Source organism: Centruroides vittatus, unplaced genomic scaffold (genome assembly GCF_030686945.1).
Source record: "Centruroides vittatus isolate TY-2023 unplaced genomic scaffold, ASM3068694v2 contig_628, whole genome shotgun sequence".
NCBI classification, from domain to species: domain Eukaryota; kingdom Metazoa; phylum Arthropoda; class Arachnida; order Scorpiones; family Buthidae; genus Centruroides; species Centruroides vittatus.
In genome coordinates this window covers 3,354-75,442 of record NW_027122385.1, presented here as the reverse complement: position 1 = coordinate 75,442, position 72,089 = coordinate 3,354, and the positions used below count along the sequence as shown (strand labels likewise).

The 72,089-nt window shown below is 31.9% G+C and overlaps 1 protein-coding gene and 2 long non-coding RNA genes across 3 annotated transcripts; 1 reads left to right on the top strand and 2 right to left on the bottom strand.

The window, feature by feature from the left end:
* Positions 1-7,535: 7,535 nt before the first annotated feature.
* Positions 7,536-7,974, bottom strand: LOC136979516 (uncharacterized). Its single transcript, XR_010881391.1, has 2 exons — positions 7,855-7,974; positions 7,536-7,771 (listed from the first exon to the last, which is right to left on the bottom strand). It is a non-coding gene; the product is annotated as an uncharacterized lncRNA (long non-coding RNA).
* Positions 7,975-39,357: 31,383 nt separating this feature from the next.
* On the bottom strand, positions 39,358-39,832 carry LOC136979551 (uncharacterized). The gene is made up of 2 exons (XR_010881399.1): positions 39,673-39,832; positions 39,358-39,591 (listed from the first exon to the last, which is right to left on the bottom strand). It is a non-coding gene; the product is annotated as an uncharacterized lncRNA (long non-coding RNA).
* Positions 39,833-52,341: 12,509 nt separating this feature from the next.
* Positions 52,342-65,523, top strand: LOC136979550 (uncharacterized). Its single transcript, XM_067275553.1, has 8 exons — positions 52,342-52,356; positions 53,169-53,373; positions 53,742-53,825; positions 54,468-54,546; positions 61,261-61,327; positions 62,613-62,702; positions 63,075-63,281; positions 63,349-65,523. Exons 4-8 carry the CDS (start codon positions 54,496-54,498, stop codon positions 65,382-65,384), a joined length of 2,451 nt encoding a protein of 816 aa, XP_067131654.1. The 5' UTR covers positions 52,342-52,356; positions 53,169-53,373; positions 53,742-53,825; positions 54,468-54,495; the 3' UTR covers positions 65,385-65,523.
* The last annotated feature ends 6,566 nt before the right edge of the window (positions 65,524-72,089 follow it).

Here is a 72,089-nt window from a genome sequence, read left to right as displayed (position 1 = left end):
TCTAACAACTCGAGTTTTTTTCATTTCTAAACAGTACTTTCTAAATTCTAACAAGCGCCCTCAAGTAGCCGAGTGCATAAAACCACTGAATTCTGGTAGTTAGTTAGTCGTGGGTTAGGGCATGGAAAACTGGCTGGAATTTTTCGGGTTTCCTTCACGTTAGTATGAAACGTGAGAAACTCGTTACAAATAAGAAAAGGCAAATACCAGTCGAATTGCGTTTCTTTTAATCGAATAAAGAGAACAGATGTTTTCCCGTTATAGAGAACAAAAATGTATTTACTAGGGTTCCTCAAACGGGATCCCAGAATCCCGGTTGTTTTTTTTAACCCGGGAAATTTTTCTCATCCCGGTTCACTTTTTTCTTATTTTGTGTTAAGGTTGAGGAAATTTTGGAAATAGAAAGTATAATTAAGTCATAAACTGTCAGAATACATTTGTATTTATTAATTTTAAACCTGCTTATTTCTATTTTTTAATTTTTGCTCGTTATGGCATGCCACAAATGGTCAATAATCAAAATGTAGCTTATTTGTGGCAGGACTCTGAAAATTCTTTACTTGACAGAACCTGTAATATCTGGAATAATTTTACTTATGCTGTCTTAATTTTTAACCGTACCCAGTAACTTCAATAACTGCGTAACGCCAGGTTCTGCAAATTGGGCAAGGATACAAACTTCTTCATAAACCTGATTATTAAAGACAAACGAACTGCCAAATTATTGGGCTACAAGCTTGATGTTTCTATTAAAGCAGCCGCGGTCGACAAATCAAGAATACTAGAAAGCAAAGGAAGTACTACAATCTCAAAAACGAACTAGAAATTTTCTAGGCTACAGGTGAAAAAACACAACATCTGTCTTCTCTTAAATGCATTAAAGACGATTCCACCCACATGAATTGAATCGGAAAGGGCATTCTTGGTAGCAGGCTTTTCATTAGTTAAATAAGAACCAGATCGAGTGATTGGAGTATTGGCATATTTGCTTTTTTAAATTCTTATTATAAAAATTTGTTTATAATAAGATTTTATTATAAAATTTATTATAAAATTACAAAAATTATAACACTTTGCATTATTTAAAAACGAAAATTACTTTTTAAGTTAGAAGTTTGATCTAGGTTCATTTTTTTCTTAAATTTTCAACTCAATTCAAAGCATTTGTTGTTGTTGTTGTATGCAGTTTCCAGCAAACTTTAAGAAATTTTTTCTATTTGTGAAAATTTCTACGTAATTCAAAAGTAATGTTTAATATATATTTTACACAGCATTACTAATATGATTTTGGAGGTTGCAGAATGTATTAAATTACTTTAAAAAATAAAAAATAATTATATCCATTTGATTTCAAGATATTTTGTATATCTTAAAAATAATTAATTCTATTCCGGGATTTCCTGGGATACCGGGAAACAGTTCACTTTTATTCCGGTATCTCGGGACAAGCAAAAGACCGGGAAATGAGAAACACTAGTATTTACATTAATTCCCCGCTCTCGCTCGATCTACCTGTGACAGTTATTAATTATTACACAATTCAGCTTAAAACTAAAACTATCACTACTTACAAACTAGATTAAAAGAGAGGAATGAAAACTGGTTAGAGTATACCGGTATCTTAGGTTGGAGTCCTGATAACAAAAATTATATGGACGATGATCGTCGTATGGACAGGAGATGTTCAATCCGTTTATATCAGAGTAATGATAACATGTTATCATTAAATATTGCTGAGGAAGGTTTCCTTTGACTTGGATCGGAGAGTTCACTTACCACTTAGCTTGGTCTACACCAGTGTTTCCCAAAGTGTGGTACGCGTACCACCAGGGGTACGGGAAGAGTTTAGTGGGGGTACACGCTGCACCGTGCTTCGGCTGTTCCTGATGCAACAAGCAGTTTACTTTTTTTCGATTACGAACATAGAAAAATAATAAAAAACTTCGTTACTTCTTAGCGGTTTCGCCGGGTGCTGTGATTCTGTGTATTTCTCCACCTTATGGCCAAGACAACAGTGTCACACAAAAACCTCCAGTATCTACACATTGAATTGTTACAATGTGCGCGTGTGTATTTTTAGCTTTTGTGCGATTTTTCTAACAGGAAAGGTTTGTTATGTGCTTTAGTATTAATAAAAAGCTAAAAATGCCGAATAAACCAATTTTTCTGTAGCTAGTTACTACAACTAACAATTCTTAGCAGAGACTTACTTTGACAGGGCTTCTAGAAAGACGAAAATGAGACCTAAAGTCCATATCGCTATATCTAGGAACAATATTTTCCACATAGTCTTCTATTTTGGCTTTTTCGATTTTTCATTTGCAGCAGCATATAGAAATGGAATATCCTCGTTATCTTTGGTTTTTGATTTAAAGTATATGCAATTTTTTTGACGAGGGGTACTCAGCATTAAGAAAATTATACAAAGGGTACACAGATGTCAAAAGTTTGGGAAACACTGGTCTACACTGACGATCTCTGCTTTCCTATCTCTCTAGGCCTCAGAATTCTAGGCCCTTAGTCTCGAGTTTTTCGTGTTACAACGTGTTGAAGATGTCACGTGGTACCATCTCACACTCTGACGTCAAATTGGTAGTCTCGAGTTATAACTCACGTGCTTTCCCATCTCACCATGTGAGTTTCTACTCACTTTTGAGTTCAGCATGTGAGATCTCTACACAAAAATAAAAATGGCTGATGGATATGCTATTGTGAGATCTGGAATTCCATTAGAGTCACTTTTTGTAATAATTCGTTTTAGGAATTTTCCCCTAATATAAACATCCTGCCTAGAAACGCTCCCGGACGAGAAAATATGCGTCCCCGGCCATATAACTGTCAACAATCCTTTGTTCTTCAACTGTTTCCAGATCATCTTGCAACCTAAGTTTATAGTTAACGTCCGAAATCGTCATATATTTTTAGTCCCGGGAACACCTATGATCCCGATCGCCATTCACCCACGATCACGTGACCGATTTTCCCAGCCAAAGGCTATAAAAGACACTCCTTTCCCCTTTCAGGGGAGTCTCATATCATCTGCCGGTCAAACGCCGTCGCTCGTCGTCACCGCTCGGACCTACTGTCCTAACGTCTCCGTGCTCAGTCGCGACTTTATAAACTGTGCCTATTTCGGATACTGCCCTCCACTTCGGGGATATCAAGGTGCTAACTCTAAGGAAACGAATTAAGAGGTATGAACCGAACTGTAAGCTCTCTCTCGAACCCTACGCGACTTAGGGAATTTAGTCAGATTTTGTATTGATGTCTTTGTTTAAATTTAATAAATCTTGTTTTATTGTTAAATGGTCTCCTCTGTGTCTCGAATATCGCTTCGCCTTATCGTCGACCCATCTCACCTCCTATCCACTCGCCCGACAAAAAGAGTCCCTACTCTCGGGACCGAAACGAAACTTTAGCCATCTTGACAACCGAAAGGTCAACGACCTGTTACCGGAAAGGGGAGATACGACTTCTCCTACCTCCCCGATCTCACATATTGGTGACACTCGAGTGGGGTTTCGACCTTTTCGGAACCCTGGTAGGCACCAGAAGTCACATATCGGTTATACCGATCTCACACTATTCTGATCGCAATCGAAGCATTAGAAAGAGCTGAAAGACGTTGTTTAAGAAAGCAACGAATTTTTCGACGAATTATATATATCTTATATATAAAATTCTCGTGTCACAATGTTAGTTACCGTACTCCTCCGAAACGGCTTTACCGATTTTTACCAAATTTGATATGCATATTCAGTAGGTCTGAGAATCGGCTACTATCTATTTTTCATACCCCTACACCATCTCCCCCCTTTCAAAAATATATCTTATATATAAAATTCTCGTGTCACAATGTTAGTTACCTTACTCCTCCGAAACGGCTTTACCGATTTTTACCAAATTTTATATGCATATTCAGTAGGTCTGAGAATCGGCTACTATCTATTTTTCATACCCCTACACCATTTCCTTCCTTTCAAAAATATATTTATATATGGATTAAGGCTTTTATGTCCAACAGATGGCGCTACCTTCCGACGACCTAAGTTTGCTTTCTCTGTGAGAATGGACTGAAGCAGATCATTTTCTATCTATCTATATAAATAAAATATTTAATATAACGTATAATACGTATAATATAAGTATAACGTATAATATAAGTATAAATAAAATATAACGTTCGTTTGTTCCTACCGATTCCTTTGAAATTTTGACACAACGTTGCATTCGAATACGCACGTGTTTTTATATAATATACATGTCGAAATTCCCCCAGTGGGGGGAGATGGACGGGATTAAGGCTTACCGTGAAGAACTCGGCTTCTATTATACTATTTTACATGCGGTTTTTTGCGTTTTTAATTGCGTTTTAATAGGTTACGTCAACAGAATATACACTAAAAAGGGATTTTTCGATATTCCCCAGCGGGAAAAGTGACGGGATTAAGGCTTACTGTGAAGAACTCGGCTTTTATTATACTATTTTAGATGCGTTTTTGATTGCGTTTTAATAGGGTACGTCAAGAGAATGTACACTAAGAAGGGATTTTTTGAAATTCCCCCCACGGGGGAAGTGTTATACATTTATAATAGATACATTTTGAGCCACAACCAACGCGTGGCCGGTTCAGACATAGATTTATATATAAATTAAGGCTTTTATGTCCAACAGATGGCGCTACCTTCCGACGAACTAAGTTTGCTTTTCTGTCAGGCATTATGCTTTTCTGTGAGAATGGACTGAAGCAGATCATTTTCTATCTATCTATATAAATAATATATAACGTTCGTTTGTTCTTTTCTATGTTGTTTATATTAGTTTTAGTTTACGTTGTTTAGCATCGCGCGTGAGTTCTTTTGTATTTTATTTAAATTTGAAATTGGTTATTCGGAACAGTATTCGAATGTTGTTAGCCTGACGATGGCCATGGAATGGGCCGAAAACGTTTGTTTATGATTAAAGTTAAAGGTTCTCAGCATCAAGGTGTTGTTGTCTTACAGTGTAATAGAGTCTGAGTGAGGTTAGGAGAATAACTATTAATTATTCCTATTTTATTAAAATTATTACTTAATATAAATATTAATATAAATAAAATATAACGTTCGTTTGTTCCTACCGATTCCTTTGAAATTTTGACACAACGTTGCATTCGAATACGCACGTGTTTTTATATAATATACATGTCGAAATTCCCCCCAGTGGGGGAGATGGACGGGATTAAGGCTTACCGTGAAGAACTCGGCTTCTATTATACTATTTTACATGCGTTTTTTGCGTTTTTAATTGCGTTTTAATAGGTTACGTCAACAGAATATACACTAAAAAGGGATTTTTCGATATTCCCCAGCGGGAAAAGGACGGGATTAAGGCTTACTGTGAAGAACTCGGCTTTTATTATACTATTTTAGATGCGTTTTTGATTGCGTTTTAATAGGGTACGTCAAGAGAATATACACTAAGAAGGAATTTTTTGAAATTTCCCCCACGGGGGAAGTGTTACACATTTATAATAGATACATTTTGAGCCACAACAACGCGTGGCCGGGTCAGCTAGTATAATTATATTATTATTAAACTTTCCGCCATTAAAACACTACGTCATTGTATTTTCTCATGTGACTACCAAACGAACTGTTATTGGCTGATAGAACGCGTCTTGCCGCAAAAGATAGAATTCAACCAACTTTTGCTGCACGAGAAAAGCGGCACAAAATCGACTTCTGTGGCAAGAAAAAGTGACATCATTCTGCCGCTTTTCCTTGCCACGCCGCATGTGTGCATCTTCCTTAAGGCCCCTGGTCGCTTTTCAACTCGCTCGGTCTCTCTCACTAGACCTCCTCTCTCGTCGGTGGCAACCCAAAATGGTTCTCTCCTTAACTCCGTTTTTCCAGGTCCCCTCAGACAGGACCTTTTCTTTTTCTTTTTGTATTCTGGCCAATCAGGACCCACGAACGGTAAGGTTCCTGTCATGTGACAGGAAAAGGTTGAAGACAAAGGGAAGAAAAATTTCAGGAAAGAAGAAAGAAGTTTCTATTCTATATACAACTAGATACAAAAACAAACATGGCGGACAGCCACATTAGTAACACCCAAATAGTATCCAATTTCCTATAAAAGTCTTCGTGGGATGTATCTCCCTTGGGATATTGCTCACGTGTAGCGTTGTCCTAACCAAATAAGCCAAACTAATTCTAAGAAGCGATTATTTATTGTGACATCGTCACAATGCCGGGTTGCAAGTTTTCCTTACAATGTTCTCAATTCCTTTAATGATGTCTCGCTCCTGTACTTCATAGTTTTCCTGTTAACAATAGAGTCGCGCTGGTAATCTATCTAATTCCGTTCAGGAAAAAATTTTGAATTGATGTAACGTGACTTCCGGTTTTCATCGGAAGCTCATATATAGTTAATCTGGACCTCCTGCTCCTAATCATATTTGGTCTCGACTTTCGACTTTTTAATCTCGACTTTTCTGAGATTAAAGAAGTACAGACACACACAGACACAAGGGACATCAGTCCGAATTTATAGGTTTATAATTTTTCAAATTGCAGCCTGATAATTTTCTATAAACGCAATATTTACGAGAACATACTTCCCACGTAGTTTGTACAGTTTTTTGCAAAAACGTAAACACTTTATTATCGCATGAAGGTAATTATTATCGTTTTTTTACAAGATTTTTTATATAAACAAATCATATGAAGTCTTTCGGATGTTAAGGTTAGCAACTTTGATCGCATGCGGGGCTATCACAACCTGTCTAACACGGATCACTTTTCAAATATTAATAGTAGACCGGTATTAATTAATAGTCGTTGATTTTTCTTTCGGGAGGAAGTCAACTACTACTTATGGTCGAATAACTTCAACTTCCTTTTGCAACAGTCTCCTTTCTATCGGACAAGTGGTATGGTTGCATTCGAATAGGAAAACTGTATAATACAATGTTACCGGCGAGCATAAAATAAGTTTTAAGGGGTTTTCGAGGGTGCAGAGTTTAAATATATGATCCGTTTTTCGCGAAATTTGATTGGTTGGCAGATTACGATTTGATATTCGGTTGCGAATGGTACAATTTCTTAGAGTTAACATTAAAAAATTAAGATTTCATATTTTCAATTGGTGACTACTTAACCAATGAAATTGTGCCACTTCTTACCGTCCGAGTATCGCGATAAACGTGACAATGGTAGGCTAAAATAACCAAACTCCTTATATGGTTTCGTTTTAATGTTCGTTTTATATTATAGTGTTTGATTTATATAACTACAAAGATTATCTTATTTAAGTGTTCTTTATTCGTCTACTGTATACAACTTAAAAAAATTTTTAAATGTGTTAGATTGGTCACTCGGTGCGATAAACCTTTGTAAATATAAATGAAATACTATAATATAATAGAAATACGAAATAATCTAATAACCTTAACCTTTGTTGTTGTTATTTTTTGCCGGGGCAACGCGGACTCATCTGCTAGGTTTTAGTAAAACTGTTGACAATTACAATGTAATGTTAAATAAATGCTTAGTTTTGTTTTGTAGAATGTTTAGATTATAACTTTATATTATCAGAAAAGAAGAATACATTGCATTATATAATCATAATGACTGAATTCACAAAATTACAGAATATATTAAGGATAACATTTGCAACCGCCGTTCATGCACTTCCCTTGAAATGTTCCTACTGCTTTTTTACACGCTGGCCAACACTCAGAGGATGAGAAACATTTCTTATCTATAAAAACCTCTTCACTCAAATTGACTAAAAAGTTTAAATTTAGAATTAATAATAGGCCTAATTATTACATGTATGTAAATTAGAAACGGAGATAAAAGCAAACTTACACATCGAACAAAAGAGAACTATTATTAGAATACCATACAAAGCTTTCATCTTTGAAGAATAATAATATTCAGTTTAAACCTAATAAACGAAAACAATAAGTAATTATATATAATAATAGAATTGTATTACCTTTGTTGTAATTATAATAGAATTGTAAGTTATTACCTTTTCAAAGTATTTCTTGGTTGCGTTTTCTTCGAAATGTTACTATTTATATAATGCAAATAAGCAATAAAATATCATAGTGACCAATGATAATCGAATTAAGCAATTAATAATTTTAATGATTTTATGAGATAATTATATTTGTTTTATTACTTTTACTATAGATATAGCAATTTTATTGCAGATGACTTTTATATTATTAATCGCTTAAAAATTAATTTAAATTGATCTCAAATGTTTCTCTCGTTCTGTTTTAAATTCGATCAAGAATCTGCGTTTAATCCTATGTCGCGTAAAGATTGCTCGACACTGATTTGCGATTGTAATCTATATATATAATCGAGACGAGTTGATAATAATAATAATAATAATAATCAGTGCAGAGCCCAAACAGTTAGGAGTTGAAAATTGAAATTTGGTACACAGTTAGGGTACGTCACGAGAACGCACGCTAAGGAGGGATTTTTCGAAATTCCTCCCCACGGGAGGGAGGGCGAAATTAAGTCTTAACACTTCCATTAACAATGGAAATGTTAAGTAACAACGTAAGTGTTAAGTAACAATGGAAGTGTTAAGTAACAATGGAAGTGTTAAGTAACAATGGAAGTGTCAACAATGGAAGTGTTACATAACAATGGAAATGTTAAGAGCACAAATGGTTAGCAGTTGAAAGTTTGTATCAATACATAGTTAGGGTACGTCACGAGAACGCACACTAAGAAGGGATTTTTCGAAATTCTTCCCCACGGGGAGAGGAACAGGATTAAGTCTTAACACTTCCATCAACGATGGAAGTGTTACGTAACAATGGAAGTGTTAAGAGAAAGCGACGTGCAAGACGCAGATGCAGTTTTTTTCGTTTTTGCGGGAAATCGAACTATCTAAAAATTCTGTAATTAGTCTGGAAACAGGGAGGACCCAATTCTTGCATTCTGTGAAAACGGGTAAGGTTGACTATAACGTAATAATCTTAATATTCGCTAAAACAGTTAGGAGTTGAAAGCTGAAATTTGGTGCACAGTTAGGATACCAGATTTAAGTACCAAAGTGTTAAGTAACAATGGAGAACAAGAGAAAGCAACGTGCAAGATTAACGGGCGCTGGAAAAAAAAAAAAAAAGAAAAAGAGTAATATGTTGGAACATATTCGATTTTCAAATTTAAACGGATTAGTTCGGTTATTCTTGACCTTTCAGGAAAATCGAACGATATAATCAGAACACGTCGTGAAAATCGAACAATATTAGAACATTGGATTTTCAAATTCACCTTTCTTTAGAAAAACTTAGTTCGTTGATGAAATTACTCTTTTTTTCTGACTGTAATGTAATAATCTTAATCTTCGCTATCGTTATTTTTTCCCGAGCAACGCCGGGCCTACCTGCTAGTTATTTAATATGTATTGTACTGTACAAGCATATTAAATTATGAACAGTGTATATCTTATAACCTACTTAAAAATACTTTTTTATAACATTGTATACAGTCTTTCAAAAGTAATGCAGTGTAAAGGTAAAATGTATACGCTTGAAAAGCTAAGTTGTATAACTCATGAAAATTGGCCGACGGGATGGCCGAGGCGGTTAATACATTAACTTACCATTCTGCGTGATCCTGGGTAGAATTCGGGCAGTCGAAAATAACCCAAAGAGCTTTTCGGGGTAGTCTGTCTTAGATATGCTGGGTCATGTCTGTCAGCACTCGGCTGTCTCATGTGGACCTGGTCGAACTCATAATGGTCCCTAAAGAAACACTCTCTTAGTGCCCACAGGAAAATAACAAAGTGTACAAATGTAATGTTTTAAACATTATTAGTCTTTCAAAAGCATCTCACAGATCCTTTTTAACGGCTTTCCTTACAAGTTTTATTGTACACTTTATCAGGGGCGAATTCTCTGGGGTTGCTTAACATGCGCCGCATGCTAAAGAGAAAGTTTTGACTGTCAATATACTTTTTATATAAGAACAAATATGTTAATAATAATTTATTCTAACGGGTAAACTCTTTTATCAATTGTGTTTGCTTTTACACTGACAGCTATCGGCTAGCCGTTTTAAGTCAATGCGATGCTTGCGGGAACTCGATCGCTTGCTCGTGTGGAGGTTTGCCGCAGCAAACAAGTGCGCGTGAACGACGTCATTCGAAGCATTTAACACGGGCAGATTGTATCGAAAGCTTGCGGTACCCAGTCAGCATACATGTATTGTGTACAGGAGCGGATCTACATAGAGATTAATAAGGCCTGGGCCCAAAGTGTCAAGGGCCACAAAATTTGAATTATTATCATAAATTTTTAATACTTTTTCATTATAATATATTTCATATATTTCATGTGTAGATATAATAGGCTTTATAATAGTCCATACTTTTTTATTCACACCAAATAACGTTTCTGCCTATTGTTTGGTACTAAGCCTATTATTCTTATTACAATTTTCAATAAGCCCAAAAATTTTGGTCAGAATTCGCCCCTGCAATTTATATTATTAATGAATTATTAAAGAACAGATATGCGTAGAAACTCTGTAAGTTATATCTTATAGGCCACGTGTTTATATTAGAGGTTGCCATATGCAGTATAGGCCGTTTACATCAGAATACTTGCTTACAATGTATTTTAAAATATAAGATGCAAAGACTTTCATGAACATTATGAACACATACAGAACTCAAACATTTTCATAAGTTTTACATAACAGAGTATATCACAATTTCAAGCATATTTCAACAGGCTGCTGCGGTTCAATTTCTAACTGTAATTGCCGAAAATAGCATCCGTCCTTAAGTTTTGTCCACCAGTGTATATTGGCGAAATGGTCAAAACAGCGAAGATGTCAACCTACCGCTCTGGAGAACTGACCGAGAATCGAGTCCGAGTGAGAAAATCGAGAATCGTGTCCAGCAACTTTTCTTAGGCAGTTCGTCCCGGATATGCCGTGCTCTGTCCCTCACATCTCCCTCTGTGATCCTGGAAGAACCAGGTTGGATTAATAAAAACGGCGTTCTTATTTTCTCTTATATTAGCGAGTTGGGCATGAGCTTCTAGGCTAGTAGTTTTCAAACCTTCTTTAGGATTTGTTGCATGACGATCTCTTTACAATTTTTTAGTTGCTCGCGGACCCTTTAAACTTAACTACAATTAACATAACATACTGTTACCAAAACATTTTTGACAAACAATTATTTATTCAGAAAATGGCAAATCTTAGTTACGAAATGTACATTTAATTGTATGGGGGCATCTCCTTTGCCTAAAGTGATCCGTTTACGGTTCTCCTGAAATCTCTTCGCAGTCCCCAGAGGACCGCGGGTCCAGTTTGAGAACCACTGTTCTAGGCTATATTGTCCCGTGGTAAAGCGTCACGTAATTGTCATGAAACATTAGTTGTATGCATTTATGATGGTCTTACGCGGAGAATAATGCCTTCCAGGAGGACCTTTACTGGAAAAGGGCCCTTATTCAGGCGTTGAAGACCTGGAGTAAACCCAGAAAACTTCACGTGGCCAGCCCATCCGGGCGAGACGTGAACCCACGACCGAACTCCCAGTGTTCAGAGAACGGAACCGCTTGGCCACTGATGGGCCAAACGGCGATTTTACTGTCCACAGGGCTTGAGAAACCAAAAATAAAAACGATGCAGATATTCTTTTAGCAATTACATATTTAAATTGGAAATAATATCTTTAACAATTCAAATGCTTTATTTTACGTATTTAAAAGAATATTTTCTTAAGTATTATGTTTGAACTTCTGCTTTGAATTTTATTATTCTCTAATTCATTTATACATCTTTTATATTTATGTGATTATAATAATTTTCTATATTTTACGTAATTACTAGTGCTAAAATTCTATAAATGACTAATATCGTAATTTAATATAATGTAATACAGTATAAATAAAATATGAAATATTTTATGCTTTAAATTTTAAACAAATTTTTGAATAAATTTTAATTTTGTATACATTTTAAATATTCAGTTTATTTCAAATCTCTACAAAATTCTACCGTAGATTTATTGAATTTAGATATCATAATCGTGCTCTTTTATGACTTAAGTTCTCATATACTGTTATTAAAATAAAGTATATAATACTTTGGCAATATTATTTTATAACCAACAGATGATTTTATTTTTGCCATTAAATTCATTTGCCAATAATATTTTAATCACTCAATAACAAATAAGTTATTCAGTAATTTCAGATCAATCAAAGTATTTTCCAAAGTAGATAAAGTAGGGACACACATCTGTTTACGACATTATATCCTGTAGATTCGTTTTTATTTAGTAATAATCGTTTTTTCTCATAAAATGGATATGCATTTATATCAAACAAATTTTCATCTGTAACTAAATTATTTTCTAAGTTACGTAAACGACTAATTCCATAATTTAACAATATATAATTAAATTTGGCTGCTATTTTCAAATTGTAAATTTATAACATTCCCATTGTCTGTCCTTCGGTTTTTGTCAAACAATTATTTATTCAGAAAATGGCAAACCTTAGTTACGAAATGTACATTTAATTGTATGGGGGCATCTCCTTTGCCTAAAGTGATCCGTTTACGGTTCTCCTGAAATCTCTTCGCAGTCCCCAGAGGACCGCGGGTCCAGTTTGAGAACCACTGTTCTAGGCTATATTGTCCCGTGGTAAAGCGTCACGTAATTGTCATGAAACATTAGTTGTATGCATTTATGATGGTCTTACGCGGAGAATAATGCCTTCCAGGAGGACCAGGACAAAATGAAAATCGAGACCGGATATGAAAAGATTAAGTACAGGAAGTTCCGATTATAGGTACAGTACTTCTGCTTTTGGCCGGATGTCACGTTATTTTAATTCAAATATTTTCTTCTGAACGGAGTTTGATACATGATCGGCATGACTTTATTGTTAAAAGGAAAAATATGATGTAAGTCACTACTAAACTTCAGAGTATTGTGATGAAAAATTGCAGTCTGGCATTGTGGTAATGTCACAATAAATACTTGAACGTTTTTCCTTTAATTTTTCTTTAGTTGTCAATAAATATCGATTAAATTAAAAGAGTGTAAAGATTTTATTCAAAATTATACACTTAAAATTAAAAATAATAATTAAAAATGTTAAATTTATTATAATTTATATTTGAATAAATGTATTAATTTACATAAATTTTTGTGTATTTACATCGTACATTTATATTTTCACAATAGTTCATTTAGATTAATATTATAATTATAAATGATTATTTTGTCCGAGCGGTTAAGGTGGGAGTCCACCGATTTAGGGAATTCAAGATCGAATCCGGGAGGATGGATCCCGGGAAGTTTTCGAGGTTTCCAGGAATTTTCGGGGGGTGGTCCGTCCGGATATGTCAAGCCCCGTCCCCAGGCCGTTCCATTGTGGGCCTGGCCGAACCCATACAAGTCTTGCTAAAAGATGCCCACTGGCGAAAAGAGTTTTAAAAATGTCCTTGTTTGTTTGTTTTGTTAAGTTACGGCAGTGTTTCTCAAACTTTTTTGTCTGGCGGCACACTGAAATTATTAAACAAAATTCACGGCACCCCTATTATTATTATTATTTATTTATTTATTTATTTATTTTTTGCTTTTTTACGGTTAGTAAAGATATGAAGGATGAAATGTCTTGAGAAAAAATAAAAGTTTTTTAAAGTAGCCTAAGTAAGTTTATTTCCAAACAACACAAAAACATTCAAAACAAAAGTTATTATTATAAAGGTATCTGGTGATAAAATGAGCTCTCAATTTTTTATGATTTACTAGTGCTAATTGATTCCTTAGCTTTGCTACCAGTAACCACTTCTTGATCATTAGAATCGTCACGTTTTCTTTTTTTAATGAAAAAATTATTCATGATATTGAACGACATAATTAACTTCAATATTTTATTATAAAATTTAATTACAAGTTAATAATTTATTTTTTCTTGTTGTAAAGAAGAAAAATATTTTTATATGATGCTTTTTCGTTATTGTCTGAACATATAACAATAATAAAAACAATTACTGCATTCAACGCATTTATATTGCACTTCTACTCGCTGCAGGAACAGAAGAACAGACAACTAGTAACTAGTTCGTTTTTTTCTAGTATTTACGTATCGCCAATTACCGAGTCACTGAGACAAGTGGCGACGTAACAAGATTAGTAGAAAAAACCAATATTCATTTTTTATAATTGTTTTAATTATTTATTTAATTTAATACTTTAATTCCATTATTTTAAGTAATTTTAATTTAATTATTTAAAAATTTCGCGGCACCCTTGTGGCGTACTTGCGGCACCCCAAGGTGCGCGGCACCCGCTTTGAGAAACCACTGAGTTACGGCAACGCAACACTTCGGCGATCTGCCTAGGGGGATGCTTATGGAGGTCTTTTATAAGGGTAACTGAGTCCTATTCAGGGGTTACAGACGTGGAGAAAACTAGAAAAACTTCACCTCAAGGACATGGCCAGCCTGTCCTTGCCAGGACGGGCAATTAAAATTCTGTAATAATGATGCGCGCACGGAGATAACTCGAACGCAATCAACCAAGTAGAATCGTGACGTCAACAACAAAGACCAGATCGTTAGGAAAAACAAGAAGCCGTATTCAAATCACCGTCTTTCGTCTGTAAGGCCGCGTTTCTTTATGCAGAGAGAGTGTAGCAAAATGAGTCACGAGCAGTGTTGGCCAATTAGAAACCAGTTTCAGTGTGTTCGCTATAAAGCGCTTCTTCAACGCTGCATAAAGAAACGCGGCCTAAGAGATAGTGTCTACGTCCCAAACCGGTTGCTGATTGGCTAGCCATTTGTTTACGTCTCGAAAGATCATCGTGTCTCTCCAAAAGCGATTCTGGACGATATCTTTCGAAGATTCTTTTGTCTCCCAGAAGCGAGTGTATAGTCGTCTTTCGACCGGTCTTTCGTCTGTAGCTTCGGTTTCGTTATATCCAATATGGTTGACTGGACGCTACTCGCCTTATACAACCATATTAGGAACATTCTATATCTCAGAAAAGAATATTTTGAGATAGATAACGCTTATGATTTTTTAAGCGGCTACTCGGGAATAGAACTGACTCCACTTTTTTCTAATGGTCCTGCATCAATTTCTGAACTATTGAATATGCTGTTAACCTTATCCGTCTCTCTTCGTATTTTTTGAAATCTTTCCGTTCTAATTTCTTCCTAAGTACATACAGTACGCTTTTCTAACTTAGGTTAATAAAATTTATATATGTTAAGAGACGATGTTACCCGAGACATTTTGACATTACGATATTTAAAAACGTTACAAAACAAAAAACATATCTTCTTCTTTATCTTCGCCTTTTCCATGTTTATAAAAAGTGGCATTTTCTTCTCTAATATGTTTCCTCCATTTCTTCCTATCAAGGTCGTCTTCTCTGTTAAGTCTCCTCTGATTCAAATCTTCCTCCACCTTATCTTTTCAACGCAGCCTTGGTCTTTCTCTCTTCCTCCTTCCTTTCACTACCAGTTTTCCGACCCTCTTTCCAACATAATCTTCATTACTTCGCTCTACGTGGCCAAACCATCTCAACCTGCATTCTTGCATCTTTCTGCTCAAAGGAACCACGTTAACAGAATCTATAATAAACTCGTTCCTTATTCTATCCTTCCATGAGTCTCCATACATCCATCTCAACATTCTCATCTCCGCCACCTCCATCTTTGTTTCTTGGGCTCTTGTGAATGCTCATATCTCAGCCCCATACAGCATTGCATGTCTAACAAACTACAATGTTGTTATACCAGCAGAAAGAATATCTTTATCAAAATTACGTGCTTTATTTGAACGCATTCTTTCCTTACCACGTGATCTATAATTTCGTACTCTGCATTTTCGAAAATTTTACAATTTCTATTGGTTAAAATTGTATACTGTGTTGTGTGCGCAGCCAACTCGAACATGTATAATCAACCTTAACACAATTGTGATGTCAACAACAAAGACGAGATCGTTATGAACGACAAGCATCGCCTTTGTCTCTGAGAGACGAATTTCGTCTCTAAAAGAAGAGAGGACAGATAAGTGACCAGAATACGACGCCAGCAGGTATCAATGAATTGTCACGAAATTTGAAAAAATGAAGGAAGGGAACGGGGGGGTTGAGAAAGCAAGCTGAGTTTAGGTTGAGCGAAGCAAGCGGGATTGCGAGTTGGGCTCAGAGTTGTTTTTAATACAAAAAATAATTAAAAAAAACAAAAAAAGAGATTTGCTAATAATTGACTTTATAAATAAAAATTCAGAAGCTTTTGCATAAATAAAATACAGTAAAATGAATAAAATAGCCAGAACAGTAATAATATATAAAAATACTAGCTGTTACCCGCGACTTCGCCCGCGCAGATTTTGCAAGCAAACAGCATTTATATTCAGTATTTGTTATATCATGTTATATTGTTTATATATCAACAACCAGAGTAATTGTTATATAACACCTACCATTCAGAATGATGAGAATTGCTGAGAATCAAACGAACTGTTTTCAATTTGATCAATTTTCTGAAACTTTTACAATCATTCTATAATCGAACCAATATGCAATAACAAATTCGAATTTAAAACGGTTCGAACATTTAGTTAAAAAATCAAAATATATAAAAATATTTATAACAATGAAATGTTATCAATTTATACACCTAAATACTCATTGAAGACTAAACATAGTTGAAAACAAAAAATCACATCTAAAATAGTACAGTAGAAGCCTTTCTTCAGGTTAAGCCTTAATCCTTTCCCTTTCCCCCGCGGGGAAAATTTCGAAAAATCAATTTTTAGTGTGCGTTTTCATGACATACCCTAACTGTTTACCAAATTTCACCTCTTTAGGTTCAGCGGTCTGCTCTGGGCGATGATGAATCAATCACTCAGTTAGTCAGTCAATCAGTCAAGACAAGTAATCTATACACTGTATATAATCGAGATGGATTGATAATAATAAGCACAGAGCCCAAACGGTTTAAATTGGTACAATAGGTCTCACGAGAAGTAACTAAAAGGAATTTTTTGAAATTTCCCCACGGGGGAGAGAGAAGAGATAAGCTACCCTGAAGAACTCGGTCTACTGTACATTTTAGATGTGGTTTTGCGTTTTGATTGCATTTAAAGTGTACGTACACTAAAAAGGGATTTTTCGAAATTCCGCTCCGCGAGGAGAGGTTGTTGACAGTTCCCCCCGCGGGGGAAGTGTCAACAATGAAGTGCTAGTTTGCTAGTTTTATATATTTAGATTCACAAAATTGATAGAAAGAATAAATATATTCATATTTTGTCCTTTAAAAAAAAAAAAAAAAAAAAAAAAATGAAGTCTCCTATTATAACGTAAGCTAGTGAGTGGAGTGATATACCTTTTCTGATATTTTACTGTGCCAAAATAATATATATTTTACAGAATGTTTTTATTATTGCATACGTTCAACTTAGGTCACATTAAATATTAAAATGTCTACAAAAGAAACTTGGAATTAAAAAGTGTTTAAGATTTAAACTTCGTTAATTTTTTTAAAACACTGTTTAACTAATTTATAAAAACGTTGAGATAAATATATTGTTACTGTTCTAGCTATTTTATTTATTTAACTGTATTTTGTTTATGCATTTATTTGTTGTTGTTTATTTATTTGTTATTTATGTTTATTATTAATAAATTTTTAATTTATCATAAATTTATTAGTTTTTGCCTTTAAAAAATATTTTTAATGTTGCTTCTCACACACAATGCAGTGTAATTTAGCGATCACTTGGCTTCCTTTCATCTTTATTTCAGTTGCAACTGAAATAAAGATGAAAGGAAGCCAAGTGATCGCTAAATTACACTGCATTGTGCGTGAGAAGCAACAATAGAAACACGATACGGTTTCAAGTTATCAAATAAAAATATTTTTTAATATTAAAAAGCTTGTCTGTTTTCCTCGTGGGAAGTTTTCAGCATTTTGTTGTTTTTTTTCATTTTTTTCGCCCATACCTATTATGAATTCACCAAGTTAAGAGAAGGTAGTATAATTCGGGTTAATCTGAGGAATTTTTCATGAAAAATTTTCCAGAGTGTTCAACCGGATTCGATCCTAGAACACAGAGCGGTAGTCCGACGTCTTAATCATCAAAGCTATTTAACTGTCATCATTATTATAATAATCATCAAAGAAAGGAAAAATGTTGTTAGTTTGTTTGCAGAAGGAAAATTTTTTTCGCTCATCACACTCTCAAGTTGGATTTTTTCCACACTGCTCAGAATTCGTTACTCTGAACGTTCACAATTCTATTTTCTATAACATAAATGATTGTATTTTTCTCTATAAACAGACGCCTTCTCTTTGCCGTCTACAGCCTTTTTATCTAGTTGTATGCAGATTAACTGGGAGTGTCACTAGACATTTGAGGTTTCCATTAGCCGCAAGTTAGCGCCCATGTCTAGTTTTCCAGATGGGCATGGTCTACCGGATGTTCAACTTTGATGCCGTGTCTCATTTTCTTTTCTTTGCGTACTGACGATGTATCCTATTATACGGACTGTGTTCGTTGGGATGATCACCACCGGTGGTCGCGGTCTGATATTGCAGTTGACAGTCAGTAACGGGTACTTTTCATTTATCTTTCTAAAGCTTTCATCCACTCGTGGGCGCCATAAGGGAGTGATGATAGCTTTCCCTCACTCATGTTTTTAGTGTCCTTATGCGTATAACACTACCTTTATTTCTTAATTAAGACTAGTTGTGTAAAGACTATCTCATTCTTTGTGGTCTTTCGCATGTCGTCTAGTAGGAAACACAAATTTTATTGAAATATTATAAGTCTCATATGTGAAATGTAACCAAATTTGTAGCATGTGTAATAAGTAGGTATAGAAAAATAATTATTTTAATCATATTTTAGGTAAATTAAGATAGCTTAATGGGCCTCTAAACAGAAATCTCTCTGGCGTTGTCTATATGTTTCTGTCTATTTCTACAGTGCTAGATAACTTCAGTGATCACCCTTACATCTGAGTATGCTCCCTTCTGAAATAAATACTATTCTCCGCGCTTCTTATAACCGATTTAATAGAATTTTCATTGTATTGGTAGTAGGTCAATGTTCCGGCCTGACAAACGGGCTGGCTGTGTGTTTCCTCCACATGTTTAAATCCGTAATGGGAGCCAATTTTTATTTGTATGTCAGAAAAACACAAAATAGATAAATAAAATTAAAATGTAAATATTTATGTTAATCAAAATTTTAATTATTCTTGCATATATATAATTACAAAGTGTAAAAACACAAACGTATTTACTCGGATATAAGACGATCTCGCGTATAGGACAAGGTGTGACTTTAGAGATCAAAATAAAGAAAATTAGATTTAGGCCTATTAATACAATTCTAATTTTATTTCGTTAAATCACAAATAAAATATTATCAAATGCACGCATTAAAGCAAACAACCATGTTTGCCTTAATACGTGATGAATGGAAAACAAAACCAAAACATTATAATGCGCATGACCGGAAAAAGTTTATTTTTAATGATTCAGAATATGCTAATATTCATTAAAAATAACAATTTAACTAATATAAAATAACTACATTTATAATCATTGCTAAGTGACCTGTATTTCATTAATGTTTTTATAAATAACTAGAAACTATTTTCTGCAAACGAATGAGATGCAACGCGGTTTTTAATTAGTGGACGTAGGATTAAACCAATAAACTAAGGAAAGTGTGTCTTAATTTGTTTACAGTAGGTGCCAACTTAAGATAAATAAACGGTAGACCTACAGTGGCAGCACGAAGTATACACGGTTCACAGAAATTATTGCAAAAACGAAAAGAACCCTTCTCTCTCGCGTATAGGACGACCTAGGTTTTTGAAGCAGTAAAACATGAATAAAAACCTCGTCTTATATGCGAGCAAATACGGTGTTTAAATTTAATATTATTTATAAAATTTATATTTATTAATAAAATTTAATCATTAATTTATATTTATGGGTATAATTTTAAATAGACGTATTATGTTGTTTAATTGAATAGTTATTTATTCACATTTATAAATAAATGAAAGGAAAAAGCAAAGAAACTTTGTTCTTTGATATTCTTTAAAAAATTCAAACTTCATAAATGAGTCATCAGTTTTTGTTATTGACAACTGAAATACTGATAGTATAGAAATTAAAAGAAAAGTGATTGATCATGACAGCAATGGATAAGAAATCAAAAGAAATCAAAGTTTAATGACATTTTAACAAAACGTTCCAGAGTTAGAACAAGAAAGTTAATCCTTTATTATAAGAACTTTATTGTAAATTTTGATAGTTGAGGCGATGAATTTGATTTTTTATTATTAGAGTTTTATCATTAAATATTCTTTTCAAAGAAAAGTATGGATAATTATGGAATAATTACTTATTCAGTTCTATTAATTTATTTTATGTATAAAATATTTTTCTCTCTAAGTTAGCCATAAAATAATTTTTCCACATGTGCCATAAATAGAACTTAGGACATTTAAGCACTAAACATCATATGAATAAATTTATAAAAATTAAATAACTTATTTCACTTTTATAAGTATTATTTTAGTGCCGGCATGTCCTACTTCTAGTCATAAATAATATCAATAAAACGTTAGAGATCGATGTTTATTCTTTATTCATTTCAGAAAAGTTTTAATTGATCAGACAGAGATCATAATTATTTACTTTTAATCGATTATAAATGAATCGCAAAAAGTTTATATTGCATACAATAATATTAAATGCTATAATGAAATTTTTATTGTAAAAACTACTATGTACAGGTATTTTACTTTAGGTTAAATAACAAAAGGTATTAAAAATCATAATAGAATTAATATTTTATACCTGTAAGTCGTTTGAATTAACTCTTATTTTAAGACGAAATAAAAAATTTGTACTTTAATGCAATGGAAGATTTAGAGATGCAGAAGTCCTGGGAGCTAAGACGTTTAAAAATCTTTAATAATATATATAATTAAAAAAAAATTTCCCTGTTATCACTGAAAAGTGACTATTTTGTTTTTAATGATAGTTATAAAAATGTGAACGAGTAAACGGCGAAACTGGAAAAATTTCAGTCACACCGGAGATTATATCTTACACCTCCGACTCTACAGTACTCGATTGCTTCTTGTTCTCTCTATTTAGGTCAGAGGTCACCAAACTACGGCCCCCGGGCCAGATCTGGCCCGCAAAGTCAGTTCATCCGGCCTGTCGCCGCACTGTGCCACAAATGAGCTAAATATAATTATTTATATTGAAATATCATAGATTGTAGATGAACTTACTATATAGAAAAAATTAAAATAAATGTAAGTAAAAATGTCAAAATTGGTCCAATCTGATTTTTGCATCTGACAGCAATATAATTTTTAGGAAAATCAGTGAAATGAAAAATTCGGCGACTTTTCGCGACTGTGGATATCAGAGCGCTTTTTGCGTATCTGCAATGAAGTTTCTAAAAAAGAGCGATTACAAGCTGGCTGCAGCGATCGTGTTTGTGTTGGTAAATAAATATGCTGGTTTTCTTTATTTTTTGTGTATTCAGTTTACCATATTGAACAAAATGGTTATGCTGCCCGCGCTCGTCATTCTTTCAGTTATCTGGCCCGCTTGGTGACCCCTGATTTAGGTCATTGAAAGTAAGCACAGAATTGCTATAGAGAACTTATACAGAACCGCAATTGATTAATTGTGTAAACTTTATTATATAAAAATGATAAACATTTTGGCTTTTAGTGTCTCTTCAGTTTTCATTATATATATTTAGTAAAACTAGAATAAATTATGGTATAATTAACAACTATTGCGAAACTCTCAAAAATTAGGTAATCTGAAATTATATATTTATTGATGAGAGCTGGAGTCAGAAAATTTATTTAAAAATAAGGATAAAACTAGTGAAACTAAAATCAAATAAAAAGTAAAAATAGAATAACTTAAAAATACTATTAAAATTGCGATAAAAGACGAACACATGTAAAACATAAAGGTTAAAAATTGCTAAAAAAATGTGGTAAATAAAAAAATTAACACAAAAAAAAGCTAAAATGAATTGCTAAAAGTCATTAAAATAAAAGGTGTAAAATACTACTTCACTGTATGTTTATTAGAAAGACTGATTCATACATACAATGAATTAATAAAATTTGGGAAAGGGACTAAAAAGAACATTTGAAAATAGACTCTTATTTTTGAAGTGATGATTGCCAGATATCACTGATGACAACGCCAGTATTAAAATTCATTCTGTTTTCGTTGATTTTAATAATTTCTTAATGTTCAATAGTTTTCTGTTTATAATATTTTTTCCCTTTTAAGAATTTTGACGCTGTTCGATGAGATCTCGCAATTGACTGAGCGTAAATGCTCTTTATTCTAGTTTATACTATAATTTACTTTATAGTTTTTTCAGATGTGTATAACAAGGTTTGAACAGAGACGAATAGTCCAAAATGCGAATCCTTTTTATATAATAAAGTCTATATAATCAATCAAACGTGCTCCCGTATGGTAAGTTCTCTATAGAAATTTTATGCTTATTTCCAAAGACACAAAATCTATATTTAGGCCTACAGGCCTACAACTCACCATTCGCTCGTTTCATTGTGGTCCTGGTTTAGTTAGGACGAACACGAAAAATTTATAAGCACGAAAAATGCCGATATTAATGAATATAAGGCGAAAGAGTTCAAAATGAAAACAAACCAAATATGACAATTTAATTATAATATTTCATGAAATATATTGATCTAAACAAAAACATCTGAGATGTAAAAAAATTTCGCCAAGTAAAATGACAATTTAGACGGCAGTCAAAATATTTTTTAAGCGTTTTCCTTTGGTAAAGATAAGCTTGATGCTTGGAAGCGAAATGTAGAAAACAATAATAATACAGGTAAAAATCTTGTGAGTACCGCTTCGAAGCTCCAAGCTTATCTTTATCAAAGAAAAGCTCGTAAAAACAAGTTTAACTATCGTATAAATTGCCATAAGTTTTTACTTGGCGAAATTTTCTTTTTTTACATTTCAGGTGTTTTTGTTCGGATATCAATTGTTTTTTGTTTAATAATTGTATTATTTCGTCAAGACATAAGATGATGACGACGGTCACCGAGTGCCGACCGATATGCCGTTTAGAAAAATCCATATAAAACGTTTAAATTCGCATAAATTTGAACTTTTCTAATTTTGAGTAACATTTGAATAAAACTAACTTGTTTTCATGCAATTTTATCTTTGTAAGCATAAAATTAAGTCGTAAAACTGAATTAAATCTATGGGAAACTTTTGTGAACTTTCACCTATCGATCCGGAAGTTTCGCAAGCACCTCACTGATAACGAGAAAGACTTAAGTTTAAAATTTGATCTTTCTAGACCCAGTAGTTCTTTTTTTACGAGCATCTTCAATGATGGAAGAAGAAAAAAGAAAATACAGCTTTTTTCTGGCGATTTTTGCACTTTTCGGCTTATATTTCGACAACGGCATTACAGAAAATCTTGAAATTTTGAACACTACCTACGAAAACCATTTTCCCTCGAACGAGATATTCGGAATTACTTCATATATTTGAGGGCGGAGAAAAATCGACCCCGAAAATCGTCAACTCTGATTCCACTATATGTAATCAGTGATTTTTTTATTTGGCAGGAAGTCACTGCCGTGACTCCTGATATTGAATATCATAACTTTTAACAAACTAGAATATATTATAATAAATATTGAAACAATTACATTTTAAACCTTTTCGTCTACGCCGAGAAACTTTCCGCCATCGATTCCGTAAAAACCAAACTCTCCGTCGCGCCCTGGCAAAGGATTTCTCCTATTTATTTACTTATTTTTCTAGTCCATTAGTCCCCTCACAGAGGACTTAACAGTTTTTATAAAAGTTTTAATAACTTTTAAAAATTCTAAGCGCTAGGGACGTTCGTGATCAAAATATTGCAATTTTACATTATTAAAGGAAGTTCAAACTCATCTCTTCTTTAATTAAATGTAAATAAACGTGTTTTATAGAATTTAAAATTCCTAATATTAAAAGATAACTGATAATTATTTTTATTAAATATTGAAGAATTAAAAAATCTTAAATAAATTTATTTATTCCATAGAAACACATTGTACAATTACTCACATTGCTTTTAACGAGACGAACATTTGAGACCAATTTAATTTCGTTTTTTAACATTTGATCATTTAGAAGTCATTTTCCATAAAAATTTCTTGTCTGCGTTAAAAACAGTGACGATTTTACGGACTTCGAATTTAACTGATAAAAATTCTGCAGCAATGGAAATAACTTTAGGGTCTTTCTTTATTCGCCAATAGAGCACCACAGAGGTGGGCCAGTGAGTTAAATTAATCAATCACTATAAATTACTCAATATACAGTACAGTATTATCATACTTTTTTCCTACGTAATATCGTAATAATATTTTAAAACACCTCGTGTATTATAACTTCGTTCTTAATATATGTTTTAAAAATACATTCGATTTAACAGACTTTCGACAATAGGAGACACTCCTACTCCTAATTATTCCGTTAAATCGAGAGTTATGAACATAAAAATAATTATAATTGTCTCGTATAATCTTTAAAATAGTTAGTTGTGTAATGCGGATTCTCATTGGTTATTGTGATTTTTTTATTGCTTAATTTTATTACATAAACCGTGATTTTTCGAAGGAAATGCAACCAAGGAATATTTTCAAAAGGCAATAACTTACACCATAATTATATGATTATATAACTTATAGTTACTAATTGTTATCGTTTTTTAGGTTCGAACTGATTATTATTACTTTTCAAAATCATGAAGGCTTTTTATGGTATTCTGATAATACTTCTCTTTTGTTCAATGGGTAAGTTTTCTTTATCTTCGTTCTTAATTTATGTACATGTATTATATATTATTTATTTTAACATCAATAATATTATTTATTTTAAATTTACACATTTTAGTGAATTTCAATGAATCAAAATTTATAGATGTTAAATGTACTACAACAAAAGAATGTTTTGAACCGTGTAAAGCAGCAATCGGAAGAGCTCGCGGAAGATGCATGAATAAAAAATGCAATTGTTCTTAATGTAACTTCTTTTCAAGAAGAAGTCTCTACATGTTATACAGAGAGCAGTGAGCTCTATGTATAAGATGTATAAAGTCGATAATAATAAAGTTATGAATTTAAATATTCCACAAATCTTAAGAATTATTTAAAATATCTTAATATTCAATAGTATTGTAAAAAATATTATGTAATATCTACTGAACGATTGAGAATAAAAACAGAAAAAAATATTAATGTTAAATTTCAAATATATGGTCTCTCTCAAATTTTTAGTGTCTTGTCCTTGTTCGTCATACTTTTCCTGGTAATAACAGACTCATGCCGGTCATCTATGTAATTATTTTCACGGAAAAGTTTTGAATTGAATTCATGTGATTTCCTTTCTAGACGACGTTATTATATAGTTAATCAAAACCTGCTGCACCTTAGATTTCTATATCTGCTCATGAATTTTATCTAACACTTTTCTCAAGATTAAGGGAGGACAGACAGAACAAACAGACAACAGTGGGAATTTATAGGTCTACGATTTTTTCCAAATTGCAGCCCAGAAAGACTATCCTACTTTATATGCTATACTAAACCATCTAAAGTATTACCCTGCAGAATACCCATATTGTTTATCCAGTACACCGGAACAGTTTTTAAGATTGAATGAAAAATCAGTCTAAAAAATCTCCAAAATGAATTATGAAATGTTATGTACTCGTAATATAAGTGTAAGAGAACAGACAAATCTTCGGTATGATGTAATTTGCATCAGTTTTATCTTTTTCCTATATTATAGAAAGTTGAATGTTTACTAAACCTCTACAATTTTTATATAGCCTATTTGTTTTTATTAAAATATCAATTACACTAGTTGGTGTTTGATAATTAGTATTGTTGTTCTTATTTTACCCATATAATAAAAGATTAAGAGAGCCTATTTGCCTTTTTTTCGTGGCCACGAGACTTCCGTGTAATGCCAGTCCCCAGCTGTCCGCGTTAATTAATTATTAATTAAGATAGTCTGGACGTACGAGTCCCGCCTTTATCTCTATTTCAAACGAGCAACGGTCGACGCTGGAGAAACGACCGTTGGTTTCAAAAGCAGGATCGCTGATTGGCCGCCTATCATCGATACATCGCCAAACCTCCGACAGAGCTTCAAAGCGCTGATTGGTCAATAAAATCTAATCTTCAATCCATATAAAAATGTCGAGTTTTGGCGGGAAAGTAGGTTAGTCGAACGAACTTGTTTAAGAAGGTTGTCTTCGTCTCACTGTTTCATCGCCGGACGTCGAAGAAGTTTACGACTAGCTAAATCTCAGGGATTGCTTCGCAAGGTGTTTTTCCGACGGACCTGTAAGGAATTTGGTGGACTAATCGAACTTTATTTGTGTGTGGAAACCTACATTGTAAATATTTTAACGTTGTAATTTTCATCTTTTGTAATCATCGTTGGTTTGTAAACTTTAATTGACGTTATAAAGTTCTTGAAGTTTCATGGTAAACTTAACTCTAGCTGTAAATAAAAACGAGCTGGAGCTTTTAATGTTTGTGTGCGAAGAAAACAATTAATAATGTGCGACAATGTTGCGTGCCTGATTGGGCTAGTAATAGTTCCACACGAAAAAAACAATTAAAAAGGAGAATGAAAGCAAAAATGTAACATTTAATCGTTTATCTAAACATAAACGCATATTAAAACAGTTGATTCATTTTATTCGACGAGATTCAGGAGAAAAAATCATGTATGCATGCCTATTAGATATCAAGAGCCACGGCAATGAATCCGCCCGAAATAAAAAAGTCACTGACTGATTATATATAGAATCAAAGTTGCCGATTTTCGGGAGTCGTTTTTTCCGCCCCCAAAAGCCTATAGTAATTCTGAATACCTCTTTCGAAACATACTTGTTTTCTTAAACAGTGTGCAAAGTTTCAGAATTTTCTGCAAATGGGTTGCCGAAATATAAGCAATTTAAAAATGCAAAAACTGCCGGAAAAAAACGCGCTTTATTCTTTTCTTCGTCCGGTACTGGAGTCGCTCCTAGAGAAAATCTATGGGTTTAGAAAGTTCAAATTTTAAACTTAAGTCTTTCTCGTTATCAGTGAGGAGCTTGCGAAACTTCAGAATCGCTAGGTCAAAGTTAATGGGGATTCTCCATAGAGCTATTTTACTTTTATCGCTTAATTTCATGCTTGTAAGGATAAAATTTCATAGAAACAAATGATTTTCATTCAAAATGTTGTCCGGAAATAACAAGAGCTCAAATTTATGCAAATCAAAACTTTTTATAACGATTTTACTAATGGTGTATTTTACTAACTAAAGCGTTTGCTTGGAGGCTGTCGTGCCACTTAGCACGGACCGGCACGGTGCGTCGCGGAGAGCCGACCAAACTGTACGGTACATCATCGTCTTAGGTCTTCAAGTAATACCACACTCATTAACCAAAAATAAATTAAAATCCAAACAAACACATCTGAGATGTAAAAAAATTACGCCAGGTAAAAAAATTATAATAATTTGGATGACAGTCAATTTTTTTTCATGCAAATTTTTTTTGGTAAAGATGAGCTTGGCGTTTTCAAGCTGTATCCACAAGATTTTTGCATGTATTATAACTTTTTAATATCTTAATTTCGCTTCGAAACGGCAAGTTTATCTTTACCAAAAAAAAAATTCCTATGAAAAAACTTGACTGTCATCGAAATTGTCATAACTTTTTACATCTCAGATGTTTTTGTTCGGATTTCAAAAAAACCAATAAAAATAATCGTTATTACCTAATATGAACATTTATATATTAATTTTAATTTTAGACTTTCTAGATTATGCCATTTATAATACATCTGTTTGCTCTTTACATTTTAAGTCCGAAGATTACAAACATATATTAACTCGGAGAAAGAAATTTGAAGAGAAAAAACCACACATAAACACAGTTCTCAGCATTTTTCCTTGAATTTTTCAGTATACATTGCTGAAAGAATCAAGTATGAAAGAAGTGTTACAAGTCTTTCCTGGCTATTATAAGATTTTATTCTAAAATAATATTTTTTATTATTAATCAAAACAAATAAATGAAATTATATGTGGCATCATCTGTTATGAAATTATTTTATAAAAATTTTATATATTTTTGATTATAAAATAGCAAAAGATTTAATTTTGACAGTACAGTACATATGAGTTTCCAAAAATACTGTAAAAGCTAACAAGTAAAATCTTCATTAACTCCAACCCCACGAGAAATATGAAACGTGACCACCCTTTATCTCTCCACCCCTTGACTTTTCCTAACCAAAATTTAAGAGTATTATTGCCCCTTATATACAAGTTACCATGCCAAATTTCGTTTCTTAATCTTTACTCCATCATGAGATTTTAAACGAAATAGACGCTATCACACACATACACACACACACACACACACAGATATATATATATATATTTCTCAAAATTAAATCTTTTGCTATTTTATAATCAAAAATATATAAAATTTTTATAAAATAATTTTATAACAGATGAAGCCACATATAATTTCATTTATTTGTTTTGATTAATAATAAAAAATATTATATATATAATAATAATAATAATATTCCGTAAAAATTCCGTATATATATACGGAATTTTTTTGCCTTTATTTGACTTTTTTGGGATTTACAAAATACTCAGAAGTTAAGATTTGACACGATTCCAATATTCCAATACTTGTTATGTATACCACTACCCTCAAAGTGTGCCTTTTGGAACCGTAATTATATATTAATAGCAGCCGGGAAAGCAAAAAGGAAAAAATTCCGTGAATATGTATGTGTGAATAAAGATTTAAAAACGAAATTTGTCATGGAAGCTTTGATGCTATTACATTTTGATGGATAAAGGTCGAGAGGTGAGAAGATAAAGGAATGTCATCAATCATGTATTGAAAGAGATCGAATTTAATGAAGAATTTATTCGTTTTAGCATTTACAGTTTGTTTTTTTTTTTTTTTTTTTCATGAAACTCATCTCAAACCTCAAAATTAAACTTTTTGTCATTTTATAATAATTAAAAATATAGAAAGTTATTATAACAAAATCTCATATCAGATGACGCCAAGAATTTCATTTATTATATTTATTATGATTAATAACGTAAAAGTTATTTTTAAAACAAAATCCATAACAACCAGAAAAGCTAGCAACTCTCCGAGTTGCGTAACTTTTTAGAGTGGAATGTAGTGCATACATTTTCAATTATATTTTCAACAGCATGTATATAAAAAAGCTGACAAATTTCGCGACAAGCTAGCAAAAACAAAGCAGCCAGATTCAAACAACCGATACCATTTCCACGTTAATCAAAATCATTAAAACAGAGAATAAAATGACGGGCGAACAAGTATCACAAACAACACGATTCGCATGGTTAAACCAACAACAAGCTATACATAGCTTCGATAACCTTCACCGACACACTACTATACTAATCAGCAGAGCACGAACTAATAATCTCCAACCAATGCCTATACCGCCGCTAATTAACAGTCTGACAAATGCAAGTATTGCCGAAATAAAACTGATAGCTTCCTACACCATATTGATGACTGCACGATCTTTCAAGATACCGGACAGAGACTCCTACAAGATATCAGCCAAAGAAACAAAATCATCAAAAAATTAACTGATTGCCTACAGTTACAACCCTTCGTCCATCTACCGGAACGTTCACCAACTGCTTCCGGGAATAAACTAAATACTACCGCTAATAGATGGCACCGCCAACTGTCAAACCATTATTCTAATGCCGGACTGCATAGCGTAGAAGTTTTCAACACGAGTCTAGCTCCCAGGTAAATATTAGTTCTAAATTATGTCGCTGCGGCAACTGGATTTGTCAGTTTCGGGTCGAAGTTACAAGCCTTATCATTTGTTTATCGTACTGTCAATGTTGTTGAACTCTTTATACATTAAATAAAATGGAATGTACTGAGTGTGGTTTAAAATATACCGTACAATACTTGTTTTCTATTCGTAATTATAAATGCTTTGTTCGAAATTATTAATTTAAAGTGAAAATAAAATAAATTTATGGATATACACCTTGCTTAAAAATGAATTATTCTATAAAAAAATTAATATTGTAAGATTATGAGATGAAATTATGAATAAAATAGAACATCGAAAGACTTAAAATTTATGATCTATGAGAGTTTTAATTTATAGAACTATTAGGTTTAATGTTCGTTTCTGAACCACTGATTATAACGGTATTTTCCACTTCATATTTCTGTTTCCATTCCTTAAAATCACTAAATGAATTAAATGTCTGATTATAATTAGATACAGTAATATCGTGTAGCTTTCTGAAGTATAACAATACTACTACTATTTTATGAAATTCATCTGAACTCAAACTATAACTTCATCATTCCTGATATAGTTTTTTACGCTTCTCTTTCATATGTCTGCTTAAGCTTTGTTTATACTTGTACTCTGGAATGCAGTATATGCAATTTATTTTCAACAAAGACAAATCCAGTTGCAGCGTTTGGCACTGTTCGCCGTAGCGACATAATTTAGAACTAATGTTTACCTGGAAGCTAGTCTCTTATGAAGTTCAAGCCCTATCAGCTCATAACCAATCAGATGCAAGGACGGATGCCATGTTTAGTAAGACAGAGCTCGTCAACCATTTATTTATTTATTATTATTATTTTTTGTTTTGCGTGTAAACTGTTATATTACTGTGCTTTCTATATTCAATTGTTCCTGTTTTCGTTTTTAAAAATTAAATTAAATGTCGCCATACGATTTTGTTTATTCTATAGCAAACCTACATATATTAAGAAACCATTATCTTGTATTCAACTTATATGAGGTTCCAGACTAAGTTCGAATCCTTCAGTAAACGTACAAAAATTCAATTCATTTAAGAAAATATTAATGATGCAACGAATATTCGGTTACTATTCGGTATTCGGCCTATTCGGCCTATTTTTTGCTATTTGGCCGAATACCGAATATTTAATCACTATTTGGCCGAATTCCGAATACCTAAAAACAGGAGTAAGAAATAACAAAAACACAGTAAATTAATCATTTTGGTATTTACGTTTAATGTTATCGGGTTAGTGTTGTTTGTTTATATTTATTTATATACTTATAACCTGCACAAAATAAAAAACAAAATAATATTAGTCACATGTATTCACAATTTATAATTACAAAGATCAGCACACGTACACATCTATTCGTTCGAGAATCGTCGCACATCTGAGGGTCTGACCCTACCTATCCTTCTTTTTAAGCGCTCGTCTTTGCTCTTCCCTTTCTCTTTCCTCTATCGCTCTAGCCCACCTATGCATACATCATAATGTGCGCGCACGGTACTTTCGATTCGTCACTTTTCTGTCGTAGATTTCCCATTTTACAATTACAGTGACTCATAGCCTGGTGATAACGGAGAAAAGAGACAGATAGGACATCGGTAAAGTCACAGTTATGATTTCACAGATTCGAGACAGCTTAGTAGCCCGAGGCATTCGCCCGTGCACGCTAAATGACTTTCATTACAAGCATTTAGCTTTCCGAAGTCTTGAGAACAATTATTTGGTATGACAGCCGCGAATTTCGCGCCAATAAGTTGCCTCGACTTGTTCGAGTGTGTTATCAACTCAATTTCATATTTATTTTCACATTTTCACTTCGCGCTCCTTCTCTATTCTTTTTTCATTATTTACACATGTAGGTCATTTCATTGTTATCCACATTTGATATCATCACTTATGACATACTGCCATGACGCTCGGGTGGCCCTAATTCTACATCGGCTACAGGTGATTGAGTGCCCGGGAAACCTGTATAGAATGTTACAGGATTACCTCAAGGGACGTACGGCCATTTTAAGTTATGGCCAAAATCATGTTAGGAAGGAGGTTACTAGAGGTTGCCCACAGGGGTCCGTTATTGGGCCCTTGTTGTGGCTAATCACTTTTGATGCTTTTCTACAAGAAAACTTTGGACAAACTTATACTTATGCCTATGCCGATGATGCCATTATGCTGATAGGAGGGCGCTCCAGAGCAGACTTGGAGAACAGCACGAACACCATGCTCCAGAAAGTCTATAATTGGGGCCTGGAGAATAAGCTATGTTTCAATCCTGCAAAGACACAGGCCATCGTGTTTAATAAGCCAAGGAACCCAAATTTATACTTACGACCTCCTCAGATCAAAATGCACGACAAGACAATTAAGGTTCGGCAATCATTAAAATATTTAGGCATTATCCTTGACTTTCGCTTATCCTGGAATCAGCATATTGAATATGTGACTAGAAGAACTGGGCTCATCTTCCAGTCTTTCTCACAGGTGGCCAAGAGGGACTGGGGTCTCTCCACCAGTGCGATGTCCGTGATATACGATGCTATCTACGTCCCAATTATTACTTATGGCTGTGGCACGTGGGGCATGGCCACGCATAAAGTTCATCAAAATAGGAAGCTGATAGCATCACAGAGACGTGCACTATTACTCATTACTAGGGCTTTCCGGACCACAAGCAACAGGTGTCTACAAGTGCTGGCAAGAAAACAGCCAATTGACCTCACTATATTGCAAAGGCAGAAGTATTATCACTTAAAATGGGACAGGAACATACAGATGACCTTACGTTTGCTAAGACACGGTGATATAGAGTGGCCTTTGCACTTTCGAGGGACCCTATCACCAAATGAGACTATCAACTGTGGTTTTACTACCCCTACCAATGCGTATCTTCACATATATACAGATGGGTCAAGAATGGATAACTCTACTGGGTGTAGTTTCGTCGTTTATAATGGTGACGATGAAATTTATCATCAGAAATACAGATTACACAATGATTGCAGTGTCTTTCAAGCGGAGATGTTTGCAATTAGCTCTGCGATTGACTACACCATTCAGAATTACAACAATATCTCCGTTGAGATACACACCGATTCTCTGTCCTCTTACAACTTATTAAGAAGTACACGCCTGCATCCAATGGCCGAAAGGATCCGGAATTCGCTTAAGACGACCAATTGTGAATTCAGTATTACTTGGATTAGATCCCATCAAGGGGTTGTCGGAAATGATAGAGCAGACTTGTTGGCAAAGGAGGCCACCAATGACGAGACTCTCCCAATATCTTATGATGTGCTTTGCCAGCGGACGCTTCGTCGATTGCTTTGGACTGACTCGCTTCAAGATTGGCGGGCCTGTTGGGACAACTATGCCCATCACACTGCTTACAACTTTATTCCTGACTTGCATCATTTTCTTGACAACAAGTGGTACCATTCAAACTATTATATCAGCCAAATCTTGACAAACCATGGTAAATATGCGGCATACCTTGCCCGTTTTACTCACAGGCCTTCTAACTTGTGTCAGATCTGCCAGGTGGAGGATGGTGCGATCCACTATCTTTTTCACTGCATCATGTTTGACAAGGATAAGCTTGATCTAAAGCTCTTGCTGCAAGAGGCAGGGGTCGGATAGCCGTGCCACCCTTCGGATATTTGGCATAGCGAGGATGTTTATAACGCCTTTCAAAGGCTGGCTAAACATATAAATCATGTTACTCATAATACTATCTTCAACTGATTTACTCGGCACTGGATGTGCCTCTCGGTTGTCTGTTTGTAATCACTCGCACAAACCTTTGTCGTGTAACAATTGTTATTTGTATCCCTTGGAACTCAGCATGTCTGCTTTCCTCTGCTGTATCCCTCACGGGTATTTCTTATGACATGATTGTCACGGTAATCTGTGTGAAAACAACGGTAGATTTGTAGTCTCACTGGCATGTTCGCAGAAATGTGCTTTTTATATATTGTATTTTATTCTTGATATGTATTAGTATGTATTGTATGTATATGTATGTATTCTATATATTATATGTATATGTATATCTTAGTATGTATGTATTAGTAGGTAGAATGTATTATATGTATTGTATGTATAGATGCTTGTTTGCACGCTATACATGTGTTGGGTCTGGACGGTTGCTACGCTGGGCCCTTTATTTTAGGTTCATGTTTGTTTTGTGCTTGTGTATGTGCTATTATGTACTTGTTGGATTATCCCCAATGGGTGGTCTAGCAGCTATGTAGTAACTGTCTGTATCTGTTAATGTTGTCACACGGTTAAAGTTACTCAATGTATGCACTCATTTGCATCTATTTTTTTTAACACTCTAGCTTATGTATTCTGGTTTATACTTATATTTACTGTATATGTATGATTAATTGTTTGTTTTGCGGAACCAGGTAATGTACATTTTGTTTGTACCTAATAAAAACATTGATTGATTGATTGATTGATTGCCATGACGCTCGCACAGGGACTCTGCATAACGGATCGCACAGGGAGAATTTTTAACGCTTTCGCTGGTGTGGCAAAGAAACGTTAGGGCCTGGCGTCCAAAGCCCTAGACACTATCTACAACCAGATATTCCTGCCAATTACTACTTATGCTTGTGGAAGCTGGGGTCAGGACATCAATAAGTCCCACATCAAAAGAAAATTCATCGCCGCTCAAAGAAGGCTTCTCCTCCAGATCACGAGAAGCTTATAAGACCACCCCAATGCTCTCTGCAAGTCCTGGCAAAAAAGGCCCCAATAGACAAAGTTATCACTCTCAATTCCAAGCTTCGGCAAATAAAGTGGGGCAGGGATATTTTCCCTGGTAACCGTCACATCAAACAGGAAGATGATGAAGCAAACGTAACTTTTGCCCAAACTCGGCACCCGGCCACTCCCCATAAGATCCATTTTGACACTCTTAACCAGACCAACGTACAAATCTATACCGATGGATCTAAAACAGACTTTAATGTAGGCTGCGGCTTGGTAACCTATTGTAACGGACACGAAACTGCTACAGGTCAGTATAGGATTGGGGAGCATTGTTCCGTTTTTCAGGTGGAACTACTAGCCATAAGAAAGGCTATTGACTGGTCCAACGAAAAATACTCCAATAAGAAGGTCGCCATTATTACAGACAGTGCCTCTGCTATGGCGCTTCATCAGAGCAGGTCACTTCATCCAATTGCTGTTGGTATCCACGAGGAGGCAATCAACTCTCCCAACTGTATCTACATTAATTGGACCAGAGCACATCAGGGTAATTTCAAAAACGAGAGGGCAGATGCCATAGCCAAACTGGCATCTACCAACGGTACTCTGCCTATCGCTTATAATAAAATAAATATAAGGAATATCAAGAACATTTTGTGGCAAGAACTTATTGACTCATGGCAGCTTTAATGGAACAACAACAGCTCTGTCACTTCTAAGTTCATTCCGGATAATAAGGAATTCTCAACGTACAAGTGGTACACACCCAGCCATCATACCACTCAGTTTCTGACCAACCACGGTAGGTTTTTTGCCTACCTGGACAGGTATGAAGGCACCACAAATCCTTCTTTCGCTATCTGTAGTACTACGGACAGCAGCACTCATTATATCCTTTCTAGCCCTATGATGGAACTGGAGCGACTTCACCTGAGAATTGCCATTGAAGCCCACAATTACAGCTGGCCTCCTCAAGACCTGGATTGTCTTTTCAAGCACAGGGACACTTATAGTGCCCTCACTCATCTTGTGTCCAAGTACTTTAAACGAACCACCATTCCGGGACAGTACAGGTACTTCTCACTTTACGACCTATCTGCTTAACGACCACTCGCACTTACGACGAATCGAGTTTCGACCTGCAATTCGGGGAATCCCCTTTCTCAGTTTTAGAGTCAGGCCAGTGGCGAATGGTGACATGCGCACTAAGCGTACTATAATAGGCTTGCGCTTACTATAATTGTCTTATAGTACTATAATAGGCTAATAGCGTACTATAATAGTCCTTTTATGAATAAATTTGAAGTTTGTATTTTGTATAGTTTTACAATGATCCTATATTCCCGGCGCAAGCTCCTCGCTTATCGACCAATTCGCTTAACGACGTAGTCGTCGGAACGGAACTCGGTCGTAAAGTGAGAAGTACCAGTAGTTTCTTTGTCTGCCTTCTACACCTTGCTGTATGAGGCTTGTCTGCCTTATATGCAGCAAGTTCCCTTGGAGTCACGCAAATCTTTCAGCAGTACATCTGTTGGCTTTTTCACTGCTTTTATGCATGGCACTGTAAATTTCTGTACACACCCTGTAATATATATTCTGTACCTTATCATATTTTCTGTATTTTGTATCCCGTATTATGTATTTTTATTATTGCATTTTAACTTTAATTAATCTAATCTACTCATTTTGTTGTATTTTGCGATTGTATCTTGTATATATTTTTTAATGTACAGCAATTTTGTCCTCTTGTATTTTGTAAATTTATATTTTTATCTTATGTCTCTTATATTTACTCAGTTGTGTTTTTTTGCGCTTCTTGTATCGCTTCCTCATTTATTCAATGTATCATACATTATATTTTAATGTCATTTTATCTTACCTATGTATCCCAGTACTCTGTATTTTGTATTATCACCATCTGTAATTCATATTTTTTTTTGTCGCGCTCTCACCCGGTTGTGTTATTTACAGTACCGGGAATGTACCTTTCTTTTGGTATTTTACTAAATAAAAATAACTGAACTGAACTGAACTAAACAGCCATGACGCTCCTGTTTGTCCGCTACAACTGTCAAGAATTTACGCGATTGGCGAAGCGTAGTGCAGCGGGCCAATAGAGAGCAGGGTCCTTGCCATAATGCGGTTTGCGCGCCAATTTTCGTACGTGCGTTAATCAAGCCGAATAGTTTGGCCGAATATCCGGTATTCGGCCTGAGGCCGAATATACTATTCGTTGCAACGTTAGAAAATATATTGTTATAAAAAAATGTATGAAATAGATCTGTAGCGAAGTTAGGAAATAAACAATACGGTCGACCCCGATAGCACGAGTTGTCTGTCGCAAGCTAGCAGGTTGGAATGTCTAGAATGACAATGGGAAAGATCGAGCTTTGACACAGACGAACATTGACATTACAAAAATTAGAAATAAACGAGAAAATGTAGCATTCCTTTAAAAGAAAATCTATCGCGTTGTAAATTTTGAAAACAAAAAAAAATGTTAGTTATTAGAAAACATCGTGCGAGATACGAGCGAAAATTTCAAAGTTCGATCAACGCTTGCTGACAAAGTCAAATGGTGGTGTAAAATTGATTAACGCAGAGAGAACTTTCCTGCGCCCGATCTAGTAGTCTAATTTTACCTGGAAACAGGAAAAGGACCAATTGAAAAGTGGGAAAAAAATTCGTATCAATCAAATTCAAAATTTTAGGGAGAAATCCTTTAAAAGCACAGAGATTCAAAGACAAAAGTAGTCGTTTTTCTCTTCTTCAACTTGTTTGTCTTCTGTGCCGGTTTCCCTGTCATTTTGGCTTTTTCTTCGTCGCTTCACCTACGAGCTACCGCACTACGCCGACTTCCTGCCAGTCTTTCCCATCGCCGCCGATTGCCATTAAAACTTCGTCCGATCGCCACCAAAACTATGACCGATCGCCGTCAGATTGCTGTGGATAAACGAGTCACCTAAACACTGAACACTGCACGTTAGTTTCCGACGAAAAGGAAGAAGTTTACGATCGGAATTATGTAAACACTGTCTTCTAAATAAACGGCTTGTTATGTGAAGGTGACTGTCTTGGTGTCGAAAACCACGCTCACATTATGTTTGCATCCCTCGTTCATCTTGACAAGAAGAGGTAATAACTTTCCTATATCCCCATTAGTGAATCTTACACGTACAAACCGAATGATTTCAAAATATCGAATGGTAATAAATTTTCAATGCGAATATTGAATAATGATTAAACTTTTATTTTCAATTAAACGAAACCTTATAACTTGCCAATTCGAAACACAACGAGATCCATCAATTAGAATACAATTTATGTTGCACCAGAAATAATTGATGCGAAGAATAAATAACATAAATATTTACAATATCATTTGTTGAGAAAAATAAACATAAATACGTGATTTTCTTCAAGGAATTATTAAAAGAATATAGTTTGGATAGAGTAAAAAGCTCGCATGGAAGGCTGGGGTTTAAAGTCAATTTTTCTTTGATTAATTAAAATTCAATTTTATGTTTTTTTAAAATTTGATATTTTTATTATCAAACGTCCTTGAACTATCGTTTTAATTTTTGATAAATTTAAAATTAGCAATATTATAATTTATAAAATTCAAACACAGAACAATATTATAGCACTGTTATAAAGAGTGTTAATAAATGTTTGAGTGGAAATGGCCAAAGCAGTTGTCCGCATCCTGCCTTGGCTACAATAACCGTCAGACCTTACGCGTCTGGAATTTTTTGTTTTTTTTTGGGGGGGCGAGATATGTGAAAGATCGTATATACTCATCAAAACTTAGTGACGTTGGTCAAATTAAGACACGAATTACGGAAATCATTCAAACGATTACTCCGGAGATGCTGTGAACACGTGGCGAAAAATCTAATATCAGTTGGACGTTGTTTGCGTCAAAAATAGAATCCATATTAAAGTCTTCTAAAGACGAGTATTTTTTAATAGCAGAAAACTGTTTTAGTTGGTATATGATTTAATATATGGTAATATTCCTGAATTGTTTGGTTTAATTATAATTCATTAACGAAATGCACTCAATCATTTGCAAACATCATGTATATCATATTTATATTTATTGCATTGGTTGTTTCTATGAAATGTGATAAAATATGCAACTACTTAGTTTATTTTAAAGTTTGTAAGCTTATATTACATATCACGTATGTATATGGCCCCAGTTTCTCCGAAAAATACCAGATTTCTTTTGTTTTTAGCCCTAAAGAATATAATAAAGTTTTAAATAGTAGGCAATCATTTTATACCTTGTCTGTTGCAATATATCCAATTTATAGGTCAATATATAGTGACCTTAAATATAATTTCAGCAACTTTTAGACCGAGTTTTCACTCATTCTTAAAAACTACTCCCACATTCGCCATAAATAATCTGGGTATCTTGCAAGATAATGCTTTCGATGGTTTACTATAGCATACAATGTATGGTAGTGTTGATAATATAAATTGATTTGATTATGTAATTTTTCTATGCAAATATTTCGAAAAAAAATTAAATTTAAACTAAATATTTTTCCTGTTATTATTCTCAATCGTTCAGTACATATTACATATTAGGCTTATTTTTAAAACAGTATTGAACATTAAGATAGCATTTTGAATAAATTCTTAACTTTTATGGAATATTTAAATTTATAACTTTATTAATATCAGAAAATTACGATCTCACTTCTTTCAGTATAAGATGTAGAGATTTCTTCTTCAAAAGATGATGCATTAAGGATAACATTTGCATTTTCCATTCATGCATTTTCCTGCAGCTTTTCCGAATGCTGCTTTACACGCTGACAAACATTGTTTTGATGAAGTACATTTAACATTTATAAATGTTGATTCATTCAAATTGACTAAAATGTACAAATTTAGAATAAATAATATTATTACGTGTCGAGTTCATAAATAAAAAACGAAGATAAAAGCAAACTTACACATGGAACAAAAGAGTAAGATTATCAGAATACCGTGAAAAGCTTTCATGATTATGAAGAATTATAATAGTAATCAGCTTACACCTAAAAACAAAAACAATTAATATTTATATACGGTAGTATAATTATGGTTTAACTTGTTACTTTTCGAAAATATTCCTTGATTGCATTTCATTCGAAAAATAGCGGTTTATATAATGAAAATAAGCAATAAGAAAATCATAATAGCCAATGAGAATCCGCATTACACGATTAAAGATTTTAATGATTATATGAGACAAATATAATTATTTTTATGTTCATAACTCTCGACTTAACGCAATAAATGGGAGAAGGAGTGTCTCCTATTGCCGAAAGTCTGTTAAATCGAATTTATTTTAAAAACATATATCAAGAACGAAGTTATAATACACGAGATGTTTAAAAATATTATTACGATATTACGTAGGAAAAAAGTATGATAATACTGTACTGTATATTGAGTAATTTATAGTGATTGATTAATTTAATACACTGGCAGTGAAGATCCTTAATATCCGTCACGATCTTTACGATGAATCGTCTCGAGTTGGGTTTTGCGACTCGAGAATGTCCGTAAGATAGTTCGAGGAAAGCTACACCTCCACACTCAACAAGTAAATATATACAGTTTATTTACACAACAAATATTTACAAGATGTACAATGTTCGACACCAATACATACACTACGCTACAAAGATGTAGTATCTCACGTCGACTTGTCTATTGGGGACTGTTAAACTTCGGGGAATTCAGGTCGCCTTTCCGGAGTTGGCTCAACTATACGGCCTGTCCAGTATCCGCACTTACCCGTCCCTGAGATCGTTGTCAGAGGAGAACACTCTCTCTACGCTCAGCGGGCTGTCCAAGTGCCTGAGACTACCGTATTATCAGTCTCTTGCCCTTCTCCTCGTTTTTTCGCCACCCTTCCAATTTAAGGGATCCTGCTGCGACCACCCGCGACCAATCAGTTCTTTCCCTTTTTTTTTTGAGAGCTTCCAAAGACGTCTGCCCTATTTCCCGCCGACGTAGCTCACATTTGCGTCCGTCCCTTGTTTACATTTTTTTCCCAAGCCGGCCGGCACGTAGCACACACATTGACCCCTAAACGAAACCGCTACTCCTTTGATCTTTCCGGCCGTTTATGGCCCCAACGCCAGGTGGGTCCAGTTATCTCTGTCGCGTGGCTTTTCGACTTAGGACGCTAAAAGCGACCTTTACACTGGCCCACCCTCTGTGGTGCTCTATTGGCAAATAAAGAAAGATCCTAAAGTTATTTTCCATTGCTGCAAAATTTTTATCAGTTAAATTTGAAGCCTATAAAATCGTCATTGTTTTTAACGCAGACAAGAAATTTTTATGGAAAATGACTTCTAAATGATCAAATGTTTAAAACGAAATTAAATTGCTCTCAAATGTTTGTCTCGTTAATAGCAATGTGAATAATTGTGCACTGTTTTCTAAGGATTAAAATTTAATTTGTGATTTTCTAATTCACGAATATTGATTAAAAATAATTATCAATTATTTTCATACATAATTAGGAATTTCAAATTCTATAAAACACGTTTATTTACATTTAAAGGAGAAATGAGTTTAGACAGTGTTTTGAAAGGTAAAAATCCAATGTAGCGATTACGAACGTCACGAAGAGTTTACAACATTAGAAAAGTTTGAAAAGGTATAAAGAATTTTCTGTTGTTAGAAAAATTTAATTTCAGTATTAATATTTGTTCTGACACAATCGAATTTGCTAAAAATTACACTCTGCAATATATCAATATTATTAAGCAATGTGTTTTCAATTTTTCGGTTAAAAAACATTAACTGTGCTTAACTGTTATATCTTAATGATCTTAAAATATTTTACAAATAATTCTAATTAAATTGTCATATTTCGTTTTTTTTCTTTTTTTTTTTTGAATGAATGTTTCCATTGTAGGCACTAAAAAGATATTTTTCATGCTCATCAGAGGTTTGGTCAGGGCCACAATAGAGATTTTGACAGGCGGGTGATTTTTTTTTTAATTATTCTGCCAATTGAGCAGTAAAAAGACTTTATGGCAATCTTTTTATGGGTTTGGCCAAACCCACAATAGAGAAACCGGGTAGTGAAGGACGAGGTTCGAATATCTTGACAGATCTCAAAATAATTTCTTGGAATTTTTGACCTGTCTGTATTCGATTCTGGGTGCCCAGAGTGGTAGGCTGCTCCTTAACTCCTCAGCTATGTGGCTGTCAGAGAGAATGAGTGGTGAGAGGCAGGTTTTCATCTATGTGAAGTGATCGTCTACCAAGATTTTTTAGGTTTATAGTTTTCAGAGCGGCAGTATGAACTTTTTCCGTGTTAGCCGTTTAGCCGTCCACATTATTTATAACCATAACCGAAAATAAAATACTGATTTTTCAATGATATCAAGGAAACATGTATTCATAATTATAAGAATCATTTAAGGTTCTTAAATGTTATTCCTCTTAGGACCATTGCGCCTCTAAATTTTCCGCTACATGACCCGCCATTTTCTTAAATCTCATTTTAAAATAACAAAGTTGATTCAAACGACATACAGTTATAAAATATGAATTTTATTTTATTATAATTTTCTTATAGCTTTTGCTATATTCTCTAAAATAAAATACATAACAATATTGTAATAAAAATGTTATTATAAGATACAATTTTCTGTTATATGAGATAAAGTTTTTAAAGATTCGTTTGTGATCATTAAAAGTAAATCAATTATTAACTTTACCTAATGAATTAAAACTTTTCCTGAAATGAAAAGAGAATGAACATCTGTTTATAACGCTTTATTTTATCTTATTTATGACTAGAGCTAGGATATCGAGACACTAAAAATCACATAAGTTATAAACTATTTCATTTCATAACTATTTATTTGATATTTATTGCTATAGATGTCCTAGCTCTATTTATGATACACGTGGCAAAATTATTTAGTGATTAACTTAGAGATAAATGTTTCAAATATAAAATAAATAGTACTGGAAAACTTATTCCGTAATTATCTTTGCTATTTTATGAAAAGAATATTTAATAGTAGAACTTCTATAATAAAACGTTAAATTTATAATCTCAGCTGTCCAAATTTTCAGTCAAGTTCGTATAATAAAAGTTTATAATTTTATATTTGAAAAATAAATTATCATATTATTCTAAATATATGCGAGAAATCTAGTTCTATTTCTGAAACCAGAAACTGTTGAAACTGCTTAGTCTCCTAATCTAAACAGTTTCTTGTTAATATACAAAGAGATTCAAAAGTCATAGAGATTTTAAAAAACTAATAACTTACAAACTATTTACAATAAGATGACAAACTCTGTATATTTCCTGTAAATAAACTGTATACATTGAAAAGAGTTGGAATTGAGTGTGGACGTGTACTTTTTACGAAGCTACATTTCTAATATCTCGAGTCATACTTACTCAAGAAATCAGCTTGAGGAGACAGAAAATAAAGAGGAATTTCCAATTCATAAAAAGCCGTTTTTATGAAAGAACAGAATGAAGAACGCGTTGGTAGCTTCGACTGGAACTATCTGGAACAATTCCTAGCAGCTTTGAGTTCGGAATTACTAGGTTTGTTTGTTTATTTATTAAGTTACGGCAATGCAACACTTGGGCAATCTTTCTAGGGTGTTGCCTTATGGGAGGTCTTTTTAAGGGTAACTGGTCCCTATTCAGGTGTTACAAACGTGGAGAAAACCCGGAAAACTGCTACGTGGTCAGCCCGTCCTGGTGAGGCGCGAATCCACGACCGAACTTCTAGTGTTCGGGGAACGGAATCGCTTGGCCCCTGGTGGACCCCGGAAGTACTACGAATCGTTCCTTCTGAGTATATTTGAATTGGATGGTTTCAGTTCCGATCCGGAGCTATCTACTTCACATTCTGAATTCAAAATTCCCGACTTTAAATAGATTTATTTAAAAAAAAAAATAAAATTATAAAAAGATTGAGAGTTTGCTCAACGCAAAAAGTTTTCCTAGTGACGTCAGAAAGTTCAGGAGCTACTTTAAGGGGCTAAATTATAGAGAACGTTTCTTACAAAAGTAGTGTAATGTTCATATTTTGAACCAATCACAGCGCAGTACGTGATGAGATACATTGAATTCGACTTTCCTGTCGCCAGTTTCCAAACACTTGTCGTTGGCCATTCTTTTCTTTTCGTAATCGATAATTTCACACTTTTATTCCTTTTTTAATATATACTATAAAGTGTTTATTATTAAGAATTAGATCACTGAAAATTACAAGTTTATCAGAAGATTGATTTTCCGATCGTTCTACTTTAAGAAAGTACAGTACATAAATTTCATTGATTCAGAATGAGGATTTGACGCGAAATTGTTTAATAGACTAATTTAATTTTTCTTAACAACGAAAAGAATATTGTAACACTTAATATTTTTTTTTATAAATACTGAGCTCCAGTAACATTCGTAACCTCTACGTAGAACTTTCGCATTAGGAAAGTTCAAACTTACTTATTCTTTGCATAAACGTAATCTATATAAATGTGTTTTATAAAATTTGACATTGTTTACATTAGAATAAAGGATTTGATAATTCTTTTCATTCAAGATTTTCTGTGAAATAAAATTATTTATTCCAGTTTTTGTTTGTTAACATTAATGATTAATGGGTTAATGTTACCTTAGGTAGCCAAGATGGCGGCTCGTCTCTGAAACAGTGGGGATGCACGTACTAACCTAACCTAACCTATTCTAATAAATTACCCCTATTCTAATATTTTGGTTGGCAATAATTATGGTAATTTATTAGAATAGGTTAGGTTAGGTTAGTACGTGCGTCCCCACTGTTTCAGAGACGAGCCGCCATCTTGGCTACCTAAGGTAACATTAACCCATTAATGAAACCAACATTTGAAGCAATTAAATTTCGTTTTACCACATTAAAAATTTAGAAGTAATTTGTAATAAAAATGTTATATCTATATTAACTGTAATGAAACAACCGTAATGGTCTCCTAATATAGTAAAAACCTGTAATTGTTTATGTGGCTTTTCATTGGCTGTTATGACATTTTATTGATTATTTGTATTATATAAATTGTAATATTTTGAACAAAATACAACCAAAGAATATATTCACAAGATAATAACTTAGACCATAATTATATTACTATATAATTACTAATTGCTTTCGTTTTTAAATTTGAATTGAATATTATCAATATTCAAAATCATGAAAGTATTTTATGGTATTCTAGTAATATTTCTCTTTTGTTTGATGTGTAAGTTTGCTTCTATCTTCTCTCTCAGTTTATTTACTTATATTTTTAATTGTAAATTTTTACATTTTAGATAATTTGAGTCAATCAACAATTATAAATGAGAAATGTTGGGCATCGAGTCAGTGTTGGGCACCCTGTAAAAAAGCGGTAGGAAGTTTACAGTCAAAATGCATGAATGGAAAATGCAAATGTTACGGTTTATAAACTATTAATATATACTTCCATGAAAAATAATAACTCATTATGGCTTATATATCCAGCAATGTAATGTTACCTTTCTGATAATAATTATGTAATAAATTTAAATATAATTCTAACTTAACATTTATTTAAAATTATTTCATAATATTCAATAGTTTTTCTATTAGTATTTTGAAAATATTATGTAATATATATTGAACGATTGAAAATAATACCAGAAATTAAATATGTATATGTATGTTTAATTTAATATGTTTTTACGAAATATATAATAGTTTACAAACAAATAAATACTACTAACTTTAAGTAATCGAAAGTATTATATATGCTATATAATATAAGCATGGAAAAACTAAAATAAACTATGCAATTATAGTGGTATGGGTGAGGAAGAAAGGAGTTTTTAAATACTCTTCCAATTTTCCCGTGTTTGCCATTCGGGCAAAATAGTGTAGAAATTTGTGAAAAGAATAAAAAATGAGAAAGAGAAAGCAAAGAGTTTAATTGCGCGTTAAATCTGCGCTATTTTTCAAGTTCACGAAGTCTTGCAGCACTTCGCTCATTCACGCTCATTCTTTATTTCGCATTAAACACTGGGATCCGCATCAGTCTTTCTGATATGTCAGCGGTTTATAATCAGGATGCTATGTCACACTAAGCTGCCGGAACGACAATTCAGAGGTGCCGTGAAGTAAATTGATGAAAGAAAACCATAAGCCCTTATGCAATTTGCCAAGGAGAAGTACCATCCTGGAAAATTTTCTATGGGAAACTGACCCCTATCTTGATGCGAGGCGAGTAAAGGAAACCAGGAAAACTCCAAGTGCCCAGCTAGTTAATGAGATGCAAACCCACAACCACTGTTCGATGATTCACTCGGTCCCGATGTCCAGAAATATATTGCTGAGCTTTTACGTTTAACACTTCTTACGTGTATTATTATAAGCACTAAAAACGCAGCAACTTTACATTGATAAAGATGTAGGTGCGCCTCAAGGAAAAATTATCAAATGGGGAAGTTAATAGAAAAAAATTGAAAAACACTGCGGTATGCTGCCACATGGTGAGAAATTTTCTCAGTTCCGGAACTCTTATAGAGAAAAGTGCGAATATTGAGGAATTGGCTAATATTTGCAGATGTTATGAAATAAAGGAACACTTTGAAACTTGTTAATTTTTAGTATAAATATATTATACAGGTACGGTACAATACATTCATTACTCTTAAACCGGATATTGTGGAGAATGTCTACTGTGGACTCCGTCTCCGCTCATACTGGCAGAGACCAGACCCTAAACACCGGAGTTCGATCGGAAGTTCGATCCTCACTCGGATGAGCTGGCAGCGGGAGTTTTTTCCGGGTTTTCCTCCTTGCCAATGACGCCTGAATAGGACCAGCTTCCCCCCAAGTCCTCCCGGAAGGCATTCCTATCTCTCTTTCTCGCGGGGGCCATCTCCTATAAGGCCGACTTTGGTCGCGTCTGTGACCTCTCATCTGTCTTCTCGGATTGGCCGTCTTCTATAAGGCCAACTCTTCCCACTCTGTTTCTTCCGGCGTACAAGGCCTAGTTGCCATACACGCCACTGTCGAACGAACGAACGAATGTCTACTGGCAGCATTGTCCACAGTTCTCACTAGTACAGGTCTTGATGTCTGCTTAACATCATTGCTTCCTTTTGTTTCAATTATGTAAATTACTTTAAAAATGTTTGAGAGAGAATATCAAAATTCTTTAAAGTTACTTTTAAAATTTAAGGATCCTGCAAAAAGATTTTCTGTTTTACACGAATTTCCACTGAGGAGAAAGGTCTTGGAATGTATTGGTCGCGTATAACGGAACGTTACTGTAAATACAAATGAAATTGCTAAAGTCTTGACAAGATACAGAATTTCGTCGCGATTAAAAATTCTTCTCAAAAAATGTTATCTGTATTATTAAATTTTATTTCTTTTATTTGTTTGTTCTTTTATTCAACCCTATAATTTTTTTGAATTATATACTGTATTTAAAAATTTGTAAGGTTAAACAAATATTAGCATTTACATTACGTCACTATAAAACACATTAAATAAACTTAGTGACGATAATTTTACAGTTTGATTTTTATTCAATTATTATTTTATTTTATTTATTAATTTTTGAGAAATTTCCAAGAACTTTTTCAGTTACATCATTGACTTTTATAGTTACAAGAGAGGAATATGTTACTCTACTTTGAGAGAATTTTCAATTTTTTTTTTTTTTGTTTTACTTTCCCGGCTGTTATGTATACATAACAATGGACAGTATTGCACTTGTGTCAAATTTGACCCTCCATGTTGTTTGTAGATCTCCATGTTTTGGGATCCCTGAACCCAAAAAGTAAAAAGAAAGCAAAAAATTCAATGTATGTGTGTTGGCGTCTATTTCGTTCAATATCTCAGAATGGGGTAAAGAGACACGAAATTTGGCACAGTATTTGTGTTTAAGGGTCATTGATGCTATTAATTTTTGATGATTACAGAGAACTGGGATGATTAAGAGGGTTTTTTCAACTCTTCTCGTCCTGTGGGCACTAAAATGGCCTCTTTTTGCAAGCCGATTATGGATTCGGCCAGACTCACAACGCGGCGGTCGGGTGGTGAGGAACGGAAGCCGACATATCCGGACAGATCATCCCCCGAAAAATTCCTGGAGCTATTTCGACCCGTTCAGATGCGATCTCGGATCCCTCGGAGCGGTAGGCTGCCACCTTGACCGCTCGGCTATCCGGCGTTGATTAAGAGGGTTGGGAGATAGTGGAGAGCACGTGTCATATCTCGAGAGGGACTAGACTTAATAAAGATTTTATTGATTATTAACGTTTACAGTCTTTTATAAAACGCATCTGCACTGAAAATTAAGCTTTTCGCCATTTTATAATAATTAATAATATTAAAACTATTTTATAATAAAATCTCATAACAGATGACGCCACACACAATTTAGTTAAGGTTATTTTTATAATAAAATCTCATAGCAGCCAGGAAAGTTACGCAACTCGTTGCTGGTTTTTTCCGTTTGATATTAAATACAAGAAGCACATTCTTGAGGCAAGGTCTATTCCACAATAGGAGATGGCCAAGTAGTTATTAGGGATAACTAGACTGAGACAGGGTTTTGACTCACTAGAAAGCTAAATGGTTCAAAAAAATTCCCGAAATAATAAAACTAAAACGAAATTCTTGAAGCCATGCCAGAAGAACTAAAATTCAATCGCCTCTTACATGTTAGTTACACAATGTAGTAAGAAGCTGAATTCTTATTTGCATGTTTGTATCTTCCTATTTTGCGAGCACCAAGACTGCGTTTAAAAATACTCCAGATATGCAAGAGAGAGAAAAAAGCAGGAGGAAAGGGAAAACCAAGCGAACAAAAGTCACGTGCCTACAGGCGTACTCACCTTGTTTTCCCTTGTTCATGCAAAAGCGGGAAGGAAAAGTCCGATGAATTTTACAACGAAATAAAGTTAAAGAAAATTAAACGAAACTACTCTAGTAACACTTACTTCCTTTAATTATAAGCTCCCTGTGTCTTTTGCTGCTTCTCGGGCCATTTTCTTTACTTTCAACAGAATTCTGGCGGCTCCGTCATTGCCATTTGATTGTCATTGTTGCAAATATCTAAAGTTTAATTAATTTATATAAAATTTTTGTAAAGTTTAATGAAGATAACAAGAAATGAAAAATCACATTATCCTTTATCAATTAGTGTATAAGTTTAAGTAAGATTTGACATTTATAATCCAAGTTTAAGTTCTAGCTATAATACTATTGGCTCCTTGTAACATTTAAATAAAAGATGGCGCATGTTCTAAAAATTGCTAAGAGGTTAAGCAATTATACTCGGTAATAAATCTTAATTATCTAGTTTAATCTGTTTTGCTTTTATTTTTTACCTTATTATTAAAATTTCCTGTATTGATGTGTCTGTATTTAGCATAATAGGGTATAGAACCCTTATTATGCTAAATTGATATTACAAAATTTGTTAAGTCTATATCTAATTTATTTCCTTATTGTGATAAGCATAGAAAGGGAGATGGATAAACACAGTCTTACTATACTTAGGGAAGCAAATTAACATAGTATTTCATTGCTTACGTAGGAAAAAGGTAAAAACATAATAAAAATTATGCTGACTTTGTGTAAATTGTAAGTATTAAATGCGTACTTATATTTAAATATAATTTTATTATATTTCAATTACTTAAATGATAAATAACGTTTCCTATTTATCCTTGTAATTATCATTATTTTCTCGGCTGTTATATATAACACAGGGAAAGAGTATAGCAGTCGGTCAAAACGTGACCCCCCCAGATTTTTACATTTTTGGACTCGGGACCTATAAATTATAAACGTTGAGAAATGCAAAAAATTCGGTGGTTTTTCCGTATGTATGACACCGATGTTAATGTGTGTGGGAGGCACGATTTTCTTCGCCCTATTTTGAAGCTTAATAACTCTTGTGCTTTTTGTCGAAAATTTCTGAAATTTTTCAGGTAGTATTGTGTTAAGGAGGGATTGATGCTATTAAATTTTGGTGGTTAAAGGTTGAGGGGGTAAGAAGATAACGGGGGTCATGTGATGATTTATTCGTTATTAGCATTTACAATTTTTTTATAAAACCCCTTCCTACCCTCAAAATTAAGCTTTTTGCCATTTTCTAATAGTTAAAAATATAAAAATATTTTAAAAAAATATGATAACACATTGCGCCACAGAAAAGTTAAGCGATTCTTTGCTGGATTTTATTATTATTATTATTATTCCATTTTAAAAATATATATGGTATGTGACAAATGTGAAAATAAAAGAAAAATATTTTGTAAGTAAACAGTTTTTATTTTCTTAAATCAATTTTTATGACTGCAATGTATTTTACATTTTAATTCCGAAATAATTTACAACAAGTAATATAAAAAAAAAAAAAAATTTAAAGTCAATTCCTACTTAGGTCAACAAAGAAAAATTTTATTTTAGTTCACACTCTCTAAATATAAGTTCACACTCTGCTAAATATCTTATATAAGAGAAATTTTTTCTCCCATATAAAACTAAAATTAATTAATTAAATTTAATTAATGAATTAATATTTGAAAAAACTGTATTAACATCAAGTGTCATCCACTACAAGTTTAAAAAAATGTATTTGAACTTGAGTGGATAAATAAAAAGTATTTTATTAACGATTGAAAATTTGAACAAGATATATAAATATATATATAGGGAGAGTGTGAACTAATAGTAGGAATTTAAAAAGAAGAAATAACTCTAAAAATCGACAGTTCAGAAGTTCGAATTCTTCGATTTTGATAATGATCATAAAGAAATTTTAATTTAAATTTACAAAGTATTAGTATTATAGTAATACTCAAATCATCATTTGAGTATTGCTATTATATTTTTTAATATATCCAGATAAAAACTGAGTTATTATCGAATATATAACTTATTTTACGTTTCAATAATTTAAGATTTTACGCATACTCCTAATTGATTATGTTAAATATAGTTTTTACTTTTTTATTTTATAATACGATTTCTGATTATTTTATTTTCTTAGAAAACGATGACAGCTTTCTGTGAACATATTCAGTATCGCAAGTATTTGATGATCGTTGCTTTTTTCTCATTTTTAGTGGTCATTGCTCTTACTGTCCACAAGGTAACCTGAGAATACCAAGAAGGTTTTTCTCCTTACCTTTTTTTTCCCGTCGTCGGTTCGGCCAAGCCAGTAATGGAGGCAACCGAGTGGTAAGGGACAGATATATGGAGAACAGATCGCCCACGAAAAATTTCTATATAGTTGCTCCACTGAATTCGATCTCGAGTCCCCCAGAGTGGTAGGTTAGTGCCCTAACCCCGTCGACATTTACTGTATCGACTATCCGAATACAAAAATTTCGGATAGTCGATACAGTAAATGTAATGATAACGAGAAATCCTTACGATTATTTGATAGTTTCTAAGATAATCTTAATCATACAAAGAATTTTCTATAATTCGTTTGTGGTTAAATGGTAAGAAATTATCTTAGACCTATCAAAATAATAGACTACACAACTACACCTTAAGTTGCTGAGAAAAAATTTATTTAAACGTAACTAACGTTTTCGACCTATTCGATAGGCCATCCTCCTTATATATTCTATTTTGAGAACACCGTTATTTTTTCGCAATTAACCTGAGGATGGCCTATCGAAGAGGTCGAAAACGTTAGTTACGTTTAAATAAATTTTTTCTCAGCAACTTAAGGTGTAGTTGTGTAGAAATTTTCTTGTTTTTAATACAGATAAAAAATTATTTGTTTTATTAATTAATATTTATATTTAACTGAAATTTAAATCTAGTTATAAAAATATCACTACATTCGAGTATTGAACTTCTTGAAATTAATATCATAAGTATAGTATAATAAAATATTTTTTGTAATTAATAATACTTTAGGCATATTTAAAAATTATTATATGCAATTTTGAGAATGTATTTTTATAAATAATAATAAAGTACATTATTATTTTTGATCATACGTAGATTTACTGTAGGCCTTCATGCTAACAATAATCAATAAAAATTAATTACTGTACGGGATTATTCAAATTAATAAAACATTCTGATTAGTAGAGTTAAATGTAAAAGAAAACAGATATATATTCTTAAAATAATATTCCAAATTTTCTACATAACATTTATTTATCTTAATATGTGTAGTACAAATACAAATTTTACAAATTAGGCATAATTTAAGAATTAATTTGCTGTTTCTTTTTATTTTAGACTGAAATATTTAGCTCCATAAAGAACAAAACCGATTCGAATGAAGCAAAGTTTGGATTAACAAGTCATTTTGTTTAATATTTTTATCAGCAGATGGTGCTATAGGTCTTAATGTAAGAAATATGCTATTGCATAACTTCCTGAAAGGAGGATAACAGATAATTTGAGAGCTTTAGTAGACTTACTTTCAAAATGTAATCTGCGATTAAGCTTCGTGCAGTAACTTTTTAATTTAATTAATGAAACTAAAAATCTTCAGTAAGAATGTTATTAATTAAAATATCAAATAAAATTGTTTAAATAAAGTCGATATATCAGACAAATCGTGAAAACTGTATTTTGGAATGATCAACAATGAGTACGATACTAAAGGAAGTTAAAGTAAGTAGCTCTATTGAATTACTATTAATGTTATAGCAATTTAAAACTAACCATTTCAAATATTTATTTAACAATTAATAATATCCGATCCAGTACATAACTAACATTAGATAATTAACGTTATAAAAAGTTTTCAATGGACATTCATTTTCACACATAAGATCCTAACAATTTTTTTATTATTCGCAGATATTCTTTATTCCTACTTAGAGGCAGGTGATCAATTTTCTTTCATTTATGTTATATCTTACTTGTCATTGTAGGAACTTTGCAATATTTAAATAAAAGATATATTTTCTATTACAACGATACATTTTAAATTGTTATATAAAAAGAGTTAAGCATAACAATAACCTAATAATATGACTTTTAATGCCCTATATAATTCATTAAGTTTTAATTAGTTCAACTTAAAAAAATTAAATTAATACTTAAAAAACAGATAAAATTTGTAGAAAGAAATAAAAAGTATCAGGAATGGGAGAACAATACATTTATATTAAATGTATATGTTGTCTCCCCTATTCATGTCTTCTCTACTGTAATCATTTCACTTATCTAAAATAAAATCAGCTGTCACGGATTGATGAAAATTTTGTAAAAATTGTTTTTTAATAAATATTATTCCAATAATTATCTTTTCATAATTTTAAATTACTATCAAGATTTATATTAAAACAAGAATGATATAATATTAAATATAGATGTAAATTAAATACCTACACTGTTTTTAATAACTACTAAATACTGACAATACATAATTAAATCAACCGTGTAGTCTGATTAATATAAATAGTTTAATTTATTCCTAGCTTTTTAACCAATAGTTTAATTCAATTACAAAGTGACGTTGAAAGATAATTTTTAAGTCACTTTTATCTAACTTGTATTACATCATACCATGGAGTACATGTGATTAGTCTGTCGTCTCGTAAAACGAAAGTATTTATGTAACTGCGAGTGACATCATATAATTGAATAAACTAAACACGTGAATTTAACAACAACCATTAAGAGGTAAGTTTATGTACATAATTTTATTAAATTAATGCTAAATGTCATGCATTTTTTAACGAAATAAATTCATATAGAATCAATTCTTAGATCAGTGTTTAGGAAACTTTTAACCACGTGGTAAAATTTTAAAACTGACGAGAAATTAAATTATAAGATTAATTTTTACGGATTAAATTAAATTTCGATATTTTATAGGAATTTTTTAATATAAATACATATTTAAAATAATATATTTTATATATTCTAGTTATATTCTACACATACATTTATAGCTACTTTTATCAACAAATAAAAACTGTTAAATATTATCAATTGACCGATATCTGAACAATTTGAAAGTATAAAATGAATATTTTTATTTTTTCCAGTTCAAAGTTGATTATTTTTATCGATTCCAAGTGAATAATATAATTTGCTAATGTTACTTCATTATTGTTTCCAGATTAATTAAGGTAGATCTGGTTATATTTATAGGATTTTTAAACTTAAATGTAGTTAAATGAGAGTTAAATCAAGACAGTTACATTTAACTGTTTTGTTAGTTTGAATAATTTATTCATTAATTTATTTCATGATAATATATAATTTTTATATATATAATAAAAATATCATGAAATAAGCTAATAATGATACACATCATTACATTTTTTGAAATATAAACTTTTAAAAAATTCATAATACTAGTATCTGTAAAATTATTGATATAATATGTATCCAACAATCAAAACATCAAAATTTATTAAATTAACATCAATGTTATTAAATTAGATACATAAAAACATTTAAAAAGTTTTAATGTTTTTATGTATTTAAATGTACTGTACATGGTAATTTTATTTAGACCTATATATAATACATAAATAATTAGCAGATGAGCCTCACTAATACGACTTTTATCATTGCTCCCTTTAGAGTCGTATAACTGAGAGGTTACTGTATTAAGAACTTTATTCAATTTCTGTAATTTTACAATAACTGTATATTGTTATGAAATTAATAATATATGAATTATAAAAATATATTTGTAATAATTTACATAAATTGTCTTATTTATGCTTAAACGTCGTTATTTCAAAATAAAATATTTTTAATAGAAGAAAGAAAGTTTATGAAGAAAGAAAAATGAGCGGAGATTTATACGAACAGATTTCTACTCCTCCAGAAGAGAGTGAGGTACAAATATTAAAACCATTTATTTTGAATATTTATTCTTTATATTGAAAGTAAAAATTAATAAGAACATTTATAATTCCTTATTTTTTTTTTTTTTTACATACTGGTAATATAATTGACATATGCGATAAAATACGATAAAATATTTCAAATATATTTCTGAAATGTTATAGTTTATTTTTGACCATATAATTTTTAAATTTTATTGTTAATTATTATTTTTTTATTAGAATATATTCTGCAAGGAATCTTAATTGCTCAACTTTCATGTTATAAAATTGTTACATGAAAATAGCTAATTGATAAGTTCTTTTGTATAATATGATTTCTTCTTGTTACCAAGAAACTCGTAACGCTTGTAAAATTATGCCTTGCTGTCATTTTTGTTGCATTCATTGCAGGCCTTATTCTAAGGCATTTTTACCTAATGGAGTTAGATAAATGAGTCTAGACCAGATATGGAAAGCTTAGAAACAGGAGGCCCCGATTAACTGTATACGAACTTTCGATGCAAACCGGAAATCACATTATTTCAATTCAAAAATTTTCCTCTGAAAGGAGTTAGATAGATAACCGGCACGATTCTATTGTAACAGGGAAAGTATGATTTTCAGGGACAAGACACTACTAATTTGAGGTAGAGAGCATATACAGGGTGTCCATAAAGTCCGTGTGCAAATTAAAAAATATGTAACTTTATTAGTATTTGTTATAGAGAAATTATGTAAAATGTATTGGAAATAAGAAAACCTGTATTTTTTATTGTTTTATTGTATTTATTTAATATCCACATGTCCACCATCATTAGTAATACAAAGGGTAATACGATTTTATAGTTCCTTAAGAAAATTTGCCAATTGATTTACAGTAATGCCTGAAAACACATTGATTATTTTAGCTTTGTCTTCTAACAATCGGGGTTTGGTTGCATACAACGCGGTTTTTCACATGTTCCCATAAAAATCTAATGGAGTCAAGTCAAGCAAACTTGGAGGCCAAGAAATTGGTCCACCTCTTCCAATCCTAATTTTACTTAAAACTAGATACAATACGCTTTCTAACTATTTTCACTGATTTTTTCTATCACAGATACAAATAAAGTTATAATTTTTTAAAATTGCATACGGACTTTATGGACACCCTGCATTTTAAATTAAATACATTAAAAACATGATTAAAAATTGGAGCCCGGCATTACAACGATGTCACAATAAATCAATTCTCCTTGTGAATTATATTGATAATTTAAATGATGATATTGATGCATAAAAAATACATCACAAATGATAAATCCTACAAACATTCCTCCATACCTTTTTTTTTGTGGACTGAATAAAATATATAGTAAAACCTGTGTAAACTAAAATCTCACGGCACCGAATATTTTTCCAGTTTCGTAAATTTCCGTTTTGAAAAGGTTTCGAATTACGAATAACTTTTTTTCGTTTAGTTGGGTCCGTTTTGGATAGATTTTACAGTACACATTGAAACTTAGGTAACTATTTTAACTTTAAATTAACCAGAAGGAAGAAATACTTGTACAATCCAGAATCGGACAAATTAATTACTATACAAATATGGGTTTCCCACTGCACAATTCGAAATTCTCCATTACACTTCTTGTGTCCAGTTGCATATGCGCTGGACACAAAATGTGTAATGAATATGCCCTAATTCATTGTATTAATACTTTTAAACGTAGCAAATAGTTCGTTTTCTTCTTAATATGTGTATACGTTCGGATGGATAACTTACTCAGGATCTTTATTGGTATTGAAAGTGCAATTTCTCTTAATACATCAGGAAGAATTAAAATTGTAGTAGTAATAATTACAGATATCCCTCTCTTAACGCAAGATTTGATTAATTGCGGCAATTCCATTATACACGCGGCAAAAGTTTTAATTAAAGCGGCTTTAACAGCCGTCTTTACTAAACATAGGTATGTTTTTTCGGTAAATAAAGTATTGGTGAATTTGCTATTTTCATGCCAAAGGTGATTTCTGATATAGATTAATTTTTTTTTTTTTTTAATTAGGAAAATCATCATTTCCCCTTACGGGGATCAGAATACCCCTCTGTTCCGCATTAGCACTGCAGAGGGCTTCCCATCCTTTATTAGCATTAATCTTTATGCCATACAACAAATAAGACAAGTAAACAAAACAAAGGTATATACAATGTTTACATTGGTGCGTTTCCAGTTGAACAAACACCGAGAGGTGGCCTCACACCACCAGAGCCACATGGGAGGCCTATCCCAGTGACTTAGGTCCATTTAAAAATGGCGTTAATAAGCCTTGAGAATTCCGGGTAAGTAGATTTAGTCCGAGTAACGTTGTAGAGGTCAAAGGTATGACTTGGCTTTTCATGATAAAAGACACATTCCAGCTCCTGCCGCAGAGCGGCGAATTTGTGGCAATTAAAGATAAGGTGTAGAACGGTTTGCTGATCTTCCCCGCAATCGCACTCGTCAGTAGGGCTCCTATTAATCCTATGAAGGTAGGAGTTACAGATAGCGTGCCCAGAGAGCACTTGAGTAAGGGTGAAGCCTGTGGGCATCCACCATAGGTCTTCCAGCCTTTCCTTGATGTTCGGCAGGATGTTATGAGTATGCCTGCCTTTGGTGGACTCTGTCCACCTAAGCTGCCACCTATTCCTCATTCCCTCTGCTATTTGCCTTTTTATATAAGTGGCTGGTAACACTGTGTAGTCTGTGTTATTCTTGTTAATTGCTGCCTTAGCAAGCTCATCCGCCCTTTCGTTGCCTATCAGGCCAACGTGGGCTCTGACCCACCTGAATTTGATGGTTCCACGTCCTCCACAGCTTTTAATAATATTCTTGATTTCCATCGCAAGATGGTTGCTGTCTTTAAATTGCTTTAATGCATCTATAGCACTCCTGCTATCTGAACACATGGTTACATCCTCGTCACTCATCTTATCGCTATAATACTTGACTGCCATTTTAAGAGCCAACAGCTCGGCCTGAAATACACTGCATCTTCCGTCAAGCTTATATTGTCGGTTGGTCAGCTCTTTCCCGTGTTTGAACACCACGAAGGCTGCCCCGACTCCTTCATCCGTCTTGGATCCATCTGTATACACTTCTATATTCTCGAAATATTCTGATATAGATATTGTAAAGGTCGCTTTTAGCGTCCTAAGTCGAAAAGCCACGCGACAGAGATAATTGGACCCACCTGGCGTTGGGGCCATAAACGGCCGGAAAGATCAAAGGAGTAGCGGTTTCGTTTAGGGGTCAATGTGTGTGCTACGTGTCGGCCGGCTTGGGAAAAAAAATGTAAACAAAGGACGGACGCGAATGTAAGCTACGTTGGCGGGAAATAGGGCGGACGTCTTTGGAAGCTCTCAAAAAAAGGGAAGGAACTGATTGGTCGCAGGTGGTCGCAGCAGGTTCCCTTAAATTGGAAGGGTGGCGGAGAAACGAGGAGAAAGGGCGAGAGACCGGATACGTGGTGGTCTCTGACACTAGGTAAGCCTTCGAGGTGTATAGAGAGAGCGTTCTCCTCTTGGAAAGTCCTCCGGAAAAAGGTTAGTGCAGAGACGGACGGCCACGCGGTTGAGCCATCTCCGGAAAAGCGACTTGAGTTCCCCGGAGACTAACAGTCCCCAACAGACAAGCCGACTAGCGATACCACATCTTTGTTACATAGCGTATGTAATGTTGTTGAACATTGTACATCTTGTAAATATTTGTTGTGTAAATAAACTGTATATATTTACTTGTTGAGTGTGGAGGTGTAGCTTTCCTCGAACCATCTTACGGACATTCTCGAGTCGCAAAACCTAACTCGAGACGATTCATCGTAAAGATCGTGACGGATATTAAGGATCTTCACTGATATGTAGTTTGTTTACGATAGTTATAAAATTTTACACATTACTGCTATTGTGAGATTGTGTTATTTGTTTAGAATCTTATTTTAAAACTTCACATTTTGTTTGTGTAAAATGAAGTCGAAATGTATGAAGGTAAAATGCATATCAGGCATATTGTATAATTTTTAAGTTTCGTAAAAAATATAAAGCTATACAAACAGTAAAAACAATACTCGTAGTGTGTATGGGGAAGATGCTCCTAAAAGTCAGACTTGTCAAATGTGGTTTTGAACGTTTCGTTCGGGAAATTTTGAACTAAAGAATTCAAAATGTTCGTTGACGAAGAGAAATTTCAAGAAGAAATTGTTAAAAATCTACGAATAACAAGTCGTGAACTTCCAACAAATCTTAGTGTATCACCGACATGATGATTGTTTCGTATGCATTAGGTGAAAAAATAACTGGATCGAGTATAATTTTGTCTGACGAAGATAGATAGATAGTTCTAAGGTTTTATTTTATTTTTAAATTAATTACTCATTTTTATCGTAGGATACTTTTTTTTACGGATGAAAAAATTAAAATTAAAATATTTCATAGTATACTGGCACAATGAAGTGATTTTCATTCAACACTTGGCTAGTTCATTCTACACTAGCCAAGAATGAAAGTCACTTCATTGTGCCAGTATACTATAATATAAATTACAAAAGGATTCCGATAGCATCAATTAAAATATTTGTTATTAATCGAAAATTTGTTCTAGCGGCTGATGATTATTCGGTCGAGTACCGAGATACAATACAGTACCACCACTATTTGATTAGCGCGATTTTGATATGTGCGGTAGCATTGAGGAATCAATTGCATTAAATTAATCAAGGGATATCTGTATTATCACTATTGCGATTTTCTAAATTTGTTTAGCAAACCTTATGTAATGAGATCAAATTCCTTTGACGTAACGATAATCAAGACAGCGGTTCATGGTAGATTTATTAATTATCAAAGCACATGCTATTGGTACAAGAAAAATGAACCCTTACGAGATAGGGCAACAACGGCTCGATACAGATACAATATATCCTCGTTCAATTTTTCTTGTGTAAGAGTTGGAAATTTCTGACCTATAGAGCTTCCTTTTTTATTTTGACTCTTGACAAATTATTTCTTCATCTGAAGCTCAAAACGAAGAAGGAAACTGAATTACTTTAGAAGGGACGACTGAACGTTTATATAATATTTATTAAACTATGTAAAAGATCAATTTTTTCGAAATGGCCAGCTTTCTGGGTCCAATGACAAGATTATGGTCTGTTGTCGCAATTTCAGATAAAGAATGGAAATTTGTTATATCCGGATTGCTGACCCAACAATATAGATAAAACTGTAAAATGATGCTTGATCTTGAATAGAAGTACTTCGAATTTTTCATAAAAATTTTAAAGCGTATTTAATAAGTTTCATCACGAAACTGACTGTCTTCATTTTTAGAACTAAATAATTACTTGAAAATTCCCTATAATAATTTAGCACTTTTCTAATGGACACAATTAAATAGGAGTAATTTGCGAAAATGCATACGTTTAAAAAACAAAAAAGGTACATAATACGAAATTTCTGGCATAGACTTTAATTTTGCATGTTAAAATTACTCTTAAAACTTCTATCTATTTGTTGCTGTGAATATCACAAATTAGTTTTGTGTATTAAATGTTTATGCATATTAAAGATAAAAGTTACAATAGAAATTTATATATCTTATTGTATAATGTAAATGTAATATCTATTCTTTAAAAATATTGATGAGATTAAAGCATCTATGATGGAGATGATGGAGAAGATCTAATCTTCTCCATCATCAACTTATTTCAAGTTTGGATAACACCGATATTTCACAGCCCATTCATTGATCTGAAAGAAACTTGGTCCATTCATTGATTCTGTTGTTTTAAATACTTTCGAGTATATATTATACTATTCGGGAATGAGAATTTGTCTTCGACTGGTTGATGAGTAACTTTTACAAAATATGTCGTCAGAACAAATAAAAAAAAACTTTGACATCATTTAACACACGCACATTTAACAAAAAGTAAAAGTAATAAACATATATACAACAGAATGTTATCAGATAAACAATAGATTAAAAATATAAATTATTTTAACATTCTTAATAAGATTGTATTCTCTTTTTCCATTACATAGTATGTTATAATAATAAGCGTTTAACTGAAGAATTTTTAAATTAATATTTATAACAAAACAATTTAATAAAGAATTGTTTTTTTAAATTTATCTAACCAAGCAAATTCTTATAATGATTTTCAAAATTAAAAGTAAAGTGTTAAATGTACTTAATTTTATATAATTACACTATGAAAACTTTAAAACGAATTACAATTATTTTAATAACTCAATTGCATTTAACTATAAGTGTAAACTGCCTTCTATAAAAACCTATATTCGGTAGTCAACTTTCCTCTATTCTTCTCCTGTGTTCAAGTGTCTAGATAAACGAAACAACTGACAAGCTTTTCCATCAAAATTTTTATTGATTATTCGGCAAATGCATTTCGGATGCTGTAAATTCTATTACAAAATAAAACTGCAAGATATAAAGCAATAATACTGAAAAAGAAAATTTATAACCTGGACACTTGAACACCGGAGAAGAATAGAAGAAAGATTACTACCGAATATAAGTTTTATAGAAGGCAGTTTACTGTTATAGTTATATGCAATAAATTTGAACCTGGTTCTCTATGTAATTAGCATCATTAAATCAATTATTATATAAATTATTTTTCTTTAAAAAATCTGAAGCTGATCTTTTGGAAATTTAACAGAATTGCTGAAATATTTTTGTAGGATAATAGAAGGTTGGAGCTAATGGATTCAGAGGCACTGAATCAACGTAACACAACCGAACAGAACGGTAATCATTTATTACACATTAATTTTAAATATATTAATATAATAGAATAAAACATTTCTAATATAAAACATTCAATAATATACTAATATTACTAATATTACTTTTCCACTGTTCCACAATAGAGAAAAACAGTATGGCGATGAATCAAAAAATGACCCACAAAGATTTTTATATGTTTGGACTAGAGAAACTTGAAACGTCGAGAAATTTTTAAAAACGTTGAGGTTTTCTGTATGTATGAAAGTTAGCGAGTGTAGCATGATTTTTATCGCCCAAGTTTGAAATTTAATAAATCCTGTGCTTTTTCTTGAAATTTCCCAAATTTTGCAGGGAGATTTTTGTATTAGGGAGAATTTTTTCAGAAATCTTCAGCGAAATCGAAGTATTGGTTCGGGAGATATTAAGGGGGTGAAATCATATCTGAAAAAGCTTCCAAATTATGAAATTTTTCTTTTATTCGTAGAAATTTTTAATTTGCCAAAAATAAATGTATTTTTTTCGAAATTTTATTCAAAAATTACCCATTTCCCAATATTAAGGTTTTCTGGTGTTTTTTATAACTTTTGATAGAATAACCAATTGTGTTCTAACTTTTTCAATATATAAATATTAATAATATAATTTTAAGAAATTGATATTTTCCTAATCCCAACTGTAGGTCTGGGATACAAATATTTTAAAAAAATAACTATTTTCTTTATAAAATTCTTTTGGATAAATATTTTTTGTTATTATTTATAATGTTCATCATAATTCGATCGAAAGATCTTTACACAGGATGATTCAGAAAGGTGGAGCAGATTTTGGATGTTTATTTCAAACAAACTGTACGGAATGGAAACACATTTTGCACACCACTGGATAGAAGAAAGTTCAAAGTTTTAAAGGCATGTTTAGAAGTTTCATTCAATGCCACAGACACGCTGATTCTTATTTATAGGAAAATGGCGACACCACGGGAGAAGTCATTTAGTGTGCTGCAGTTTATAAAGTTTGAATCTATTGTTGAAGCGCAATGCGAATTTTGCCGTAGGTTCAACAATCAGCCGCCTTGTCACAAGCAAGTTTACGGGTGGCATAAAAATTTCGTAGAAAATGTTTGCATGTAACTAAAAAGTTGCTTACACATGCAAACATTTATTTACGTGTTTTTAAGATGTATTCATATTTTTAATAATACATAATTTTGTATTATCCACTTAACAGTTTCTTAATATTACAAATAGGAAATAAACATATTGATGTAAACAATTTTTCATTCTAAGTTTAATATTTCTCTTATTAGAGCCTCCTAAAGTTAAAGTACAAAAGTTCGAAGGTGGTCAAATCGGTCCTAGATATGTTACTAATTACATCAATGTTCGACATAGAAAAGGTAAAGCATGTATTTTCAACATATTTTTGAAATTAAAATAACAGTAGCGAAATTTCAAACGCTTCATATATCTTTGAAAAATTACATTATATTTTTAGATAAATATAATTTTATTAAAATTCTGTTATTTCTGAAATCCAATATTTATAAACTCATATTTTATATATTTTCAGACCACAGTGTTTTTGTTTATGTTATAATTATATAATATGTATTGATATATTTTAAAAATTTATATATAAATAATTTGGATTAATATTTTAATGAACATAAGTAAATTTGTAATATAAACAAACATTAAAATATACCTATTTTTCTGCCTTATTCTTTCTTTAAATTTGGTTATATAATATAATTTTATTTTTAATTCAGCGGTTCCTTCTGGTCTTTATGATGAAGTTTATGACGATATTGATACGAATAGAAGTAAACAAAAGAGAAAACATAAGAATATCGATAATTCAATAATACCTTATGTACTTTCTACAAAATTAGTTTATGTTGCCGGAATATTAGCATTAACTATCATCTTTCTTTCCTGGTGTATTTATTTATATACTGTCCCTCCAGAAATTACAGGTAAAAAATTATATTCTTCATTTTAAATTACTTTTCATTTTCAAATTTCATTCTAAATTACTTTCAGATAAGGATTTTTTGAGAAATGTTCAAGCACTAAAAGAAAAATATCAAAATAGCCATTTTTATCAGCCGTTTAATCTATGGCACAACCCAAACTCTGATATTCCTCTTAAGAAATATATTTTTCAACTTAAAGTTATTGAAGATAAAATGTTAGAAAATTCGAAAAGAGATGAAAATATTTTGTTAGAAGATGCTTTGTATTTTGTGGAAAGTGTGCATAAAACAAAACATTCTATACTCATTACGGGTAATCCTTATTTTGGAAAATCTTCATTGATTAGGAAAATAGCGTATATGTGGTCTATTAATTGCTCTTATCATTATTTATCTCGCTATGATTTAGTGGTAGTTATATCATTACGAGATTTAAACTCTAGAACAATACCTGAAATGATTGTCGAAACGATATTTGGAAATAAAGACAAAAGACTAATTGATGGTTTCAGAAAATCTCATCTCAATTTTTTAATTTTATTAGATGATTATGAAGAAATGAAACAGAAAGGAGTTCTTTTGGATTTCATGAACTCATACTTAAATTCACCAAACATAACAATTTTACTCACCAGTACTATTAAAGCAGCTACGAATATTAAAGGTAGATTTGATTGGCATTTTTCTTTGGTTGGTTTGTCGAAAGAAAACCAGAAAAAGTATATAGATTCTACATTAACGGACGATTTGAAAAGGAAAGAGAAATTGAAAGCAGATTTGGATCATATTATGTTCCTTCCTCAATTAATGAAATGTCCATTAATGATGAATATATTTTGTTATCATTACTTATATTTGCACAGTGATATAGATATCACGATAACCACGTTATATATTCAAATGTTTAATACTTTAATTCAAAAATTTTGGACACAATATGGATATAGCTCAATTTTAAAGAGAGGCACATTTTTGAAAGGTGAAGTCATTTTGACTCGTTTAGGAGAATTAGCTTTTAGAAATTTAAATAATAGTAGAAATTTTATACCAATAGAAGATATAATGAAAGAATTTCAAAATGAAGAAGAATATGAAATCGTTTCTAAATTAAATATTATTCCTCTTACGATACAATCGGATGACATTGCAATGTCTCCTTTTCACCATTACTTACTGGAATTTTTGAGTGTTTTTCACATATTTTACTTAGAATACAAGAAAAGAGGGAATTCTGGTTTTATATACGGAAATACTGTTATTAAGAAATATCTAATTTTACGCCAACGAAATAATTTCATATACGGAATGAAAACGTATTGGGACTTTGATAGATTAGAGAGAGATTTTATGATGATAAGCGAAATAAAAAAAGTAATACAATTTCCTGGAGAAATGGAAATATTTCATTTATGTAGAAAGAAGATTACAGAAGAACGTTTCAAAGCTTTCTGTTTATTAAGAAATAATTATAGTTTCAATATCATTTGGGATTCTATAGCAACTCTAAAAGATATTTTGAGATATGGCAAGCCTACACTTCTAACAATAATTGTTCCACCAAATATAAAGAAGTGGCATTATATAGAAAACGATATGTTAAAAATAATTAATTCAAGTGAGTCTATTACGCATGTGTTTTTTCGATCGTCCGTATGTCCCTATTACATCGATGAATATAAGAATTTATTCTTAGACTTAAGAAGTTTATTCGAAGCTTCAATTTCAGCTGTTAATACTTCAGCAGAATTAGTTATTGACATGTTTGAGAGTTTTGATTCCTTTAACAAAATATCCAGAAACTTTCTTTCTGAAGGAATCTACAGAGAAGAAGAAATTCTCAGCTTAGTTTATTTCGGTTTAAGAGAAGATAACAAACCTCCTTTTAAAATAGACATGGGAAGATTAAGAATTCAATTTCCAGAAACTTTTGACTTGGAAATAGTACAACAAATGATATTATTTATTTCTGAAGATCAAATTGGAATATTTAATAAATATCCTTCGTGGAAAAATTTGTTGAATTCTTATTTCAACTGGGAAATAAGCCCTCCTAAGCATTACAAATTGCAACTGATTGGAGATGAAATCGTTTCTATTTTATAAATTTTCATTGTTTTAACGGTTCGTTCATATGCAAAAATGATTAAACTTTAATTCAAATATTTGTTTGTTAGAAAATAAATAATAAAATGTTCGTTATTCATAAACATTTAGTAAATTGTGATCGATAGGGTAAAAATAAAAGTGAAAAAACAAATATTTGTAAACAAATAAAGTTGTTAATATAATAACTTTATTATATTAACAAATAAATTTTGTTAATATAATAAAGAAAAAAATTAAATAATTTTATTCTTTAGTTGCTTTGCCTGTATAATCATACCAAATGTAACAAATTAAAATATTTTAATATTGATTTTTTATACAAATTATTGCAAATATACAGTTGAACTTCGTTTATACGTTTTTCAAAGGAACTGGGAAAATATTGTATATATGAGAAAAACGTATAAGTGAAAATAGTTTTGAATTGCTCGTAAGATCATAAAAGTATAGCGTGGTACAAATTACTGTATAACTGAATTTATACGTGTAATGGTTAACAAAGCCGTTTTAGTTTATTTTACGTATACAGAAAAGCATCAAGTTGAACTTCTACCTCAAAATACGACCCCCGGTTTATTTCTCAAAAGAAGTGTTCATGCAAAAGTAGTGTTGTGGAGTGAATACTACACAATATTGCTATTACGTGTGGAATCTTTATTACTCAGCTCTGATTTCTGATCTTCCAAAAGTGCGTGAGTTTCCATTCTTCCTACCCACGAAATTGTTGAAACTTCACTTTGTGGCGTCATCAATTCACTTCTAAATATATGAGTTCGATTCTCATTACTAACATGTAATAATAAAATTAACGAATTTTGTGCTTTGTTAGTCGTTTCCGACAATAATTGACGGTGCATGTTATTTCAAAACATCCACTTCTCCCAAGTTCCCTTACTATTAATTAATGGCAGCTCTATCTTAAGGATTTTTTATTAATCGACAGAACCAATGTTACTATAAATCTTCTAGCACTAAAAGAAGATTCTAAAATAAAATTGGTTTAAAAGAAATATAAAGTGTAAAGTAGGTTAACATTTTAAAAATAATCACAGCAACGAGTTGCATAACTTTCCCCGGCAATAAACTTAAAATTATGTACGGCCCCATGTGTTATGAGTTTTTATTTAATAACTCATAACAGATGCGCCACAGTTGGGCTTTTTATAATAATAATTATTATAAAATAGCAAGAAACTTAATTAATTTTATGGGAAGTTATGAGTTTTAGAGTTTTAGAGATGAGCTAATAACGAGTAAAATATTCGAGTCCAAACCCACTCGAAATATGACCCTCCCGCCATCTCCCATCTGGACTTTTAACGAACAAAAAGCACCAATGCCCTTAATATGAAATCACCTTGCAAAATGTCAGAAATTTTTGACAAAAGGCACAAGAATTATTAAATTTGAAAATGGGTGAACAAACTCTTGCTCTTTCACATACATAAACATACCAACCAGGAAAGTAAAAATGATGTTTTTCCTTAAGTATAACGTTTCATTTAGAAAATTTTTGTAAAAAATTACTGATAAAGCATTTATTTTATTTCAATAATCGTTTGTTTAACATATGATTTACGCTTGTTTTGTTTTAAATAAATACAAAATGAAGGTATAATCAATATATAAACTATATAATCAATATCAACATACAATCGATATATACAATCAATCAGTCAAGCGTAAGAAACAGCGCCGGATTAAGCCTCTAGCGGGCCCTAGACAAAATTTAAATTGGGGCCCCATTTAAATAAGTTGCTTCTAAACAAATCTTATATAATGTGACATTAGCGTAGCTAGCATGGGTGACACCCGGTGCAGATATCGTGGTGTCACCCCAAGTCACACCCTAAGTCACACCGTAGTGTCACCCTTTTTAATAGTGTTTTATAAAAGAGTTAATAACTCTTTTATAAAACACTATTGAATTGTAATATCTTCGCACTCGAGCAACTTGAACGCTATATCGAATATGCGATGTCGCGATGTATAAGTTTAGATTTAGAAAATAAATCATAACCATACGTTAGTACTACCACGAGAGGCGGCCCTAGAAATATTTCTACATGGCGCGAGAGATCTCGTGGCGCACATTACTTCAGACGCACGGGTGTTGACCTTTTTTTTTTTTTTAGATAACGGCTAGTCGAGCGGAGCTTAGTAGGAATTGTTAAATACAGCCTTTTCTGTCCTATCTACTTTCTTAAATAATTTTTAACTCGTTTTGAAACAGAGAAATCTTCTGCACTGAAGCCGGGCCCCTCCGAATTACGGGCCCTAGACATTTGTCTACTTTGCCTATTCGATAATCCGGCCCTGGTAAGAAAATAGTAATTAATGTGTTATTAGATTAAAATAAAATAATGAATTGTAAAAATTAATTTAATCATACATACAATTTATAATTATTTACAGTTATTTGTATTTGCGAACGTTTTCACTCTGTTCAAACATTACATTTCTGTAAACAAATTAGATTAACGATGTTATTTTCAATTGATAAAATTAAACTTATGAGTTAATAATATAAAAACTTAAAAACTAAATGTAAATTTTATTTTCGTCTTTCTTTAATTCTTGTTGATAAATTCTCTAAAAAATATTGTTTATATTCTTTTAAAAAATTTCAGCCACGAGTTGCTTAACTTTCTGGCAACATCTAAAAGTTTGCTGGCGCCATCTTTAAATTATTTCATTTTAAAAACTCTTTTTATATTTTTAATTATTATAAAATGGCAAAAAATAAATTTTGAAGGTGAAGATGGGTTTTATATAAAACTGTTAATGCTAATAACGAATAAAATCGTCATTACGTCCGACCCTACTTGAGATATGACAAACGACCCTTCTTTTTCTCCCCACCCTCTCGATCTTTAATCACCAAAATGTAATAGCATCAATCCCTCTAAAACATAAACCGCCCTGCAAAGTTTCAGAAATTTTCGACAAAACGCTCAGGAGTTATTAACCTTCAGAGGGCGAATATAATCGTGCCCCCACATGCATATTCATACATACAGGTAAAAAAAAACCGATTATTTTGCATTTCTCGACGTTTCAAGGCCCTTTAGTCCAAAATTTTGAAAATCTTCGGAATCATGATATTTGATCGATCGGAATACTTTTCCTCTGTTAGGCTATATATTACAGGCAGGGAAAGTAGTAGCAAATAAGAATTTTTGATTAATAGTCACGGATAGTAAACTTGCTAAGTGCACTATTTTTCAGCTAACCTTAATTCACGTTTATTTAAAATGCTAATACGAAAACTTATAAATACATTGAAATATCTAGAAAAGATTCTTATTTTACGGAAATTAATTCTTCATTCTAGCTTTTGATTTTAATCCTATCGATTAGATTCCATTAATTTTATCTTTTTCCGATATATCGATTACATTTGATTAAAAACATTTTAGCAATTATATAAAATAATTTTATTAAAAGCATTAATGCTAATGGATATTAAAATATATTAAAAGCGTTTCTAATGTACTATTATATTTTGAAGAACCAAGATGAAAATCGAAGAGAGCTAATTTTCAAAGTAAAAGTACTGGGAAAGTTTATAAGTTAGTAATGTGCGAAATTTTGGGTCTCCGTAAAGGCATAAAAAGCTGATAATCGTGTTTATAAAAAATTAATCAATCATACTAATTTAAAATTCCATTTACTTTTAATTCTAAAAGGTCTACAACCAAAATTGGTAAATAGATAAGATTATTTGGATATATTTAAAAATATACAGAAAAATTGTTTTTCTCTCTTCACAAACGCTGCATAAATCTACCACATGGCATAACCATCTTTTTCTATTTAAGGATACCTACTGGCTTTGCAAAATTAATTACTGTATTTCCAGTAACTACATACAAATACAAATATTGACTTAGTGAATGGAATGCCGTAATTAAATATCTCTTGAGTAGCACTGATCACAAAATTAATTTCATGAGACATACTGATCACAAATTTAAATTAATTATTAAATGTTTTTATAAATTTGAATTAAATTAATTTTATTTTAACAATAAGGTAAAGTTTCTGTATTAATTATTAAATGGATAAAAATTTATTGAGTAAGTTAAAATGATTCAATTTTTGCAGGCTGGTAACTAAATTTCTTTTTAAAATATATCAACTAGATATATACTTTCAATTTATCGTGTTGAAACTTCTAATGAAAAATTACTTTTTATTTTTACTTAAATTTAAAAATATCGCGGTGAGAATATTTGCTATACTAATATTTCAGTAAATTTAAAACATGACAATTTGATACAATATTTTATTATTAGAAAATAAGTTGCACCGGTAATTTTTAAAATAAAAATTTGTCGAGTAAATTAAAACACAACAACTTGAAATAATAATATAACAGTAAGGCAAAGTTTAATATATTCTTTCTAATTATTAAATTAATTTGCATTAATAATTTGTACAATTTGTTCTAATACGGAAATAGTTCAATATAATAATTATCTAAATTATATTTCTTACTTATTTATTAAATACCTATACAATGTATTCATTTTGAAAATATCTGTTTTTGTTTAATTAAGAATTGTTCGTAAAATAGAATATCGCAAAAAGAACATTTCTTTATAAAATATTTGTGGTAATAACAATTTTTTAAATATTATCCAATCTTAGACACCCAAGAAGTTCGATGTCTAAATAATTGTAATTCCACTAAAAAAATAAAAATTTCTATCTGTCCATTTTTTGTCAATTTTTGAGGATTTAGGTACTCCCAACTTTTCAATGTCAAATGATGGAATTTTTATGTACATTATTACTTCGGTTAAGTTTAAAAAATTAAATTCAATATTTCCTCCTTGTAATAAATTATGTTGTACTTTTTATATAAGTTAAATAAAATTTCAGATACCTTACTATGACATTCCCAACTTCCAAAATTATGATTTTTGTATGATAAATGCATCTCTTGTAAGAAATTTCCAAATTTAACAGATTTTTTATCTCGTGGTGATAAATTATCAAAAGTAATGAATTGATTAACAGTAGTAAAATTTCCTGATGGTGAGGGGAAGTAGATTTATACATTAGTAGAATACAAATTATAAAAAAATTTAACTGAACAATGGTTGTAATGGTTGTTTTATAATCAATTACATTTTAGTTTTACTTTGATGTATTTAACAATAAGATAAATTACAATTCACTTTTTATATTAAAATAATAGTAATACAACGGTATATATAATAAGCATTATTTTTTCCAATTTAATTTGATAAAGAAATGTAATGAATTTATTACAAAAATCTATCTTCCCAAAATTGTTTGTATGTCTTGCTACAAACCCAGTTTGTCTACACGAGGTGTTGAATGGAAGATTTTCGTCTCGAATCGCGAAAGGTTCGAAGTCAAGGATAACTCGTATATCACTGTTTAATGTTTTTATGGCCAACAGTAAATAAGTTGAAATGCCTCAAAATCTATCGGCATGTCATTCTGTAATTTTATATAAATAAAAATTAGGATTAATATTATTTTATATTTAATAACAAAATAACGAAAAGATTTCATACATAAACATTTCTTACCGACCATATAGAATGTTCATTGATGTACCAAATGTTGTCTCGTCTTCCTATTTTTGATATTATATCACGATTATATTCAATTATTTCATCCATTTTATCAAATTGTTAATGTGAAATCTATAAAAATATAATTTTTAAAATTTACATTGTAATTGAATTGAAATGAAACTTGTTTTTAAAATTTACAAAATTTAGTTACTATAATGAAATGAAAGTAAAAGATATATTACAAGAATTTTACTCAAATTGTACAGTAGCAATAATGATAATAATAATATTACAAAATGGTCTTTCTTCAAATCAAATTTATACTGTGTGATCCAACTTATTAAACTTTGAATTACTATATGGTTTATACTAAACCATAATTTCTTTGAAATAATATTTATTTAACTGATAAACTCTAATTAAAGATATTAAATTTATAAAATGAAACTGTGATTATATACATTTTTTTTTATTATAAACTCATTTCACCTCAATAAAAATTATTACATATCAACGAACTTTAAGAATAAATTTTACAACAATAAGGTGGTTTATTTTAAAAACAATTTATTTAATTAAGCTAACTAAAAACATAATAAAATTGTAACACTATCTGTATTAGTTATATATTATAGTACGTACAATTAGTAGTGGTTTGGGCCATACTGATCACAAAATTAATTTTCTAATTACAAATTTGAATTAAATTAATTTTATTTTAACAATAATGCAAAGTTTCTGTATTAATTATTAAATGTTTTTACAAATTTGAATTAAATTATTTTTTAATTATAAATATGACACAAATTTGAATTAAATTAATTTTATTTTAACAATATTGGGAAGCTTTGATCACAAAATTAATTTTTAAGATTTCTTTTAATATAAAATTAAGTTGCAGTGATAATTTAATTAAAATTTGTCAATTAAATTTAAAATATGACAATTTGAAATAATATTTTATTATTATAAAATTAAGTCGCACTGATCATTTTTAAAATAAAAATTTGTCGAATGGTATTATTTCAGATCACAAAATTAATTTTTCAGATAATAAATTTGTCAAGTAAATTAAATTAAGATCACAAATAAAAATTTGTCGAGTAATAGTTTTATCATCAATACCAGAATTAATTTTTTGAAATTA

What these genes read in the sequence shown, in the direction of transcription:
- LOC136979550 (XM_067275553.1), top strand. Translation starts at nt 54,496, where the DNA reads ATGAGCGGAGATTTATACGAACAGATTTCTACTCCTCCAGAAGAGAGT. An exon ending in TAACACAACCGAACAGAACG is followed by an intron (nt 61,328 to 62,612) that starts GTAATCATTTAT and finishes TTCTCTTATTAG; the next exon opens with AGCCTCCTAAAGTTAAAGTA. An exon ending in TGTCCCTCCAGAAATTACAG is followed by an intron (nt 63,282 to 63,348) that starts GTAAAAAATTAT and finishes AATTACTTTCAG; the next exon opens with ATAAGGATTTTTTGAGAAAT.